This window comes from Myodes glareolus, chromosome 16, assembly GCF_982192425.1.
Source record: "Myodes glareolus chromosome 16, mMyoGla1.1, whole genome shotgun sequence".
NCBI lineage: Eukaryota > Metazoa > Chordata > Mammalia > Rodentia > Cricetidae > Myodes > Myodes glareolus.
In genome coordinates this window covers 11,879,451-11,951,539 of record NC_142041.1, presented here as the reverse complement: position 1 = coordinate 11,951,539, position 72,089 = coordinate 11,879,451, and the positions used below count along the sequence as shown (strand labels likewise).

The following is a 72,089-nucleotide window of genomic DNA, read 5'->3' as shown; positions in this document are numbered from 1 at the left end:
ACAGATTCTTGACTGCCCAGAGTTGAGGGGCACAGTCTGGGGAGAAATGGGAGTGGATTCTTATTGGGTATGGAGCCTCTAAAATAATGGTTGTGCTTTAGAGGCAGGTATGGACACAATTGCACAATTTTGCACTATTCTAAAGTCTGTGGAACCGTCCACTTTAATGTGGTGTTTTCTCTGGCATGTGAGTCATAACTCAATCAAGCTTTTATACTGGAACAAATAAACAAACACCTGGGAATTTAGAAGTATTTTGGCTCTAAAGCACTGTCCTCAGAGTAGACTGAGTCTCAGCACCACCTGGATGAAACCTACTGGACTTCGCTCCTCTCTTTTCGCTGTTTCCCAGCCAAGCATTCTGGGTGGGGCTGAAGATTTATATGCTGAATCCAATCCCGCTTTCTAACTAAAAAGTATTATTTCTCTTTCTCCCTCTCATCCTACCCCCACATGCCTGTCTCTGTGTGTGTGTATGGGTGTGTGTGTGTGTGTTTGTGTGTGTGTGTGTGTGTGTGTGTGTGTTAGGCCAGAGACAATCTTGATTTCTAAGGAGCCACCTACCTTGTGTTTGAAGACAAAGTCTCTGCTTGGATGGGGCTCACCAAAAGGAACCGGCAGGCTGGTCCATGTCTAGGGAAATCAAGTCTCTACCACTCCACCTCTGGGATTAAGCACTCAGGGTTGTGGCTTCTGGGGATAAGCTCTCTCTCTCTTCTCTACAAGACCCCAGATACACCACCATCATGAATGAATGTCATTCCTCCAAGTCCCCAGACATGCCATCACCCTGAATGTATGTCAAATGTCCCATACATAGTTCTTATTATCTAAAGAGGCTACAATGTGCTCTCCAAGTCTTTTCTGGTTGTATTTTCTGGAGCACGTAGTATTGCTGCTCCAGCTCAAAATCTGGTTTCAGCTCACTCCCAGTATCTCTTGATTAAGGTGCCAGTGTCCTTAGGGAACTGGAGGATTGTTCTTTCATGCTGTGTCCTGTTTGCTGGAGTCAAAGGATCCCTCAATGACCGATGAACAGTAGAATGTATTTTCATAGGACTTTTATCCACCACAACTGAAGCCAACTTGCCTTGACTTGACTTGATTCAACTTGGAATCGTTAACTCTTTTTTTAAAATATTTATTTATTTATTTTGGTATTTCAAGATAGGGCTTCTCTGTGTAGCTTTGGAGCCTATCCCAGAACTCACTCTGTAGACCAGACTGGCCTTGAACTCACAAATTTTTATTTATTTATTTTATGTGCATGGGTGTTTTGCCTGCAAGCATGTCTGTGTAAGAGTGGAACAGGAGCTATAGACAGCAGTGAGCTGCCATGTGGGTGCTGGGAATCCAACCCAGGTTCTCTGGAAGAACACTCTCTTGACCACTAAGCCATCTTTCCAGTCCCCAAATCATTAATTCTGAAAGGGGTCTACTGGGATCTTAGGAAGACCAGGGAACAAAAGCTAGAAATGAACCCTGTTGACTGCACTTTTCTGTGAATTCCCACACCCGATTCAGGTGCGTGCTTTCCCGAATCAAGTCCACGAGAATGGATGAATATCCTAAGGGTTGAACAGACACACACAAAGAGACCATGCTCATTCACCAAAGGAGTAAATGGCAACTTTATTAAACACAAGTCGGGTATATATACTAGGGAGCAAAGGGAAAATAGCCCCTTCCATCTGGAACAGGGGAAGAGGATGTCAGATGTCCGGCACCCAAGGCCAGACAGCAGCTGCGGGATCCTTGCTTGCAGGTGGAATTACCATAACAAAAGAGGGCCAAGTTCTTTCTAAGCTAAACCCTCAGGCCGGTGTAAGAGCAGAGAAGCCAGAAAGCCAGAGGTAAAACGGCCCTGCATAGCGCCACGAACAAAGGGGAAAAAAACCTGGGTACCAACAGAACCCCTGACTGAAGTGTGATTCATTCGATAAAAACCCTGAAGCCACTCTTGCTTGTCATGAGATACATAGGACTCCAGGTACTATCTTCAAAGTCCCAGTCAGACTTGCTCTGCGAATGGATTACCAATTATCTCACTGCTACCCTTGCTTTCAGTTTTCCTTAACCTCAGTTAACCCTGCCATTGCTTTCTAGGATGAAGCCTTATGTGAGGCTGCAGAGTAGGAGCCCCACGCTGGTGGTGGGGTGGTGGAAACAGACCAAGAGTTTCAACTTCTACGTCATGAAGATGAAGCTGTAAGCAGAGGAAGTGTGGCCCAAAGTTCTGAGAATCTAGGAAGAGAGACAGTATCTGTACAGCGGTCTGGTCTTCATGGCAGCTTCTTGTTACACAGAAGTAAGGTTAGGAAGAAACTGGGGTCCTCTTAGGTTCCATGTGCATAGAGAAGTACACAAATCCCTGGTGGATGCTAAAGGTGTAGTCAAAACAGGCAAAAACAAACTCCGCAGTGGGTGATCAGGATGCTTCAGGCATGGCCAAAAGGAGAACAAAGGTCATGGTGTGAGCTGCCTCAGCACAAAGGGGCATAGATTCGAATTGGCACTTGGTCCTGTCATGGTCAGTGTTCTATTGCTGTGAAGGGACACCGTGACCATGGCAAGTCTTATCAAGAAAAGCGTTTAATTGGAGCTGGCTTACAGTTTCAGAGGTTTAGCCCATGGTCATCATGGTGTAAAGCATGGTAGCGCACTAGCAGACATGGTGCTGGGGAAGGAGCTACATCAGTCCCTGGTGCCAACTCCCTGGTGACCAAGCATTCAGCTCATGGGGGTCATTCTTATTCAAACCACCACAGCACCAAACCAGATTTCTTTCTTCAACAGCAAGAGGGTCACAGATGTCTCTGGGAATTTGAACCACCCCAAGGTAATGAGAAAAGCTGATGGCAAGGTCGAGCTGAGTGTGAAAGCATGTAGACCCCACCAACCCTGGGTCCTTTATCCTGAGTCATAGTTTTATTGCCTTGAGCTGACAAATGTGGAAATATGTAGTAAACAAATGAGAATAGCGAAGTTTGTTCATCCCCGGCCATCACAGTGAGGCAGTCAATGACCATACCCTCAGATGTAGAAAGATTCAAAGACGGAGAAGTGAGAACTATTTTAGTGGGGGAGAAGAGGGAAGGCTCCAGATGTGCTGAGTCTCCAGGCTCTTGGCCTGGGAAAATTAAAAATAAACAGTGATGTCTTATATGACAGTTAATGAGGATTTATCTGACCTGCTCTGGATAGTTTTGGGTTGGAAGGGAAAACAAAGATTAAGGAATTTGTCACTTATTGATCAAATGTTGGCCATTTTGGGCTGATGGTTAGTAGAACTTACTGTATAGAGATTTTCATGGGAGAAATCCTCTCCATTTAGATGAGAAAAGTAAAGTTTCTCCAGCTTAAATGACCAGGTTAGGGTCTGCATAACAGGTCTGAGAACCAACACGACCACCTTAGGAAACACAAGACAATATGGAGCAGAGATTTCTATTTCCCCTTCTAACTGAGCTTCTGGACAGTGAACGCCAAGGCCAGTCTTGCTGGTGGCCACTACAGAAAGGCAAGCTAAGTGCTTTACTCCCCACAGCGACTTTTGTCACAGGAAAACAGATGCTGGCTCCGTGACTTGAGTGCGTTCGCCAAAGGCCATCATGAGAAGAGCTATGCCTCACATTGTGGCAATGGTGAGGTGCCAAAACCTTTAAGAGGCTGGACTTGGTGGAAGGAAGTTGGGTTATTGGGGGTGTTGCCCACACTGAGACAGCAGGCCATTATAAAAAGAGTAAGTCTCATTCCTGACTCTGACTTCTGGTCTGGCTATGTGGTCTCTCCTTCTCACACAGACAATTGCCTATGTGATGCCATGGTGTTGTGAGATCTGTGATTTAGCAAGGTGTCCCATACCAAAGCCAAACATATGCTGATGCCATGTTTTTGAACCTCTAGAAATGTGGGCAGAAGAGGTCGATATTTTTTTAAAAAAAATATAGTATCCAGCGTCAATTATTTTACCAAAGCAACAGAAAACAAACTAATATCTTTGGGAAAGAATGAGATCTAAAAAAATTGAAATGGGTGTTATGAATAGACTTTCATGAAGCTTGGGATTCTCATAACTCAAAATCTCACCAAACCCCTTGCTTGTAAAAGACGATGCCACAACGGCTGCCTGAAGAGCTTGGTCCCCTGCTTAGCTGTAGTCATCTTCTCTTCTTTACCTGTTTCCTGTGTACTGCTAGTATGTCTAGCTGCATACACCCCTTTTTAGACACTGTTCCTCAGAGAACCCTGAGAATAATGTGCATAATGTCCCCCAACAGAGATCCATGGGTGGAAATATAACTTCGTCATAGCCGCTGCTGGGAATAGTCTACGAGGGTATTTATATTGCTGGGTTTTCAAGAATGCGTGCTGGTACCTTCCAATGTGTCAATATGACAAGACAGAACTGTTTTCTCCTCCCTGTATGTTCCCAATTATGAAGGTTGCAAGAGGGATTTTTCAATATTTGGAAAGTGACAGACACTTTTCTGATTATTCTCAGTAGAAATTTGTGGTCATTTGAATGTAATTGGCCCTCATAATCTCATAGGGAGTGGCACTATTAGGAGGTATGGCTTTGCTAGAGTGGGTATGGCTTGTTGAAGGAAGTGTGTCACTATGGAGGTGGGCTTTGAGGTTTTGTACACTCAGGATACCGTCCAGTGTCTTCCTGTTACCTACAAGATGTAACATTCTCAGCTCCAGCACCACATCTGCCTGCATGCTGCCATGATCATCCCTATCATGATGATAATGGACTAAACTTCTGAAACAGTAAGTGAGCTACTCCAACCAAACGTTTCTTTATAAGCGATGCCATGGTCATGGAGTCTCTTCATAGCTATGAAAACCCTAAGTAAGACAGGGTTCACATGTAAATCTTCCAGAATTTCATTTTTCTTGAACAACTATTGTAGCTATACCTGATATCTCCTCTTGGGGGGGGGGGGGTCTCATAAAGATTCTTTGGATCTTGTGCTAGTTGTGTGCTTAGAAATCAGACAGGAAATTAAAAGCATCAAATAGTCATGGTTAATAAATATGACAGCACAACCTACCACAGCTTTGGTAGGTCTAAGAGACAGGATTAAAACTAAGTATTTTCATTTCGAAAAGATCTGAGAGATTTATTTTATTTTTAAGTTTGTGTATGAGTATGAATCTCTGTGTGTACACATGAGTATACTTGCCCAAAGAAACCAGAAGAGAATCTCGGATCCTCTGCAACTGGAGTTCTAGGGAGTTGTGATTCACCTCGTGTGGATGGTATGAACTTAATCCTCTTTAAAAAGAGCAAGCACTGCTAACAGCTGATCCATCTCTCTATCTTGGGAAGAGGGATATCAAATAAATAATTTGATGATGCACCACAAAGTCTAAAAACAGGGAAGGAATTTAAATCCAAACATAGTGGAAGCAATAAGTAAACCAGATCAGAGCAGACACCAGTAGAGAATAAAAGAACAATAAGTGGCCTTCCTGAAATGAAGAACTGTTTCTTTGGATTTAAAAAAAAATAAAGTACACACAGGGAAAATTCAGCAGGCAGACTAACAAAAAGAAAGAGGGAAATGACCAAATTTAATAAAACAAGAAAGGAAAAGGAAGATAGCCTACTAAATTTTTGTCAGTGAAATCTGGAAGGATTAAGGAATACTTTGAAAACATCTCTTTAAACCAGAAAACCTATGAGAAATAGACAAATTTCTAGACACATGTGATCTCCAAAATAGTATTTAGTATTTTCTAGGGCTTTCTTTTTTATCCGGAATGTGTTTTTTTTAAAAATGGTTCTATGGGCCAACAAAAGGAATGTCTGTCAGATGAAATTATTCTGTAGATAATTGTTAAGTCCATTTAAACTACTTGATAGTTTAACTCTGAAGTTTGTTGATTTTTTTTAACTTTTGACAATTTTTGTCTAGATTGATGAAGTGGTAAAACTACCCACTGTATATCGTATCTATCTGATCTGCTACACTAGGGTTTGTTGTATAAAATTAAGAGAGAGTGCTATTTTCCTGAATTATTTCCTTTTTAAAATATATCTTGGCATTTGCTATCTCTTCTATTTTTGGTTTGAAATCTACTTTATTCGATGTCCATACAGCTATGCCAGCTTGTTCTGGCTTCTGTTTTCTTCATAAACTGACTCGCTTGGGCTCTATCACTGCCAGGGAGGTGTTTCTTGGAGACTACATATGGTTGGTTTTTAACCCAATCAGCCACTCTGAATTTTTCAATTGATGTTTCGAAGAATTTTATGTTTAAGGATATTGCTGACATCTAAGGATAATTTTGATAAGTTCTGTACTTTTGCTGGTTGCCTTTCTAGTTCTTGTCTTTCTCTCTCATTGGTATTAAGGGTTTGCTGATCTTCTGTGTGTGTTTTAAGTAGAGGGTCCTTCCCTACTTTTCCTTCATTAATCTAGTTCTTTCATGAAATTTTATCTTGTGTTTGCTCTTATAGATAAGACTATCTTCCTCCTCTGTGGTTGAGATTCCCGTACTTCTGAGGAGTTGTCTTGATGTTTAAGAATGGCATTGGATTGTGCTTATTTTAAAATCCCATGTTTCTGTTGATTTGAAAGATTGCTTTTCCACACGTGAAGGCGTAAGTCACAACAATCCCACACCAGTTTGAAATTATGATTAATAGAATGGTTATTTATTCAAAGGAGAAAAAACTTACAGATTACCGTCCCAGACAACAGTTCCTCTGCATGAAAAGGAAAGGAGTCTAGGAGCCGGAAGTCAGAGAGAGAGTGGAAGACAGCCGCTGCTCTTTTAAAGAGAGAGAGAGACCATGCCCCAATGGGCTGGTATCTCAGCAGCTATTGGCTGAAGGAGCAGAAGGAGCTCCTGCAGCATCTCCCCCTTTTGTTTAAGGAGGAGAGTTCTAAGCCTACTACGAAATTATATACAATAAATACAAACCTACGAAATTATATACAACAAATACAAATATCTTATTCTAACTAGCTTAAGTCTTGTATAACAAATAACTTGGCCAAGTCACGAGAGGAAAGTAACTACATTTATATAATCTTCAATCCCATCGAAGATCGGAGAAGGGAAATAATGTTACCTGAGTAATTAGGAAGTGCAATCAAACAACTTCCAGAACATGTAACAAATCACAGAGACAACTGGCTACCTGGGCAAACACCCAAAGTCATGTTTGCAGCGTTGAAGCAACCAACTTTGGCTAAGGCCTGATGTAACTGACATACCATTTTCAAAGGCAAGAAACTTTTCAAAACTATCTTACCCTGTCTTGACAGCATATTATAGTCCTGTTTTATTCATTTACAGATATTCTTTAACTCTTTCAGTAGTTGAGGTATGGGCATTTCTTTACCCAAAGGCCAGTTCTGGCAAGAAGAAAGGCTCCAGGTGGAGTGTCTTTGGTGCTCAATATTCTCTCGGGAATAGGTTGGTGTTGCCAGGAGCGATTGTGTCTCCCTACCACAGAACTCTGAATTAGATTAAAGGCCATTTTCTACAGCTCTTTGAAAAGGTTGAAAATTATCTATCTATACTGAATATAATCTCTATGTATCTAAAGAATCTGATTAGTCTAATTATAAATTACAAACTTAGTTGACTATTGATCTATATAATTCTCAATACCTATTTAACTTAAAGACTGAGACGATAAACAACTGTGCAATAAAAGAGGACAATATGACCTACAAATATAAACAATGTACAAGTATACATTGCAATATGGTAAATATATATATCAATACATAAACAATATATAAGTATCTTAATAAGAGGTAGAAGTGTACAATGCAATATGGTAAATATACATATATCAATACAATATATATATCAATATATTAAAATGTTTTAAACAGAGGTAGAAGCATGCATGCATACAATAGTCAACATAATTTAACTTTGTATCAATATATAAGAGTCGATACCAATATATTTGTCTAAAAACAATAACTCACAAGTACAAATCTATTATCCCATAATCCAATTATCCTTCTTTTTTTTTAAGATTCCTGCGCTTATAAAATTCCTCCCCCAACCCTCAACTGTATACTAATTATAACCAACCCCTAAATGATGTCCCTAAACCCAAGAACAAACTTTACTGGGAGAGGGGACGTCGTTCTCTAGAATTACTTCCAGCTGTCATGGGGGCGACGTTCTTTCTGGGGGATCCTGTGAAAGTAAAATGATGGTTAAATTTCAAGATCAATGTCTTTTAAAATTGCAAATAGTCTCTGAGTATTTTGTGGAGGTCTGGCCAGAATGTTGTACAAGATGTGCACCATTTCAGCTAACCACATTGGAACTGTCTTGTGCAGCTGGTACCCAAAACAGGTCTTGTAGTAGCGCTATCAGTATCATGACGTCATATCAACCGGGTGGAGTTGTTATTATGGGGCCCCATCTTCTTCCTGGAAACTTCAAATGTCACTGCAGGAAAAACTCATTGTTTTGTGGAAAACTTCAACAGTAATCATATAGACATATACAGACATACATATATTCAATAAAAGGCATGATAGATATATTTAATGAAAGGAATGATAGATATGAAGAAAAGTAAAGATGTTTTCTAAACTCATATTTCTTTCTGTCCCATATCATGGCTCTTGACTTAAGATAGAAACTCCAGAAATTCTGGGTTTTTCTTTTAACAACAGGCTTGGAATTGGAGAGGAACTGAACCAGAGTCCAACTCCAAAACCAGCTCTATAAATTTAGAAATACAATTTAGTATATTTTACTTACAGAACCTATTCAGTTTTCTTGATAGTCCCTATTGGGCCGTTATTTTCTATCTGTCAGTATTCAAATATCCAGGGTCCCTTGAATTTTTCAAAGATGAGTGTTTTCCTGTGGAGATAAGAACAGAACCCTGCCCCCATTCTATATGGTTTTCTTACCACCTGTATGAATATCATCATTGTAGATGAGCTGTCATTTCTCCTTTCCAAGAGGTTTCTCCTCTTCAAATCAAACCTTTATTAATTTTGATGGTATCCACAATTTTTCTTCTCCTGTGGAAACAAGAGCAAAACCCCTTCCCCAACGTAGCACATCTCCTGGCTTCCACTGAGAGGTCAGCACGTCTTTGAAATAAACAAGTTGGTTTAGTTCAGAAGTTTTTTCCATTATCCAATGCCTCTCTGCTGCTGTTGTTCCTTTCTCATTAGCATTAAGAAAATTCAAGGTTAATAAAGCATTATGTAATCTATTTCTGGGGGTATCTTTCGTCCCTTTCTGTTTGTTTAACATATCCTTTATAGTATGATTTGATCTTTCTATAACTGCCTGGCCTGTAGGATTATTTGGTATACCTGTAATGTGTTTTATATTATAATAAGCAAAGAAGCATTTCATTTTCTTAGATACATATGCTGGACCATTGTCTGTCTTTATTTGTGCAGGTATACCCATGATTGCCATAACTTCCATAAATGTGTGATTACCGAATCAGTCTTTTCTGAGCTCAGGGCAGTTGCCCATTGAAAACCTGAATACGTGTCTATGGTGTGGTGTACATATTTTAATTTACCAAATTCCATAAAGTGGAACACATCCATCTGCCAGATTTCATTCCTTTGAGTAACCTTTGGGTTACTACCTGCAGGCAACGGTATTTGATTATAGAAAGAACAAGTAGCACATCTCTTTATAATGTCCTTAGCTTGTTGCCATGTAATGGAAAACCTTTCTTTAAGCCTTTGCTATTGACGTGATGTTTTTTATGAAATTCTGAGGCCTCTAGAGCGCTTCCAATCAATAATTGGTCAATTTCAGCATTACTTTGTGCTAGAGGGCCAGGCAGACCGGTATGGGACCTGATGTGTGTTATGTACATTGGACAAAGCATATTCCTAATTATGTCCTGTACCTGGATAGACAATGAAGTCAACTCTGTGTCATCTTGTATGAATTTAGCAGTTTCAATATGCAAGATAACTCTTCCTGCATATTTTGAATCTGTAACTACATTAAGAGGTTCTTTAAAATCCCTTAGCACCATAAGAATGGTGCTATGTAATGGCATATAATTCTGCCTTCTGGACAGAATTATAAGGGCTTTGTTCCACCTTCCTCAATTCTTCTGATTTATAACCTGCTTTTCCTGATTTATTTGCATCGGTATAAAATGTCCGGGCTCCAGTTATTGGAGCATCACTTACAATTCGAGGAAGAATCCAAGAAGTTCTCTTTATGAGGTTAAATCTATCACTTTTGGGATAGTTGCTGTTAATTTCTCTCAAAAAATTAGCACAAGCTCTTTGCCATGGTTCATTATCTTCCCATAACTTTCTTATTTCCTCAGTAGTAAAAGGCACTATAATTTCTGCTGGGTCTATACCTGCTAGTTGACGAAGTCTCAGTTTACCTTTTATAATTAATTCAAAGACCTTTTCTACATAAGTTTTTAATTTTTTACTTGGTTTCTGAGGTTTAAATATCCACTCTAAAATAACATCTTCCCTCAGCATTAAAATCCCTGTAGGAGAAATTCTGGAAGGTAGTATGACTAGGATGGAACTAAGATTCGGGTTCACCCTATCTACATGTGCCTCCTGTAATTTTTCCTCAATCATTGTCAGTTCCTTTTCTGCTTCAACTGTCAATTTTCTGGGACTATTCAAATCTTTATCACCATCTAAGGTTTTGTTTAAATGAACTATTAGATCAGGTGCTATCCCAACAGCTGCTTGTAGACTGGAAATGTCTCCTAACAATCTTTGGAAGTCATTAAGAGTCCGTAACCGGTCTCTCCTAATTTGTGCCTTTTGCATTCAAATTTTCTCTAACCCTATTCTGTAACTTAGGTAATTAATAGAATCTCCTCTTTGAATCTTTTCAGGGGCAGTTTGTAATCCCCACCTAGGCAAGAGTTTCTTTACTTCTTCAAACATACTTTCCTAAATATCTTTATTTGAATCAGATAATAAAATGTCATCCATGTAATGATAAATTATGGACTTGGGAAATTGCTTACAAATTATTTCCAATGGCTTATTAACAAAATATTGACACAATGTGGGACTATTGAGCATCCCCTGTGGGAGGATAGTCCATTGATATCTCCTAGTAGGCTGAGAATTATTATAAGTAGGCACTGTGAAGGCAAATTTTTCCTCTATCCTTTTCGTGCAAAGGGATAGTGAAAAAACAATCTTTCAAATCAATGACTATAAGAGGCCATCCTCTTGGTAATAGAGAAGTCAAAGGAATTCCAAACTGTAGTGGACCCATAGGTTGAATTACCTTTTGACAGCTCTTAGATCTGTCACCATTCTCCATTTGCCAGATTTCTTTTTTACAACAAACACAGGAGAATTCCAAGGGCTGGTTGATTGTTCAATATGGTTAGCATCTAGTTGCTCTTGTACCAGCTGTTCCAAAGCCTGAATTTATCCTCAGCTAGAGGCCACTGCTTGATCCATATTGGCTTCTCAGTTAGCTATTTTAAAGGTAGGGCTGTTGGTACCTCTAAAGGTTTGCTATTGGCTGTATGTTCTTGTACAGCCTGAATGACTAGTGACCTTTTTCCATAATACTTCATTATATCCTTCCCAGAATTGTGAGTTCCTGGAACTACAAGAATGTTAATCTGGGTATTCCATTGCTGTAGCAGGTCACGGCCCCATAAATTTATTGCAATATTGGCTATATATGGCCTTAGTCTTCCTATTTGTCCTTCAGGCCCTATGCATTCCACCCATCTTGTGCTTTGTTTTACACGAGATAGGGTTCCAATTACAGGAACTGAACATCTATCTCTTGAAGAGGCCAATTCGGATGCCAAGATTCTGGAGTAATGATACTTACATCCACACCTGTGTCTAATAAGCCTTCAATAAAAATGCCATTTATACAGACAGTTAGCTTTGGTCTTTGATCGCTAATAGAAGTCTGCCAAATATATGTTTACTCTGTCCTACTGAATTTTTTGACTCATTCTCCACATGTAATTCATCATTTAGTGATGCGACTGCCTCGAACCAGCAATGATGACGCGACAACGGAGCTCTTCTTGCGCACAGTTTATTCAGGACCTTGAACAGTTGTTTCTCTCTCGCTTCTCTCCTGTTTCTCTGTCTTGGGGCAGACCTTTCCCAGCTCTTCTATAGGTTATGGTCACCTATCCCGGAGTGCCACGTGGACATCGCCCATAGGCTCAAGCATACGCGAGCAACACACGATCTTAGCAGGTCACAGGCCATCACCATAAAAGGAGTTGTTTATCACAGAGAGCTCTCGCTTTCGGACTTGCGGAGGGCGGCAGCCAGCGCCATCTTAAAGGCACGGCTCCACTCAACTCTCTACAATTTAGACCAGTATTACTTTTTACAGCAGATATTGGAGTTTTCAATTTTCTTGGTGAGACACATTTTCCACTGTAACTTGGAATGACTGGGCCACTTTTGGCTTGGGGGCCTGCGAGAGGCCCCTCAAGGAGTTTCCTGATGGTATTGGGCTGCCTTTGTCTGTCTGTTGTTGACCTGCATTCGTTGGACCAATGTCGGCCTTTACCGCATCTCCTACATATACCTGAAGGCTGAGGTCTCCTACTTTTGTCATTCCCAGAAGAGATATTATTCCTAGAATTTCTTTGCCTGCAATCCCTTTTCAGATGTCCTAATTGACCACAATTAAAACACCTGGTAGTTTGATGTCTCCTCATAGCTTTGGAAATCACTTCTCCTACCCAGGATTCATCATTATAGCTAAACGTCTCAACATTCATCGTATGCTGTATCCATTCTTCCATAGGTGCTGATCTAGATCTTAAAGGCCCAATTATTTTTTTACATTTTGTATTTGCATTTTCAAAAGCTAGAGATTCAAGAAGTATTCGTCTAGCTTCTGGGTCTGTTACCCCTATGTCCAGAGCCTTAATTAATCTTTGCACAAAGTCAGTAAAGGGTTCTCTCTGTCCCTGCTTAACCCTGGTATATGATTCGACCCTTTTTTGCTGGATCTTGTATTCTATTCAAAGCATTCAAGGCTGCTTTGTGACATAAGGACAGCACTTCTTTGTCATAAAGAGCTTGGACCTGTGGATCAGCATATGCTCCTATACCAAGAATTTGATTTTGGGAAGCCTCCACACCTTTTGCTCTTCTTTGCTGTTCCATATGTTTGGATTCTTCTCTGAAATAAATCCCAAACATCAAGGAAGGTCCATCATCTAAAACTGCAGACACTAGCTGAGAGAAATCATGGGGGGTAGCTCTGACATTAGAAGCCCAAGTCCTTATCATTTCCTTAACAAATGCAGAGTGCAAGCCATATTTAACGACAGCTTGCTTAATTTCTTTTAAATCATTCATTGCTATTGGTGTCCATCTAGCTTCTTTAACTCCCTTTGAACCTTTAAAAGTTGACCCTTTGTCAGAAAAAATTACAGGGTATGTCATTAGAACCCTGGGTAAGCCAGTTCTAACAGCTGGTGGTGGCATTGTATCCTGTCCTTGTGCCTTCTTACTCTGTTCACCAGCTCCAATAATTTCTTCAATCATTTCTAATCTTTTTATCATTGTCTCCCTTAAATCCTGAATCTCCTGACATACCCATTTTCTAGGAATTTCACTAAGGTATCAGTTTTTTGGTTCTCATTCTGGAGGTACATTCTATCTGTTACCTTATCAAAACTTTGTGGTAACGTCTGAACGTCAAATTCAACAGCCTGAACTCTTTCAGGTAACTTACTAGTACCCTTGGATATGGAGTCAATTTTGTCTATCATAGTATCCACTTGTTCAGATAACCCCTGATTTTCAATAATTTTAATCCTTTCAACTAGTTGTTCATTATTAGTCCGTAAAACTCGTATCTTCCTTAATGATAAAATATTGAAAACTGAAACCTAGTAACAAGGAAATTAATGCATCCCCATAGTCATATAAACCTTGCATGACATAATCCATTGTATTAATAAAGAAAACAGTAAAATTGGCATTGGAAACAAAAACTGCCATATTACCTCTTGTCTAGTAGGCAGCGCTGTTGCCAAGTCGCTACTAGAACCACTGCAAAGGTGATGGAAACAGGGTCCTGTTTCAGTGTCTGCCTTAGTATTTGTTAAAAACTAGGAAATATAAGTTGCTCAACAAAGAAAATGTAATTAAATCAATTCCATACACAGAACCAGAAACCCAGAATCCAGAGGTAGAAAAGAGCAACCTGGAAGCCGCGTATGCCTCCACCTGACCAAGTCGACCCGAGGGGTTGCAGCTTTTGGCAACTGCTTGCATTCTGATTCATGCCACTCAAGAGCCACACTTACATGGGAAATTTAAAAACAACTCAGAAAAGAGCAAACCAGGCAGGCAGAGGCTGTCCCAAGCCTGTGGAACTCGGGAGGCGTGGGGTTTAATTGAACTGCTGGCTCCACACACAGGGCATAGGCCGCAGCTGAGGGAGGGCTCGTGACCAGCCGAGCTGGCGGCAAGCAGTTGAGTTAGGGGGGAGGCAGGGAGGTTCTACAACCAAACGTGGGCCGCCAGATGAAGGCATAAGTCACAATCCCACACCAGTTTGGAATTATGATTAATAGAATGGTTATTTATTCAAAGGGGAAAAAATTTACAGATTACCGTCCCAGATAACAGCCCCTCTGCGCGAACAGGAAAGGAGTCTAGGAGCCGGAAGTAGAGCTGGAAACCAGAGAGAGAATGGAGGACAGCCGCTGCTTTTCTAAAACGAGAGAGACTACGCCCCAATGGGCTGGTATCTCAGCGGCTATTGACTGAAGGAGCGGAAGGAGCTCCCGCAGCACACATGTAGGATTTTTATTAGAAGTAATGTCCCTTCCTATCTTGAAATAAATTATTCTTTTTCCTAGTTTTTAGTTTCTGATAAGTGGTATGTAGTTATTTCTACATTTGGTGCCTTTCTCTTCTAGCTTTTAATATTCATTTTTTTTGTGGTTTTGACACCTTTACTATATCATAGAGGTGTCATGCCACAACCACTTCGGATTTCAAACACCTCTTACACTTATTATCCATTTCTTTCTCTAAAAGTGAGGAATTTTGTTTTGTCTTGCACTAATTTCATTGAATGGATATTCTTTGCTTTTAATTGTTAACTCAGTCTACCTTCAGGTTTAATCTCTTAATCATATTCCATAGTTATTGATGTTGTGTTTATGCTCTCTAATTTTTTCTTCATTGATATCATTGATATCTGCAGGTAACACTGCTCTGCTTCTGTCTTCCATCTACAGTATTCTTTTTTCTACTTGATCTTAGTCTACTGATGATGTTTTTCACAGCTGTTGAGGAGTTGTGAACATGTGGAAGTGTCTTGTAATAATCACAACACCCCCAGGGGCTTAGGCAGGTTTAGGCTGCAAAGAGAGATCTTGCCTCAAAACAAAACAAGCAAACAAAAATATAAGTTGTGATTATCTTTGAAAAGTAGGGTGAGAGTAGATTTTAATTTTTACATTTTGTTTTCTAGATTTTATTGGGTGATAAATATGAAGAACATGTAAAGCAAAGAAACTATTTTCAGTTCTGTTTGCTAACTAAAATTTCTAACTGATAATTACTCTTATTCTATATAACTTTGCTGTGCTAGAGTTAAAACCTTTCTTCTTTACTCAGATGAAAGGGGAAAATGTTATGGAATATTCCTTTACACTGTGTGAAGATGTGTCACTGTGATTAGTTTAAAAAAAAAAAACTAAATGGCCAATAACTAGGCAGGAGGAATAGACATAACTTCTGGACAGAGAGAGCTCTGGGAAGAAGAAAGATGGGTCACCAGTAGATGCAAAGGAAACAGACATGCAGGAGTAGAGGGAAAAGCCATGAGTGAAGAGGCAATGTGTACTTGACTAGAAATAGGTTAAATTTGTTTTAAGAGCTAGTGGGACAAACCTAAGCTATAGGTCAAGCTTTTATAATTAGTAAGTTTCTGTGTCATTTCCTGTGAGCTGGCAGTCCAAAGAAAATCTGCCCACAGTTTCCTATGCTTAGGATACTACCTAGTGTCTCAGTCAACTTCCTGTTGCCTACAAGATGTTGGATACTCGGCTACTTTTCCAGCATCATCTGCCTGCATGCCATCATGCACCACACCATGATAACGGACTAAACCCTGGAAACTGTAAGTGAGCCACCTCAATTAATTGTCTATCTTTATAAGAGTTGCCATGGCCATGGTGACTCTTCATAGCAATAGAAACCCTAATGAAGACATGCGCAAAGAGAGATGCATTCTGTAAGTTCTGTGACTCTAGAGAACCCTGACTAATACACTGGTATTGGAAAGATGCAAGAGTGAAAGCATATAGGAGTTTGTTTCAAAAGTTTCTGAGTCCAGGATAGAGCCAAATTCCTAAGAGAAGCTCCTGTGAACCCAGTGTATGAAGCTATGAAGGTAAATTGAATTCTAGGAAGTCTTCAATTTATTTCTTTATTTCTTCCTTCACCCAGGGATGATTCAGTTGACCTTTGTCCAATTTTCATGCATTTGTGGGCTTTCTGTAATTCATGTTCTTAAATTTTAACATTAAGCCATGGTGATCTGATAAGAGACAGGGGGGTTATACCATTTTTTTCATATCTGTTGAGGTTTGTTTTCTAACAAAGTATGTGGTCAGTTTTTGAGAAGCTTCCATGAGGTGTCTTAGAAGAAGGTATATTCTTTTATGTTTGGATGGAATGTTCTATAGATGTCTGTTAAATCCATTTGAATCATGACGTCTGTTAGTTCTCTCATGTCTCTGTTAAGTTTCTGTCTGAAAGTCCTGTCTAGTAGTGAGAGTGGGGTGTTGAAGTCTCCCCTAATTAGCATGTGGGGTTTGATGTATGATTTGGTCTTTAGGAACGTTTCTTTGGCAAATGTGAATGTCCTTGTATTTGGGGCATAGATGTTCAGAATTGATGGATATTTCTTGTGAGAATATATAAAATATACTCCATCTTGTATGATTAATTTTAGTTTGAAGTCTATTTTTAGACTTTAGGATAGACACAGTAGCTTGTTTCTTAGTCCATTTGATTGGGAAATCTTTTCCCCACTTTATTCTGAGGTAATGTCTGTTTATGAAGTTGAGGTGTTCCTTGTATGCAACAGAAGGATGCAGCCTGTTTGCACTCTCTTAGTCTGTCTTTTTATAGGTTGAGACTTTGATTTTAAGAGATATTAATGTAAGCAGAGACTTCCTGTTCATTTTCCAGCTGCCCAGACCCCAATAATTACAATGAAAATGTATTAATTACAACACTGTTTGACCAACTGCTTAAGAGTGTTCCTACCTACCTCTTATATCTTAAATCAGCCCATTTCTACTAACCACCACAAGGCTGTGGCCTATCAGTAAATTTCTGGCTGGTGATTGGCATCTTTCTCCTTGAGCAGCTACATGGCGTCTCCTTGACTCCACCTACTCTTTCTCTCTATTCTGTATTCCTGCCTGGCTTTACTCTGCTAAGCCATTGGTCAAAACAGCTTTATTCATTATCCAATAAAAGTAACACATATACAGAAACATCACATTAATTACCAGTGACTGTTAGTACCTGTTATCTTTGGTTTTCCTGGTTGTGGTTATATTATGTGAGTGTTTTCCTTTTTTGGGTTTTGCTGCATGGGATTATCTATTGCCTATATTTTTGTGTGTGTAGCTAGCTTTCTTAGGTTGGAATGACACTTCCACCCAGATAGTTAGAGTCCTAAGGCAGCTGTGTCTGCGGTATCTGTGGTCTTTGCCAACATTGTCTGACTTAGCTCTCTGCTGACCTTGGCCATTTTCCTCTTGCCAATAGTATATATGATGCTGTACTTAAACTTGCCTGACATCAAGCAAGTTTGATACGTCATCAGCTTATCAAAGACCTCTTGGCCCCAGCCATTGCCTTTGTCTTCTTTCTCACCCCGTCCTCACTCTCAACATCTTGCCATTTTGGATTCTGCTGGCTCAGGTCATTATTTATTTCCTCCCTCATGGTTCAATACCTGACAAAATCTAATCCAACTGAAAGTGATTTGGCTTTTTTTTTTTTTTTGGCTAACCATTCTTAAACAGATTCCCTTTCCGTGTTTGTTGTATGAACAGAGAATCCAACAGAGTTCCCAAGCAGATATATTCAGAGACAAAAGTTGTCAATGACTGGGCAAGATAGGATGGAAGTCACTGTTTAGTATCATTTCTATTTGGAAATGTGGACTAGGTTCTGGACATGGATGCTGAAGATTGCAGGATATTGTAGAGGCTCTTTAATGCCACAGAATTTTACATTAAAAAAAGAGGTAATTTTCCTGGCACCAGGTTTCTCCTTAACCCCATAACAGTCCCCTCTGTCAAGATATTGTTCATTATTCTCCCCACTCCTTCCAGACCCCAACTCGACCATCCTGATTGCTCATATTCCCTCCCTCTACTCCTCCGCCTCCAGTTTACCCAGGACATCTCATCTATTTCCTCTTCCCAGTGGGATCCATGCATTCCTCTTAGGGCTCCTCCTTGTTACTTAGCTCCTCTGGGGCCCAGGAATCTACAAGAATAACCCCTAACAATAGTGGAGAGGGTGCCTGAACTGGTCTTCTGTAATCAGATTGGTGACTACCCTAATTGTCATCATTGAGTCTTCATCCAGTACATCATGGAAGTAGATGCAAAGATCCACAGCTAATGACTGGGCCGAGCTCTGTGATTTCAGTTTAAGAGATGGTTGAACAATTATATGAGCAAAGCGGTCACGACCATGGGGAAAACCAGAGACAGCTGATCTCGTGGGAGCTCATGGATTCTGGATAGACAGCGAGGGAGCTGGCATGGGACTGACCCAGGTCTTCTGCAGCTGGGTGACAGTTGTGTAGCTTGGTCATTTGTAGGGCTCCTGGCAGTGGAACCAGGACCTGTCCCTGAGACATGAGCTGGCTCTTTGGAACCTATTCTCTATGGTGGGATGCCTTGTTCAGCCTTGATGCTGAGGAGAGGAAACTGGTCCTGCCTCAACTTGATATGCATCATGCTTTGTTGATTCATATAGGAGGTAAAATGAATTAAGAGGTTAAACGATAATAGAAAAACACTGACGCAGCATACCACCTTTTCAGACATGACCAATTTATTCAAGAAATTCAAATTTCATTTTTCAAAGTATATCCAGGGGTAAGGTTTGGAATAATTATGTCACCAGAAGCAATCACATTTTATACACTTAATTGACCATGGGGGTGGTTCCAGAGGAAAGGCAAAACTTAAAAAAAATTTGTGTGTGGAGGGTGGTAATTACAAATATCAGCAAAGGAAACACTGAGGCATGAAGCATGCTAACACTAGTAGTGATCCTTTAGTTCAATTCACCACACAATCTGGACCTAATTTGTGCAATACACTGGGTATTGGGAAAATGGTGGAAACACACACACAAATGAAAGAACTCTTTAGCAAGTGAACCAACAGCCTTTATAAAAGTGGTGTGGTGAGGCACAAAGCACTCTTCACAGGCCGTGGGAAGAAGTTCAGTTGACAATGGCTCCACTTTAGTCTGGTGGAATAGATTGGCAGATCAGAGTCTGCTAAGAAAACGTGGCATCTCTGCAGCAAGAAACGGCTTATTTCCTCCACGGCTTTAAATGTGTGGTAAGAAAAGTTTTCAAAGGTAAAATATCTTAATTTCTCTCACTGTTGACCCATTTTAGAAAATCAATTAACAGGACGTGAGAATGAGTTTAGCAGAAAGGCGAGTTCTGGCGATGCAGGCCCAGTTGCTCGGACAGCACTGCAAATGCACACAAGCTTGAGGGGTGCTGCATCCATCACTACAGACACCCTCTAGACTACAGGCTGCTCTGGCCACTGTGAGCACAGGGCAGGAAGGGCACCTCTGCAGATTGCTCCACATAATGAAGGTTGAAAGCCACATCTGGGGACATGAGATTGTTTTCAGGTTAAGTATCTCATGTTAACTTACTGTGTTTTTAGTTTAAAAAAAAATGAAGGAAAATCTCTCCAGAATGACAAAGGTACCACTTGTTTTACACCTTAAAATAATTTAATTAAATATATTGATAAAACATCACAACCTCTGCTTTTGCACTTTACACAGATACATTCATTATGTAATACTTTAGGGAATGATCACAACTATGGTATATAAGCAGCTGTTTTAGCATTATTCATCATCCTTAACTTCAGTTTGACTTGTATTATTATCTCAGAGAAAGATGGCATTTCTTCCATTAAATTACCACCCAGCTCAAAAAAGAATAATAATAAAAAAAATCCTTTGTCAATGCTAAGTCAAATACATATACCTGCCAGGCTTTGATAAGATAATAAAGAACAATGCACACATGTCAGCACCTCACAGAATAATGTCATTGCAGAACTCCACTATTGTGAAGCAGCCCTCACAACTGTGGCTGGCCAGGGTTAGAATCTTCCTCATTAGGAAATCTATTATGTCACAATGCACATATTATTTAACTAATAGACCACCAAAATGCTACCACTAACAGCTATTTTTTAACCAAAATTACCCCAGAGGACTAGGAAAGGTAAAGTAGTCCAAAATGATTTATTTAAAAGTAAAATGTGTAAAATGCGATCTATCTTGGTCTTACATTTAATTAAGAACCAAATGTTGAAACATCATTTCAGACTTATATACATCATGATCCAGTTCTTAGAAAAATGGACTTAACTGGAAATGCTACATTATGCAAAAATAATTTATCAGTTTAATTTTAATGACTTTCCCCAACTCTGATATAAAAACATTAAAAGAACTTAAAGTTTAACGAGAAAAAAGCTACTTTCCCATTTATTAAAAAAATTGTTTTATATTAGTAACATACAATGCCCTATTTAAGGCACAACTTTTTTTCTTAAGGAAAAAACCCCACAGATTAGGTATTTTTTTCTACACAGTTATAGGACAGAGCCACTTTACAGGCATATCATTAAAGACATCTTAATCCAGACCTACTATGAAAAATTACTGCTGTTTCTATGCAACAACACTCTTATCTACACAGCCAAGACAGGTAGTTGTGGCAAGAACAGCCCCAAAGAGTTTTTGCTTTAACCTTCTGGGTTGTCCCAGGATGGCCATTTTCAGCCATCACCAAGTTAAATGGGTGACCTCTGTTTTGCATTAGCCCTCCACCTTACTTGTCTGGGTGACCAGAGGGCTGCCACCTCCACAGCCAGAGTATTATCAGGTACTTGAACTAAGCAGCTAAGAGCATGCGGTCAGGCAAGGCGAATGCTAGCCTCTCTCCTCCACTGATATCTCTCATACGTGTCCACATCCTTCTTCTCTTATACGCCTGGCCCTGCCTGTATCTTCTGAGACAATCTTCAGAACAGTGCAAAGCAGCCCTGGGAAACAGAGAATCCACACAACTGCCATATGAACATGAATCTAGATGCTCTCATCAGTACATTATATATTGTTAATACCTCAATTGAGTATTTCAGTTAAAAAACAAAACAAAACAGGGGAAAGGAGAAAACCCACAAAGTCGAATATGACTGTCTTGTAGGGCCTTGTAGAGGCAACTGAAGTGGAGGGGGATATAAGGATGAAAACCATCGGAGAAAGCAGGTTTCTTCAAGCGAGCATACCTATCCAATTCACTGGCATATGCCAGGCTTATATGGAGATTATATATAAGATGAGCCGGGAGAAGTGCTTTATGAAAACATTAGTATTGAGACACAAGACAACATGAACTTTAAGGTTTTGAAGGTGATTTTCGTTACTTCTCAAAAATAATGGCTAATCAGATCTCTCCCAGGATTGATCACTTTCACTGTGAACTTTACCAAAGTCTCAATTCAGTGTTCAGTGGCCAGTATAAAGGGGAATGAGTTTATAAAAGAATTCTGGGTTAAGCATGGGACAAGGTGGCACAGCAGCTAAGAAAGAGGGCCAAAAGGAAAGATGGGGCAGGGCGCAAAGGGATTGATGGGTGGCCTAGGAGACAAGTGAGGCTCTGATGTCTCTGCTTCTATTGAAGGGAAAAGAGGCGCGCTTCCAAATGTAAACTTGCTTAGTTTGTTATATTTAGAAATAAAACAATTTAATGTTAATTCTGAGAGATATTACATACTCCATGGCTAGTACATTCTGGCACAAACACCTCATAAATAAATATAAATACCATTTTCCTTGTAATGTATATTGGCTCTTAAACATCTTTTTTAAAAAATGAACTGTCTATAGAAGTATTAAAATCTTAGTAACTAGACAACACCAACAAATTATAAAATAATACTTTCAACTCTCAGCCAACGTCTTAACTTTTGAGCTTAACACACATTGTTTATACGCTTAGTTATATGGATTAATGAAATTAAAAACTAAAACAATCTTGTTTGCTAATATGAACTAGTTTTGCTTCTACTGAATGATAAGTTTCCGCACATTAGAACATTTTCAATTATATTCCATTTCCTGTTCTGACATACAATGAAAACACATGTCTGTATCACAGGACTCTGGTGAGTACCTGCTTCTGTCATCTCTGGAGAAAGCAGTGTTTCCTTTCTCTTGTCATATTATTTAATAATTAGTGTCAGAAACTGTTGTCAAAACTCACAATTCTTGTTAAATAAACACTAATAAACATTAAGCTCCTAACTCCCAGGACTCTGACCTTTCACTGCACGGCCAATGCTAGCGGCGGCTGGGCCTGGGGAAAGCACCTGCACAGCACTAAGATTCCGTCCACTACCTGGTACCTGGGCCTTGCCCCTCAAGACGTGAAAACCTACAGGAGGCATGTCTATCGGGCTAGCATGGCCACTCGGCTCAATTTTACCTCTAAAATAGGAAAATAAATAGAAAACTGCTTTAGGGTCACATTTTTAAGAAAAGAAAATATGAGAAATTACTCATTCAAGTTTAGAAAGGTATCAAAGCCACATGAAAAAAACATGATACTTACATCAATTTTCTAGATCACGCTAAAAAAAAACATGCCAACAAATACAAGTTCTTAGAGCAACACAAAAAACACAGCTCAGAAAGCAAGTTTAGTGACAGCAACGTGACAGATGCCATCATCTCTTTTTCTAACCACATTCTGAAAACTGAATGGGGGAAATTTTTCATCAATGTTTCATTACAGTAATCTGAGAGAAAACTACGGGATTGTGGTCAAAAGTAATTTCTTTGAGAATGTGGTTATTTTAAGTCCATTAAAGTTAAAGAGGAACTGTGTCCATTTTTGATAATAAGGGAATCTCTACTGATAAACCTGGCAAGGACGCAAAAATTTACTGAAACAAAATTCCTAAAAATAACTAAGACCAGCCAGTCCATTTAATGTGAAGTAACTTTCAATTATTAGAAAATCATTTCTATTCTTAGTGTCGCACAGCATATTTTATCTCTAATAAAAATATAGAAATCAAAATGGTAATATGAAGCTTAAAGCCAAGTTCCAGCTCAATAGAGAAAGAATGGATGAATGCATCTTCCAAGGGGAAATGAAAGTCAACAGTAACATGGCAGAAATATTAAAACCATAGATACACTTTGACCAAAACAAAACCCATTCATGAAAACTCTAACTCTAATGCAGCTCATCATTTGTCTATACTTCCTATCAGCTGGTGAATTTGTTAGGAAAATTTCAGAGAAAAAAATCTGTTAAAGCCTTTCCTACTAAATCCATAGAAATGGCAGATGAACTGAGCGCTTGTTGCATATTAATGAATATGAGACTTCTTGTGCTTTCCATCTGAGGAGTAAAAATCACCAATGACTTTATTTGCAGTAAGATACAACCTCAAAATTACACTACATATCTATACAAAACGAAGCCTTCCTTAAACCCAATTCTATACGAAAGTCTTAACAGTGTAGACTCATCATTTGTTGAGTGAAAATGGTAACTCATAACAGTGTAAACCTAGCTATAGATCTTAATACACAGATATATATACACATATACATATATGTGCCTTGTGTATGACAACTGTATGAAAATAGTCTCAAAAATAAAGACAATACTTGAGAAATGAAGCAACCTAATTTCCCTGATTTTCCACCCTGTTTCAGGGAAAGAGTCTCTGATGCTTCCTAAGTACTTCCTAAGTTCAGGGCGGCCTTCACCATGCAGTCTCCACCAGGCCTTTCAAGCTTCCAAAAGTGCAGGACGAACAATTCACAGAGTTGCACCCCATGCTTAGGAATGCTTATTGATGTCCTGACTTTTCTAAATCTGGGAGTTTTCTGACCAGGGCTTGGTGATTCATTTTAATACTAGCAAGGAGTCCCCCTTCAATGCCATCGGATCCAGTGTAACTGATCTCCTCACCACTCAGAGTGGTCATATGCCCCCCAAGGGCTTTTAAAATGGCATTGCCAGCACATATATCCCACTTTTTGATGTATGTCACATGAATATATAGATCCGCTTTTTCTTGACTCACATCAGGCACATCCAAGAGTGCTAAAACTTTATAACCTAGAAGACAAAGAAAAAATTAGGTCATTACTGAGATGCCGTAATAAAAAGTGTGCAAGCTTTTCAGGTGTACAGTTGACGGGAACGAGAAGTTCATGAGCATTCCACACTGCCTTTGCCTAAATCTAAAATCAATCATTTCCCAACACAATCATGCTTACAGGTAACAACCCCAATATCAGGCAGTCAAAAAGAGCTTACTAATCCCGTTAGTCTCGGCTACAGCAGCCGGTCTGAGACAGCAACGTTAAAGAGCACTAGCTCAGTGCATTTAGTGACGAGGTTTAGTTCCATAAAATAAAATAATATTAATAACAATTTTTTTGAAAAAGGGAGGAGGACATTACATCTAGAAACTAGTTCATCTCAACCCTCCTAGCTATCTGGACACTGAGATTTTTTAACAAACATAACAGGCATCCTGTAAGGAAAAAATCTAGGAAAGAAAAGTGTCATTTCTCCCATTCAAATACGTCTACCTTAGCACTGCTGAAAAGGGATTAGAACACGAATGTTTTCTGATTTTAATTTATTTACCTGAATTAAAAAATTTCTGACGTGATAAATGTTCATCAAAAGGCTCTTTCAAGCCAAATCCAGGCTATGGTTTGCTCTTGTACATACCTCAAAGTAACAATATCTGAATATTTATTACTGTCTGTTTTCAGAACTGGACTCTGACTTCTAAGCAAGTAGTATAAGAACAAGGGATACATATTACAATGGGTGAGCACAGTACTTCCTGCTCATCCCAGATGAGAGAGCTGCAGAGGTCAATGATCCACGGATTAGCCATTCTAGCAGTCCCTAGGATGATGACAGCTTCCCACTGCAGGAAACTTCTCAAGTCTTCCCTCCTGACAGGCCCACCATTAAACACATAGAAAAATGATTCTAGAGTCAGGTCGTATTAAGAGCAGTCCTGCTGGTGTACAATGGTGGCAGTATACTTTTGTGGTCATTTATGAAGAGCTTCCAGGTTTCTGACATGGGCAATGAAAATGCAGGAGTCTAAGCCTGCCTTCAAAGTACATTGCCTCCTTATTTTGTGTCCAAGTATGAGACAAACACTTTGGTATCCCAAGAGATCTTTGCTCCTGCTGGAACATACTATGGGATCACAAGATGGGGAGAAACAGGGAACATACCAGCACCTCCAGCTGGGATAATTGACGACTGATTTCCGAAGGTCTGTAAAGCAACCTGTTTGACCATCCCTGCATGAGAGCGAGATACGATGATCTTTGGGGTCTTCTCATTGTAGGAGGAACGGGCTTTCACATTTGAGCCACCATCTACCATTGCCCAAGCTGAAAAACAAGTAGGATGCCCATTAACAGCATTGAAGGTTTACAATTCCAAAGCATTGCACAAATTACAATCTTCAGAACCAAGTGACTGGGGGTGGGGGTGGGGGGAAGAATCATTTTCTTCAGATTTAATCATTTCCCTCAAACAGATTTTTCTTTTTAAGTAGAAAATTTTCTTAAGTATTTAAATTGGAAAACAGGCATTTATTGAAAAAAAGCTTCCAAGCGCCCTGTGTTCTTCACAATTAGAATGGCTATCAAATATTTGGCATAAGAATTCTAGTACTCTCTCTGTTATCAAATGAGCATCTTCTGAGACCACCTCGTAACTCAACTCCTAGCTGTACTTAGCCCATTTTTTCCCTTCCTTCAAATATCTCACTCAGTACAGTTCTTACCAAGCATCTTGAACACTGAGCTCATCATCAAAGTCAGATTCATGATCTGTGACAAGGGCACAATTGTTTGGATGATTCAAGTTTCAAAATTGATTTTCTTCTATCTCTACTTCTGATATACTCAGCTTCATTTATTTGCATATTCCTCATTCCCCCAAATTGCTTTAAGAACATAAAATATTTAAAGAAGTGAGTTAGGTTTACCGACTGTCTTATCAGGAGCATGTCCTGGTGAGATGTTTTGACATACTTGTGAAGAGGGAGCCTCAACTGAAGAATTGCTTCTGTGAAACGGGCCCGGGACATGTCTGTGCAGCATTTTCATGACTGCTACTTAACGTAGGAGGGCCCGGCCTATGGGCAGTACTATCCCTGGGCCAGCGAGCTTGGACTATATAAGGTAGCTGATCAGTTAAAGAGATGGTTCAGCATTTAAGAGGGCTTGCTGCTCTTCCAGAGGACCCGAGTTCTGTTCCCAGCCTCCATGTCAGGTATTCACAACTGCCTTTAACTGCATCCCAGAGAATCTGATCCTCTCTACTAGCCACTGTGGGCACTCTTACATATGTGGCATATACTCACAAAGACACATTCAGATACAGAAATAACATTTTAAGGAAGGTAGCTGAATGTGGAAGCCTGGGAGCAAAGCCGGGAAACAGTGTTCCTCCATAGACTTTGATTTGTGCCTCTGCCTTGGCTTCCCTTGATAACAGACTATACTTTCCAAGATGAAATCAACCCTTTTCTTCCTACGTTACTTCTGGTCATGTGCTTATCATAGCAACAGAAAGCACAGTAGAACAGAGCATAAAAATGCAAAGTCAACTGCGTATGGTGGCTCACACCTACAATTCCAGCATTTTAGAGGTGGAAGCAAGAGGGGTTGCTTTGAGTCCAAGGCCATTCAGGAGCATGCAGAGGAATGAAAAAGCTGCATGCCATGGGGGATACAAGTTAGCTGGGGGAAATGTCGTACTTGTAACTTTAAAGTACACTGGAGGAAACAGCTCATGAGTATTTATCATAATTTTGTCTGTAATTATTTACAAAAAAAGTTTCAAAAAGTGGAAAAAAAAATCCCCAAATTCGCTAAATTCTTTTCTAACTAGCTGTGCCAACTATTCTGTTTTACTGAGACGTGAACTTACAATGTTTTAGCTCTAGGGGTCAGTACTGCGCAGGATACTAGCAATTACTAATTCAGTATTTTAAAAGGTACTTTCTGTTACATATGCAGTACATTAATTTATACCACTTTAATGGACAAATAATTTTTAGTTTTATTTTTAAACCATGGGTAGGTCTGTGTGTGAGTCTATAACATGGGCACAGATGCTATGAAGCCCTCCTGGAGCAGGGGTGTCAATGTGGATGCTGGGAACTGGAATTTGAGCCCTTTGCAAGAGTAAACAGGTACTCTTACCCACGGAGCCATCTCTCAAGCTCCAATGGATATATTTAAGTTAGATTTGGGTGATAAGGTATAAGAAAGGCTACATGTGTTTATTTTACAAAAAAAATAAAGAAAAGACCTGTAGGGCCAGAGCCCTGACACCTAGCACATGAAGCCTACGGCAAAGCAGTGTCTCTTGCTCCTCCGACTGCATTAGTTACACTTAGCTACAAAGAACGTAAATCTGATTCCTGTGGCTCAGAAAGTAAGGCTAAAAGTAGATGTGGTTCAGTAATCAGAAACCTAATGCCTGTTTTTTTTTTCATTTTATATTATATATTGATATATATTTATGTAGCCCCACAATATTATCTTGAAGTCCTTTACATTTAATATATTATTTAAGTATTTCATACACACGTAGAATATTTTTATGTTTTAAATATAGCAGCTATAAGAAACTAATACACAAATTTAAGGATGACACTAATATTATCCACAATACATGGTCATAGTTTTCAATACTGGCAATGTGGACACTGTCACAACTAAGAGCCTTGTCATCTTAAGAGAATGATGGTGCCAAGGGCCATAATATTTGTCCTATGAGTTGATGAAAATTAACCAATTAAGAGCACATCAAATCATTGCAGGCAGTGAGCAATAACATTTACACTACCTACTCTTCCCCCACAGCAGCAGTAACTTGTGCTGTCAGGGTGAACATGAGATCATTGGCCATACTGTGAAGACCAGAAGGCCACAGGCAGCCTCGCTGAGTAACTCTAGTGTAATTGCTTCTCTGCTGAAGCGACTCTACCCAGCTCAAGCAAGGTAAACATGGTTCTAGCAAGCCTTGCCCTTCTCCCCTATTCCCTCTGCCTTCCTAAAGGCTGTTGGGTTGCACTCCTAAAGCTGGTCATCAGGTCTGTTCCCTTATTTGACCCTTTCCTCCTCCTGAGGCTGACTACCAAGGTCCAGCTACCAAAGTATTGAGGTCCAGCAATCGAAAGCTCCCCCGCCCCGCTAACGTAATTAACATGCCCAATTAAAATTACACACCTCATCCTAACACAGGGCTTCCCCTTTCACCTCTATAAATGGCCATTTACTTATGGGCACCACCTGTCTCCTCTCTCATCACAGGCAACCAATTCCCCTTTCCCCTGCTCGCTTGTTCTCTTTCCTTTCTCCCTTATCCCCATATTGCCTGTATTTGTCTCTTATTCCCTGACCTATGTTCCACTGCACTGCAAAAAAAGAAAAGAAAAAGAAAAAGAAAAAAAATCTCCTTTAGGCTAAGAACTAGGCCTTAGGGTGTCTTGAACCAACTTCAAGGTTCCCTATGCCTGCATCCACTGACTTTGGTAGGGTTACACACAAAGGTCATATCCTAACTAAATAAGAACTTCCTCGACATGGCCTTCCATGTCTCCTTACAACACAGCCACCTCTGAGCTGACCTCCGCTGTGTAGGAAACTAACAAAGGTGACTGTATAAAGACAGGACCCAAGGCTCTCTGACAGACACGGCTGTGGCTGCAGATAGCTCCTCTCACACTCCTTAGTCTCAGTGTCACTCTGTCACAGTCCCGCGCTCTGAATACTAACTGTACAGTGTCACAGCAGAAGCCATTGCAGGAGCCCAGGCCTCACCGCCAACAACAGCATGAAAAATACACAAGACATCTTGCTGGGGAATGTTTCTACCTTACTAGTATTTCCAACACATCCCCCCCCCCCCACAGAAAGTTCTATTTTGTCACATACTCTTAGTGTCAACCATAAAACCTGCACCCTCCTCAGCCAAATAGTGTACAAGGGTAGGAGACAGACTTCAATTACTAAAATCCTAGCATAGTTAAGTACCACTGAGTCTCAAAAGAGCTCAGGTATATGTCATACCTGTATATTCAGAAAATGGCTTGTGAATAACTCCTAGCACAGGTTTGCCATTCACAGCTACACACACCATGGTGGTGACATAGTTCCGAAGATCCTCTAGGAGAAAACACAAGGGCATGGCTGTGAAAGTACTGTATTTAATGCAGCACACAGTAGGATACTTACTTACTCAGAATTTAGATGTGCGCAACGCCTTTCAAAAGCAAAATTGCCCTAAGCAGGAAGACAGCTGCTAAGTAGATATGAAATCTGGTTGCTTGGGTTAGTCACGCAGTCCATCATTTTAGTAACTCCATTTCTTAGTACAAATTAACTAAGTTAAACTTAGTTTCCTTATCTGTATAATATAGATAACAATTGTCCATCTTCAAATATAAATTAACCTTTAATATTATAATCAAATTTAAAAATCAAGTTAGAAGTTTAAAATAGTCTTGTACAAAGGGATATGCACACTAATTATTATTATGAACTCAAGCCAGTTCATTTTAGAAAGCAAACTCAATAGTCTTCATTTCTACTATTTACTCATATAAATCAATTTTGAAATGTTAGTTTTACGTATGTATGAATGTATGTATGTATGCATGTATGTATGTATGTATACACACACATATACACACCTGTGCCTTCCGTTAATAGTAATAGTCTATTGAGTACACATTACAGTTCAAGTTCAGTATATAGAATGCCAAGGTGAAAGTACAAACTTACATATTCTTGGGGTCTTCTCTTATAGGGGGACAAATTAATTTTAACATACACCACACAGGGGTAAAGCAGGAATTAGATACTGCATGTAAGAAAGAGCCTGAGAAAGAACCAGAAAGATGAAACTTGAGCTTGGCAAAAATAACATGAATGTGTGTGTGTGTGTGTGTGTGTGTGTGTTTGGGGGTTGGTGGTGATAATCTTGTTTTGCTACTTTTTACTTTCTGGCTCCATTAAATACTATTTTAAATTCATATATCAGATGTATATATAACAAAACCTGAATTCTCAATATCCAAAGTAAATATTATAATCTGGCACACACTTTCCTTAGTGTTAGGAAGACAGGAGTAGTGTGCTGGTGCCACTGAAGGAGGTGGTGTTATTAGAGGAGTATGCTATGGTAGGAAAACAGATGAGAATCGTCCATCCGTGTGAAGGTTCATGCAATATCCTGATAACCTAGCCTGCTTGTCTGGAAATCTAATTGGATTCTTAAAATCTAAGTGGAAGGTTCTTGGATTTGTAAAGGATCTGCCACCATTTGTACACTATCTGCCTTGGTCTAGGCTCTCTAACAGAAAATGATACTGTAGTGCTTGAGACTCACCCGTGTACTCCTGGGTAGCATCAAGCGGGTCAATCCAGACAGTCACACTTTCCGCGGGTACTTCTTTAGGAGCACTTATTTCCTTCAGGATGTCCTCAGGAATCTTACGATTCCATACAATGACCTCCTTGTCAGATGCATCCACATGTTCCTCAGTATTTATCTACAGTGGAAATAATTGATATTATTTAATAGATCTCAAAAAATGTATCCCAGGTAATTCACATAAATTCTCATTAATGATAGCCTTAAAGTATTTCAAGGAATTTAATGCAATTTTTTAAAAAAAGCATCACATAAAAGCATTGTAGTGACATTTTATCTTCAAATACTTTCTAATCTAATATTCAAGTTTAGTACTTTGGTTAATGATGACTAGACTCCGAGTACAGACAGGGTTCTAACACAAATTGAGAAACCATGTATCACAGAAGTAAGTTAGCCCTGGCTGGATCAGGAATAAAGGTCCTGAGGGACTGAAGCTGGGGCAGTCTACAGTCCAGTGCTAGGGAGGCTCATGGGGGAGGTGTGAGCCTCAGGCCACCATTAGGCCATTATTATGGGACTCAGTTTTAAAAAAGAATAAAAAAAGAAATTCTAAAGTCTGAAAATAGATATTTTCTAGAGTATTAGACATAGGCAACTTCAGCCAGAAGCAAACAGAACAGTAACAATGCAAGCTACACAACGTTTGCCTTTAAAACAGAATTTGGGTGCTAAGGGGTAAAATGACTGAGTGGATTGTTTGTCTAAAACGTACCTTTAAGCAGTAAGGAAAAAGAAAACCAGAGATCACTAAATAGATAAGCTAGCATATTACAAAACCCAAATAAATTGAAACAAGCAATCAAAAAGGACATAAAAATGAATGCCTAGCTATCTTTAACTATATATCAAAGATGTATCAGAGGGAAAGAAGGTTAAGTAAAAAAAAAATTCTCTCTTCTTATTCATAAAAGAAAAAATTAAACATAAATCTCGTTTATCATAATTATATAAAATTGTGGAGTGAGGAGAGACTATATAAAAATATATTTTTATTTCATGCTTGTGAGTGTTTTGCCTGCAAGAATGTTTGTGTTATCACATATGCCCAGTACAATGGTAGCCAGAAGATGGTGTAGAACCCTCATGAACTAGACTTACAGAAGGGAACTGAACCTGGATTCTCTCTAAGGATAGCAAGTCCTCTTAACTGCTGAGCCATCTCTCCACCCCCAACAGTTTTCAGAGCCAGTGCTTTCCATAGACCTCCATCTATATGGGCACATGCAGTAATGCGCACAGTAAGAGCTCTGTTGGGCAAAGGACACTGCAGACCTCATTCACTGGCATTTTCCACTGCGGCACCCTGACTACTGAGTGAATAAACTAGCTATGAAGCGACCCATGTTGTGCCCTGTAGACTGTCTTGCAGCAGTCCTGGCTATATGCCCATAAAACCTTCTAAGGTGTATCTGCCAGTTTTGAAAACCAAAAATGTCTCTAGATGTTGCCAAAAAATACACCTCCATTCTGTGTCACATAGAATCACTGCTTTAAATACTGAACTTACTACTGTAAACATTGTGAAAGTCCACTGCCAGGGAACCTGTAGGCCCCGAAAGAGGACTCACTGATTTTATATTTCTGAATTATGTAATCAAATTCTCTTATAAATGTTTTGTTTTTGTGCTTATCTCCATGTATGTAAGTGTACCACATGTGTGCCCATGGTGGCCAAAAGGAATTTGATTTCCTGGAACTGGGACAGTTGTGAGCAGCCATATGGGTACAGGGACCTGGATCTGAGTCCTTTGCAATAGGATCAATTGCTCTTAACCACTAAGACATCTTGCAAAACCCTAAATATTTATATTTATATTCACAGATTTGCACTATTCCAACCTTTGTCTGAGAAACTTTTTACTGCAGTGCAGAAGATAGTGGTTAATGCAGGGTCACCATGCTGCTCAAAATGCAGAGTGATATGAGTTCTCATAGCCATGGATGAGACATCAGTGCTGTCCCCACCAAGGCTCAGGTGGCATCTAGAAAGAGGCGGTAGAAAGAATTCAATAGATGAAGGATGGAGAGGATGTTGTGAAACACTCTCCTATGGCATGGCTGTTGCACACATGAATTCACAGCAGTGGTCATTTACACAAGCCTCAAACAAAAGTAAGTCAGTAAGAAATTCCACTGAAAGTTCCAACTCCTAGCTGAGGAACTACTGGAAGCTGAAGGCTCCTGGGGGTAATGGGTGAGTTATCTTTTCTATATAAGTGTGGCCACTGGAAGCCTGTCTATGCCCCAGAAGATGACCCATGTTATGCATATGGGCACATAGGCAGTACTACTTTGACTTACTAGGTAAAAATACATAGTTGTAAAAGGACATGTATTTGATGGGAGGGTTCAGGTAAGACGTGCACTGAAGTAGGGAGAGGTAGATATGACTGAGATACACTACATACATGTATAAAACCTCCAGAGAATAAAAAATTTAAAAAATAGTATGTTTATTAATGCCTATTTAATGCTGCGTTATTTGTATAAACTAATTGTTAAAATGTTTAATAAAGCAGATCAAATAATTTATCTGTACTTTAAAAACTAGGCTAATGGTAGCTGCAGAGATGGCTCAGTTGGTAAAGTGCTTGCTGTATAAGCATTAAGTTCTGAGTATGGATGATCTCCAGCACCCATGGTAGGCAGGTGTATCAGTATCCCTAAAGTTTTGTGAAAGAAGAAAGATTAAAAAACCATAGAATACACTATTCCGCTGGATGGTGGTGGTGGCAGTGCAGGCCTTTAATCCCAGCACTGGAGAGGTAGATCTGTGTTCGAGGCCAACCTGGTCCACAAAGAGAGTTCCAGGGCAGTCAGAGCTGTTACACAGAGAAACCCTGTCTCGAAGAAACAAAAACAAAACAGCAATAACAAAAAAGAACTATAGTGAACCACTGCGCTTTGGTCCACAATAGGCAAAGCTAAAATACATAGACTGGCTAGTTGCCTAGAGCAGGGAAGAGAAATAAATGGACTATGATAAAGACAGAAACCAAATCATGATGACAGTTCTACAACTTGGAAAATCTACCAAAATTATTGAATTATATAACTGAAGTAGACAAACTTTATGATATATGAACTATGCTGCAACAAAATCACTTATAAACAAACAAAAAACAGGTTAGTTAGAGAAGACTGAAAGGTGGTATTAGACTTAAATCCTAAAAGAGAACACGGTAGGCTCTAGAGAAAGTGTATTCTAGCCCTTGGAATAAGAAATGCGGACCCTGAAATGAAGAGCATGTCTAGTTCACTCCTGGGCAGCAGGAGGCAGTATGACTGTGAAGGCCCGGGGCTTGAGGGTAGAGTAATGGAAGCCGTACTTACAGGGTACAACCCAAAGGCAACTGCCTTGTCTTATAATTTCTACTACCAATGTACAGAGGATGGAAAGTGGGGGACAAAAAACTGGAATGAATTTAACAAGCTATGGTTTATGACTGATGGCTAAACAATGAGGCAGAATTAGAATGGAGCTAATGTGCCACGATTTGCAACTGCTGACTCAGCAAAGAGACAACACAAAAGAACTCGAAGAAAACTTCCAGATTATCAAGTGTAAAATAAATACCTATTATCAACCGCATTCTGATGTATCAGAAACAAATATTTAATTTGCTTTACTTCATACTGACTTCTGAAATTCTTTTCTGAGGTGTTCGAACCAAGGATACCAGCTCCAACTACCAGAGTGATACACTACTACTCAGGGCCTCTGGGAGAGCAGCCAGTGCTCTAACTGCTGAGCCATCTCTTGGGTCCCTTTCCCTCCTGAGTTGCCCTGTCCAGCCTTGATATGAGGCTGAGAAAATAATTTCTCAGGCTACCACAGGCTATAGCATAGGGTCTTTCCTTCCACTGTCACTGACAGGGTCAGTCAGTAGTCTTGATTCTACCTCCCAATTTTGCACCACCATGTCTACTAAGAAAACACTTAAGCCACTAGAATCATTTTCTCACTAGAGTCCTGTAAGAGCCTTTACATTTTTCCTATATTCTGTATCATAGTCACTCATTCATTCAACAAGTATTCAATGATTACCGTACTCTAAGTAATTTTAGCTACAGAAATAGAATGCATAAATCAGACAAAAATTATTTCCTCTACACAGCTTTGTTTTTCATTTATTTAATATTTATTCATTTACTCATTTATTAATTCCTCAGACATTACATCCTGATTGCAGTTTCCCCTTCCTCCATTCCACTGGGTCTTCCCCTTACCCCCAGATCTGCTGCTCCTGTGTCCCTTCAGAAAAGACCAGGCTTCTCAGGGATATAAACAGAACATGGTGTAAAAAGATGTAATAATAAAGCTAGACAAAAACCCTCAAATCAAGGCTGGATGGGGCAACCCAATAGGAGGAAAAGGGTCCCAAGAACAGGCAAAAGAGTCAGAGACATGGCTGAAGAGATGGTTGTGCAGTTTAGAGCACTGGCTGCTCTCCCAAAGGTCCTGAGTTCAATTCCCAGCAGTCACATGCTTACATGGATGACTTTATTCCAGAATAGAGCACTCATATGAAATAATGCAAATAAATCCCCACTCCTACTGTTAAAAGTCCCATAAGAACACCAATCTATATAATCACAACATATATGTAGAGGACCTAGGTCAGAACCATACAGTCTCCCTGATGGTCACTTCAGTCTCTGTAAATCCCTATGAGCCCTGCCTAGTTAATTCTGTGGGCATGTTCTCCTAGTGTCCTCAACCCCTCTACAATCCTTCCCTTCTGCAGTTCCCCAAGTTCTACCTAATGTTTGGTTGTGGATCTCTGCATGCGTTCCCATGAGCTGCTGGATGAAGCCTCTCTGACGATACCTGGCCCGGGGGTGGGGGTGTGCATAGTGTCAGGAGACACACTTAGCCATCAGGGAAATACAAGTCAAAACTACTATGAGATTTCATCTTATACCTGTCAGAATGGCTAAGATTAAAACCACAAGTGACAGCTCAAGCTGGCAAGGATGTGGAACAAAGTGAGCACTCCTCCATTGCTGGTAGGAGTGGAAACTTGTATAGTCACCACAGAAACCAACTGTGAATCAATCTACCTCAAGACCCAGTTATACCACTTCTGGGTACATACCCAAAGGATGCTTTATCCTGACACAAGGGCACTTGATCAACCATGTTCATAGCAGCCTTATTCTTAATAGCCCCAAACTAGAAAGGGCTTCCCTTCTTAACAACCTGCCATCTTGTTAAATCAGATCATGTTGATCCTAATTTAAAACAAACAAACAAAACCCTCCCCATAACTTTCAGCATGTAAAGATTACATACAGAGTTTTCACATCTACAAGGTAAATCCTAGATGACCCAGTGCTAGGCAGAGTGTCTCTCTATTTGCACAGTTGTGTTTGCACTCAAAAACGTACCATCTTCTTACAGGGCTTTTATACTTGCTGCACTTCTCCGCTAATTCACACTCTCTCCAGCTTACTTAAGGTCTACAGATCTCAATTCAAATGAAAATATCTCAGTCTGACCTTCCCATACTAGCATAAAGATCCCTAACACACTCTTCCCACATAACAAGACTCTTTCCTTTCCAAAGACCTCAAAAGTTCTCAAAATGACCTTGTTTATTCGCATGCTAACTTACTAATCTTGAATAGCCAAGTCATAAATTCTCTTGCAAGACACCCATGAAAATTGGCACTGTCTAAACCAAATGTAAATGTTCAACCAACACTCCCTAATTGAAAATACTATTCTTAGCCAATAGTGTTTTTTTTTCCTCTCCTTCATTTATTCTCCACTCCTCTTCTGTGTTAGCAATTCGGCCTCCTGCATGCTCAATGTCTCTATTCTTGGACTTCAACAGGGTACTAAGTATAACAACATCACAAAACCTTAAGACTTCCTACAAACAATAGTTCTCACCATTCACTACCATCCGTTCTTATGCCAGCCTGGCTACTCTCAAAGAAGTCATTAATGATAGGAATGGAAAATGAAGCTTTCAAAGAACCTATAATTTTAGTGAGTGATATAAAGCATTTCTAGAAACCAGAAAATTGCAATCTGATTATAGGCTATTCCTGTAAGTGATGCCTAGTCTTGTAATTTCTACCCATTCTTGGCAACTACTGATCTGACATAGTTGTTTATTAGCCTTGAGTATTATTAAGCATATATTTCTTTTGGCCAGCTGTTCTTCTTTGGTAAGTCTGCCTAGTGCTCACAAAATCTAATTCTTATTTCCTTCCCAGGCATATCAAAGTTCACAGTTCCCATCTCCCTTGCAATAAAAACACATATTGGATGTTCTAGGCAATGAATTATGGACAAAAATGTGACATATCTAGCTGTGTTGCTCATGAAAAGAACAATTTTCCATGTTTCCCTGTCACATTGCCATGGCAGAACTACACATTAACAACAACAGGTCAGAAAGCCAGTGGGAAGGATAGCTATGCTGACAGTGCTGCTAGAGCATTGCCTGCTCAGTCTTGGTGATGAACGCACTTCCTCTTTCATATCTAATACTGTAAGCAGTTTAAAAGGCAGAATAAATTCTTACATGTATCACTGAATTTAATTTGGTTCTCTTTCTCTAAACCTCCACATTGAAGAACAACAAAAGGAAAACATTTAAGTGGTTGGAGAGGGAGGAGTAATATAAGATAAATAAAAAATAATATAGCAAAATGAAAAATGTAGATCTAAAGAGATAAAAGTCTTAAGGGAAGCATAAACTATTATAAACTATGGTTTGATACAACATCTCAAATCCACTATAAGGGATGATAGGGTGTCCAGATTTTTGTGGTATATGTGAGACAGCTATGAAACAGAAGATATAATCTGTAACTTTGAAAATGGAAAATGTTAATTTGTGCAACCACTTCAGGGTTAGCAATCATATTTATTATATTTAATGTAAAAGTTATTAAGTTAGTACACTATATGTACTTATATGTATATGTAACACATACAGACATGTATACAGATATTCAGGCTAGTCTTGTAACTTGGACTCCAGAAAGGTGAGACAAACTATTCTCTATCAGTTCTAAGAAAAATTTAATGCCCCAAACACAATGCTGTTATGATAGTTCAGTTAATTTGGGGTTGAAGGGGCTTTTGGCCTCTAGAAGAATCACCCATCTAGTGCATTCATCCATAAATAATTATATAATTAATATAGTTTTAGATATAACATCTCACACATAATTCTGTATACGCTATACACTATAAAAAACAATAGGGCACCCAGATTTCTGACTAAGCATTATTTCTGAGTGTGGCTTGAGTGTTTCACGATAAACTTCGTGTTTAAAAGAGAAGCGGCACCAGGTGTTGGTGATGTATGCCTTTAATCCCAGCACTTGGGAAGCAGAGGCAGGAGGATCTCTGTGAGTTCGAGGCTAGCCTGGTTTACCAAAGCTAGTTCAAGGTCAGGCTCCAAAGCTACAGAGAAACCCTGTGTCAAAGAAACAAAAAACAAACAAACAAACAAAAAGAGCAGATGCAGTACAGTTCTTCTGTCTTCCGCAGTTCTGTGGAAAGCCTAAGAAACAGAAAGGAAAGGGAAAGGGAATGTGTCCCTTCATGAACCATGACGGCTGAACTGAGCCAGGAGTCTTCTCTGTCCTCTGACAAAGACATACACTATTGGATCCATGGTTCTTATGCCTTTGGGTTTTAGCTGAACCACACCACCAACTTTCCGGGGTCTCTAGTGTGCAGGCTGAAGTCTGTGACTGCTCAACCTCCTGAAGAGTAGGTCCTCCTACTAAATAAACATCAGCTATTTCTCTGGAGAATGGCTACTTTCAAAATGTATTTTAAAAATGCTCCCCGCTCCCTCCTCCCGTACCTGTCCTATTTTATTTTTACTATAAAAGACCTTTTCTTTTTTTCCCAGACAGGGTTCCTCTATGTAACTTTGACAGTTCAGGGATTCTCTGTAGACCAGCCTGGCCTCGAACTCAGATTCACCTGCCTCTCCCTCCTGAGTGCTGAGATTAAACGCATGAACCACCACTGCCTGGCTAAAAGGGCTTTTCTTACCACCTACGTCTCGAATACAACCTTTTAACAGATACCTTCTATTATTTTAGATCTTAAAAACAAACACTACAAACCCAAAGCAAACAAACAAAACTAGGTTCTTCTTTTACTTCCATGAGTCAACTCCTCAGAGGCCCAGCTTCTTAAGACTTATAATTCACTGCCTTTATTCCTCACCTGCTCATCAGCTTTCCTTCTACATCATGCATGGTACAAGACACATTCACACAAAGGAAACTATCAGCTCCAAAGGAGCTGGGTCTCCACTTACACGATTTCATTTGGTTTCTAGTCTAATAAATTGGAGTAAAAGAAGATAGCTCAGTATTACACATCCTAAGTGCACGGATGTACAAAAATGAACACAACATTCTGGTATATTAATCAATACCTAACCTGAACACTCAAAGCAGACAAAAGATTCAGCCACAAGAAAACAGTTATCTTCTATTAAGGCAATACGTTAACACCTGAAATCCAAAAGCTACCCTCGGTAGTTATTCTTTTGGTTTTCTACTTATATGTACACACACACACATACACGAATATTTAAAAACTTACGATGCAGCTGACTTTACATTAATAAAGCAGCTGCGCTTGCTACATTCCTGTTGGAGAACATTAACTGAAGATGTGCTACATTTGTTTATGCTGTGGAACATTGGCGAGATGTCTTGCATTCTTTTATGTTGCATGTCTCTGACTCTGTGAAGCTGTGTTACTTTGCCTGTCTAAAACCCCTGACTGGTCTAATAAAGAGCTGAACGGCCAATAGCTAGGCAGGAGAAAGGATAGGTGGGGCTGGCAAGCAGAGAGAATAAGCAGAAGGAGAAATCTGGGAAGAGAGATCAAGGAGGAGAGAGGACGCCAGGGCCAGCCACCCAGTCACACAGTTAGCCACAAAGTAAAGAAAGGTATATAAACTAGCAAAAGATAAAAGCCCAGAGGTAAAAGGCAAACATGATAATTTAAGTTAAGAAAAGCTATCTAGAGACAAACCAAGTTAAAGCTGGACATTCATAAGTAAGAAAAAGTCTCCATATATTTATTTGGGAGCTGGGTGGTGGGACCCCAAAGAGTAAAAGAGTTAAAAACAAAACAACCCCTCAGAACACATTTCACAATCACTACCTTAATAATTACATGTTTTTTCTTCCAAGAGCTCACATAAGCTCAAGTGTTATGAACCTGACTACCATTTACAAAACAGGCATTAATGAAATACACTTGTAAAAATTGCTATGAAGTTCGATTAAAGTCCTATGTGACCACTATCTGAGCCACTACCTCGATTATATTAAATGTATTCATTGCAGTACTATATAACTATCGTCTATCAATATCCCCCAAACTCCCATTTCTTTCACTACCTCTGAAAGAAATTCAAGTGATTTGAGAAGACAAAGATATTTCGCAAGTATATCTCACATCTAGATGTAAACAACAGTGTGATTTGTCATAGTAACACGAAAAGCATTAAGGTACAAGAAAAAGTGGAAATATTCAGTGTTTCGTTTGGGAAGGTATTTAAAAAAAAATCTAATAAAGTCAATGACATTTACCATCCAGCAGCTTAACAGTTGAAATTCAATGTTTCATGGAGGCAAAAGGGGGGAAGACAATGGCACAAAGCCAGGAAGGAAAGAAAATCAAAACCGTAATGGAAGAGGGAAGAGGGTTCTGTAAGCTAGGAGATTCTTTAATGACAATTAATTATTTGAAGATCAGCAGGTCAGGAACCTTCCAAAGAAACCTGAGTTTACTTTTACTGTTTATCTAATCAACAAAACTACTGGAAGACAACTTTTCTTTACAGAAGCCAAAACCTATCTATTGTTAGGTGATACATTTAAAAGATTCTGTTACACTATGTTGAGCCCTTCCCTCTGAACTACAATAAACTGGAAGGGCCCAGTGAAAAGTCAGAGGAAGAAGCTGAGGCAAGTGGATCCTGAATTCATATCTAAGCTTAATTCCAGCTCCACCTGGACTAAAGAACCCCCACAAGAAAGCAAGCAAGTACAGGTGCGCACGCGCGCGCGCGCACACACACACACACACACACACACACACACGCAAACCCCAAAAAGCAGCCGCACTGAAACGATTTATTCCAGGAGAAAAGAAATGCCTAGATTAAGAAAATGTCAATTCCTATCCAAGAAAGCTACCAATGGGAAGGTCGATGTTACTTAATTCCCTCTGACATATAGACTCTTGAGAGCTAGGATACACTTAAGTGAAACTTCCTAAAAGCCTATCTTCAAATGTTTCTTGAAAGGCAGACCAAACTAAGGAGTATGAACGGGGTCTTGCTAGCACAGCTTCGGCAACTCATGAGCACAACCCTTTCCTCCCGCTGCTCTGCACACTCAAGATTTCTACAGGCCTTGGCCTAGTTGGCGGGGGTTGTCTGCAGAAAGCACGGACTCGACAGCCAGGTCCCCCTCTAGTCATCCAATCCTAGTAGCACACAAAGGCCCAAGAGGTCCAACCCCTTCACTCGAATAAGAGCTTGTTACAGACGCCCCTGGTTCACTTCGCCAGCATCCCGGCACCCAAGCCCGGTCTCCCCAGTGCGGGCACACCCGCCCACCCACAACCAGGGAGGGGAGGAGGAGCGTGACCCTTGAGTGGGAAAGCTCCAGGCTCGCCCAGCTCCAGGGTGCGTGACCTTGCACGCGTTACCTCCTCGGTGTCTCCAAGTCCCCCTCCCCTGCAAGTCCGGGGCGCTCCCGATCTGCGAGGGCACCGGGGCCAGCACCCACCTGAACGTTGGGGAAGGCCGTCTTGAGCAGGTAGAACATCTTGCGGTTGGACAGCACGTCGCCGCTGGTCATCTTGTCCTCGGCTCCCTCGCGCGTCTTCCCCTTGGACTTCTCGTGGAGGACATTGCTCTCGCGGACCCGCTTTACCTCGTAGCCGCCGCGCTCGGCCGCCAGCACCGCCACGGCCAGCATCTCGCGCAAGTCCACCGCGCCCCCGTCGCCGCCGGCCGCCTCGGCCGCCCCGCCCGCCGCCAGCTCGCCACCCAGGCCGAAAAGGCTAAAGCGGCCGGCCAGGAAGCCCGAGTAGAGATGGTAGAGCACCCCGAGCCCCAGCAGGAAGAACACGGCCACCCCCAGTGGGGACAGGCGGATGCCCATGGGGGCCATGGCGCGCGACCGGCCGCTAGGGCCCCCTCCGGCCCGCCGCTCAGTCCGCTACAACGGCCCCTGTCTCCCGGCGCCCGTGCGCGCCATCGCCGCCCGGGGAAAGCCGCCCCGAGCCCCGAACCCCGAGCACCGCCGCCCCTGCCTAGCAGCAACTGGCCGCTCGGCCTTCCGCGTAGGCCAACGGCCGGGAGGTGAAAGGGGAGCAAGGGTGTATATCCGGGTTACGTGGGGGAAAGGGGCGGGGAATAGTCGGATAGGCCCCGCCCTGGGGGTGGGTCAATATTTGGGGGCGGGTCCCGAGCGAGGCCGCGTGGCATTTTAAGTCCATCACGCTTATACCTCTGCAAGTGTTGGAAATAGAGCCGAGGTGACCATGGCTTTCCATCACTCTGATGACTGAAAACAGGATGGAAAGGCGTTTTAGAACGAACCGACCTGAGCCTCCCCCGTGGCAAGCTGGGCGGGGCTGACGCCCAGGGAGGATTGTCATTTGCTTCTTCATTTTTGTTGGCCTTGTGATGGCTGAAGCAGAGGTTCCCAACCTGTGGGTCACAGACCCCTTGGGGTTGACACAGCCTTTTCACAGGGGTTGCACATCAGATATTTACATTACCATTAATAAGAGTAGAAAAATTAGTTATAAAGTAACCACGAAAATCATTTTACCGTTGAGGGGTCACTACAACGTGAGGAACTGTATTAAAGGGTTACAGCATCGGGAAGGTTGAGGACCACTGGTCTAAACGGTTATGTGTTGATGTGCAGATTATTGTTTCTACTTGCCATCCTCCCGGAAGCTGTGAATCAGCGCTACATGAGCCTAAGTTTTACTAGGGGGAACACTGAAGGATTGATTCTCTCTTTTCCAAGGAGATTTTAACACAGACCTCTGTATAGAGGTTAAAGGGGAAGGGTTACTGGACTGGGACCACTTGGTTTAAAGTATGTCGATTGCATCATTATGAGCCAATAGAAGTTCACCAAATGTGATCATTGACAATAGCAAATTCTCAATTTTAGTATTTAGTATTCAAAAGTTTCTCTTCATTTTTAAAAACACATCTGATGATATACTAAATAGCCAGGCATAGTATTTCATGCCTGTAAACCCAACGCTCAGGAAGCAAAGGCAGAAGGAGTGCTGTGAGTTCAAGGCTAGCCTGGGATACATAAAAGTTCCAGGTCCACCCCGGTTGACACATAAGATTTGGCTTCAAAAGCAAACAAAAAAATGCATAAATAAAAAATACAACTTCGAAAAGTTGTAATGTTTATATAAAAATCAAAATCTAACCCATTTTGCTCCTCAGTTAAAAAGCATTGGGGTAAAGTGGATTTTAATATTAGTCACTGTAAAAGCTACAAGTGTCCAAACCAATGGCTATCAGTTATTTGTTGACCTTTAATTTTCTATACTGATCAGGCACTTTGATGATAACTAGCTGAAGATTAAGGGCGTCTAACACTAACCGCCCAGGAGACTCAATAAAAGGACAGTCCCTCAAGCACTGACAGGGAGCCTAAGTAACAGCATGATGCCGTGGAGAGTAACATCACAATGAAGCCTCTGCTTTCAAAACAGATCTGAGAGTGAGGTCATAGAGTAGCTGTGGATTTCCACCCTAGCACAGAGATAAAGCCTGAGCTCAGCTCTGTACGGTAGGCTACCTCAAGCTGACACCAATTCAACCAACCAATCAATCAATCAAACCAACAAACAACAAACTAATGTGGATGTTATGCATGGAAAGCTCAAAAGCGGGACATCTGGTGACATCAGAATAGATTGAAGAGTGCTCTGCGGTGATTTTAGGAAGAATTGAGGGGTGCATTCACTGTACATGCTCTCAGTGGGGTCACTGGGGGAGACAATGATAGGCACTTGGACATTTCTAACACAGGAAAGGTATCTATTCGCCAAGGAAGAAAAGATCAAGGCTTAGAGAAAGAGTTTAAGGCCTGGTGGTGGTGGCGTGCGCCTTTAATTCCAGCACTTGAGAGGCAGAGGCAGGTGGTTCTCTGTGAGTTCGAGGTCAGCCTGGTCTACAAGAGCTAGTTTCAGGACAGGCTCCAAAGTTATACAGAGAAACCCTGTCTCAAAAAATCAAAATAAATAAATAAAAATAAAAAGAGTTTAAAGATCATTGCTCTAAAAAAGACTTCAGTGTGTGGTAATACGTGGCATTAAATAATGAGAGAATTAAAAAAAAGTATGAGCTGATAGAAACATTAAAATACTTACAGATATTGTAGGGGTGGGGAAAGGTGTTCTAAGAATTGAACTCATGGTATCTTAAGCAAGTGGTCCATCACAGAGCATCATCTCTTGCCCAGGTATTTTAAAAACCTTTATAAAAATAGTAACAAGCTATCAGAAGTTTTCAACATTATGTGAAGTGGCTGTTGATTAATTGGCACGTGATCCCAGGCAAATGGTCTTTCCCCTCAGTGTTGAGAACAGGGAGCATCTCCTGACACCCTGTGGGAACTGAGAGCCATGAGAACCCACTTGGAGGAGGAACTTCCCTTACCTAGTTCCACCGACTCAAAGCTGGTGGCAAATCTGCTAGTTGAACTTGAGATGCCTCACAGTGGTCAGTTCTGCCTGTTTCCAGCCCCCTTCTAATTATTATGTAGAACAAAAACTGTCAGCACAAATTCAAAGCCAAAGGATTTTGGTGACTTAATGAAGATATTAGAGCAGCTTCTGGCTGACTTGGGGCAGGGGAGGCGGTTGTGGAGCATCAGTTCAGCTCAAGTCACATTGTGTTTGGGGCATCTTCAAGCTTTCAAATGACTTGAAGGAAACTGAAGCCAGAGAGAGATATATTACATATATAAAAAATGCAGCTGGGGTGGGGGTTGTCACTCAGAGAAAGCCCTTGCCATATATGAGAAATATAGATCAATTTCAAATGTTTTAAGTGTCTGTTGTTTTCTATAGTTCTCTACTTTGAGCTTTATTGATTTATTTACATTTTGTTAATCAGACAGAGATTTTCTCTGCCTATGTACGGCTCCCCCCAAATATTATCATCCCTCTGTTATTTGTGAAATTAATACCATTTATTGAAATATATACATATCTTTAAGAGACAAGGACATTTTGGCTTACCTGAAAAAGTCATAACTCCCAAATTAATCATGGAAATTTTTATTTGATTATTTATTTATTATTTAGTTAGTTAGCTAGTTAATTAGTTATAAGCAAGGTCTAATGTACACCAGGTTAGCCAAGGACTTTCTATGTAACCAAGGATGACCTGGACCTGTTCATGCCCCTTTCTTCACCTTCTGAGGTTAGGACTCAATCATGCCTACTACAAACCTTTGTAAAACACATTTCCTGCTGTTCCCCCATATTTTTTGCTTTAATACTGTATTGCAATATAATTTTTTTTTAAAAAAAGCTATTTGAACACTCATTAAAAGTGTATGTTTCGTGTTGGGCTCATATAGCATTTTTCACATCTTAAAATTTTTGCTTGAGTGGCCGGGCAGTGGTGGCACATGCTTTAATCCCAGCATGTGAGAGGCAGAGGTAGGCAGATCTCTGTGAATTTCAGGCCAACCTGGTCTACAAGAGCTAGTCTTAGGACAGGCTCTAACGCTACACAGAAAAACCCTGTCTTGAAAAAACTAACAAACAAAACAACAACAACAACAGTAACAACAAAAAACAACCAAAAAACTATTTTCTCGAATATTTCTGATTGACTCCACTTTACTCTGGAGATTTTGTCTTTTTCTACTTTTCATGTAGATTAGATCCATGTGTGTCTCTCTTAGGGTTTTCATTGTTGTCTAGGTTCTCTGAGATTGTTTTGCTTTATGTCTAAAAGCCACTTCTGAGTGAGTACATACTATATTTGTCTTTCTGGGTCTGGGTTACCTCACTCAATATGATATTTTCCAGCTCCATCCATTTGCCTGCAAATTTCAAGATGTCATTATTTTTTCCCACTGAGTATTACTCCATTGTGTAAATGTACCACATTTTCCTTATCCATTCTTTGGTTGAGGGGCATTTAGGTTGTTTACAGGTTCTGGCTATGACGAACAATGCTGCTATGAACATAGTTGAGCACATGTCCTTGTGATATGATTGAGCAACCTTTGGGTATATACTCAACAGCGGTATTGCTGGGTCATTTTAAAAAAATTTACTTACTTATTATTTATTTTTGTTTTTATTGAGCTATATATTTTTCTCTACTTCCCTACCTTTCTTACTTCTCCCCTTCTACTATTTCCCATGGTCTCCATGTTCCCAATTTACTAAGGAAATCTTGTCTTTTTCTACTTCCCATGTAGACTAGATCAATGTATGTCTCTCTTAGAGTCCTCATTGTTGTCTAGGTTCTCTGGGATTGTGATTTTTAGGTTGGCTTTCTTTGCTTTATGTTTAAAAACCACCTATGAGTGAGCATATATGATATTGATATTTGTCTTTCTGGGTCTGGGTTACCTCACTCAATATGATGTTTTTTAAATCCATTTATTTGCCCAGAAATTTCAAGATGTCATTCTTTTTTTCTGCTGTGTAGTACTTTGTTGTCTAAATGTACCACATTTTCCTTATCCATTCTTTGGCTGAGGGGCATTCAGGTTGTTTCCAGGATCTGGCTATGACAAACAATGCTGCTATGAACATAGTTGAGCACATGTCCTTGTGGTATGTTTGAGCATCCTTTGGGTACATACCCAAAAGTGGTATTGCTGGGTCAAGAGTTAGGTTGTTTCCTAATTTTCTGAGAAATCGCCATACTGGTATCCAAAGTGGCTGTACCAGTTTCTACTCCCACCAGCAATGCAGGAGTGTTCCTTTTACCCTACATCCTCTCCAGCATAAGTTGCCATCAATGTTTTTGATCTTGACCATTCTGACAGGAATAAGATGGAATCTCAAAGTTGTTTTGATTTGCATTTCTCTGATGGCTAAAGATGTTGAACATTTCCTTAAGTGTCTTTCAGCCATTTTAAATTCCTCTGTTGGGAGTTCTCTGTTTAGGTCTGGTCTGTACCCCATTTTTTTATTAGATTATTTGTTCTTTTGATGACCAGTTTCTTGAGTTCTTTGTATATTTTAGAGATCAACCCTCTGTCTGAAGTGGGGTTGGTAAAGATCTTTCCCCATTCTGTAAACTGCTGTTTTGCCTTGTTGATTGTGTCCTTTGCTTTATGGAAGCTTCTCAGTTTCAGGAAGTCCCATTTATTAACTATTCCTCTCAGTGTCTGTGATGCTGGGGTTATATTTAGGAAGTGGTCTCCTGTGCCAGTGTGTTCCAGGGTACTTTCCACTTTCTCTTCTATGAGGTTAAGTGTGGTTGGTTTTATGTTGAGGTCTTTGATACATTTGAATTTGAGTTTTGTGCATGGCAATAGATATGGGGTATATTTTCCTTCTTCTACATGTTGATATCCAGTTATACCAGCCATTTGAAATAACATAAAATATCTTGGAGTAGCTCTAATCAGACAAGTGGAAGACCTGTATGACAAGAACTTTAACTCTTTAAAGAAAGAAATTGAAGAAGATACCAGAAAATGGAAAGATCACCCATGCTCTTGTGTAGGTAGAATTAACATAGTAAAAATGGCAATCTTAACAAAATTAATCTACCGATTCAATGCAATGCCCATCAAAATTCCAGTAAAATTCTTTACAGACCACGAAAGAATAATACTCAACTTCATATGGAAAAGCAAAAAACCCAGGATAGCCAAAACAATCCTGTACAATAAAAGAACTTCTGGAAGCATCACAATCCCTGACTTCAAACTCCCCTATTACAGAGGTACATTAATGAAAACAGCCTGGTACTAGTATAAAAACAGACAGGAGGACAAATTGAATTGAACCAAAGACCCAGAGATCAATCCACACACCTACGAACACCTGATTTTTGACAAAGAACCAAAAAATATAAAATGAAAAATGAAAGGATTTTATCTTTTAAAGTTAGTGCAGAAACCCTTCTTGGCCTTTTAGTAAGGGCCAAATATGCAAGTGTAAAAGCAACGTAGAAGTCATAGGACTTTTTCTTTTTAATAGTTCACTATTATTCTTAATAAGAAGTGACAATAAAAATTAGAAAAATGGTAAATATATAAGCATGCCTATAGTAAGACCATTTTTGTTCTGATAAATGACTTCCTTACTGTAAGTTCTTCATAGGCTTTAAGAAGGCAGGGGATCCTTAGAAAGGAAGCAACATTGAAACAAGCCAGAACTCTGGGTCTGGGGACAAGAAGTCAGAAAATGTTCTTCATACAAACACATTATTTGAGGACAAATAATTGTCAGTTTTAGGAAGCAGAGTTTATGCTCAAGTCTCTGGGATCTGGGTGGTGGAAGCTACTCACAAACATGCTCCTAGTCTCTACAGCAGCCTATGTGGAAAGTTCTACAGCTCTACCCTGTGGACTCTCAGATCCTGACACACCATGACCTTCTAGAATTCACTGTGGCCTCTGTACCACGAATATGATCCTTTACCTTTTCCACCACTAGACTTTTATTTACAATGGGATTTTGTTCTTAATGCTTAAAATTACATTTGATATTGGTCAACAATTCCGAGATTCAGCATCCTAATTCTCACTAGTCAATAATTCATTTAAAATTATGAAAACTTCCTCTGTTTACATTTATTTAGTGTGTGTTTGTGCATGCACATGTGCACATGCACGGGTTTTGTGTGTGTGTGCATGTGTGTGTACATATCACACTGCACATGAGACAGAGGACACTTTGGGTGAAAGGGAGCTCTCTGCTTCCACCATAAACTTGGGGTTTCAGGCTTGGAGATAAGTACCTAATTTGCTGAACCATATCAGTGGACCAATAAAATTACTTCTTTGTGCATTGTCTAGCCAGAAAAAAATTTAAGCAATGTTTCACTAAAATATTTTCCACTGGTTAAAAAAACCAACCATACAATGTAAATGTAAGAACTGTAAAGAATGTGTCATTAGTAAAAGGCTTTTCTGTTCCTTTCTTTGTGGGAAGAGACCACCCCAAAGAAGAAAAGAACATGGAATCCAGGTTTGTTGCTAATGACAGAGCATTTGCTTAGTTTCTTGGAATCATGAGGCTTTATTTGGAACCATGAAATAATTGGGTTTCTCTAAGACTAATGAAATAGTTGATATAAGTCACTTAACATAATATTTAACTGTTAGGTTATATGGCTGTGAAATATTGGTTTGGAGTATTGAGTTTCTTATGTTGAGGTCAGTAAAATCAGTCTCTTTAACAGAGCTTCAGGATAGGAAAAAATTTTATTATCTGTATATTTTACCTGTATATTTTACCAATTGGACTATGCAAGACATAATCTGAGTTATACCACTGGCTGTAGAGTTATTAGCAGTAAACTGAATGTCTCTTATCAGTACACAAAAACACAAATAAATTTGGAAGTACACATGCAACGTTAAACCATCCTCAGTCATGGTTTGGAGAGGTAGATGATAACCCAAGTGATGAAAAGAACAGTAGAAACCGAGCGTCAACATTGCCCATGCACAATCTCTGTGTCTCGGTTGTTGACTTTCCCTCCTAACGCTGTCAGGCAGCTACTTCTTTACTCCTAGGAGCAGTCAGTCGCCTGAGACCCCAGCCCAGCCGCTGTCTCTGCACTAAACCGCCTCTATCCTGCAACCTTTTCTATTCCCATTATTGACAGATCCCCATTTCTGTGAGCAAGGTAAGTATGCGTCTAACAGCCAACTATTCTTTTAAATGACAATACACACACACACACACACACACACACAAAAATTGTAACCTATAAAATGCAAGAATATTTTTAAACAATGTTCATGAAAAACAATCCCGAAGGAAGCAGTTCACAAAAATTGTGCTTACATTTTACACTGTTTATTGTTAGGTGGCAAGGATATGGGTAACATTTCTTGATTTTCATTTTTGCAAATGCAAAATATAATTTCTTTTGGGGGATAGATCTCATTTATTGATTGATTGATTGATTGATTGATTGATTGAGTGTCTTTGTGTGTCCATGTTTGTATATGTCACATGCTTGGGTGCCCACAGAGGCCAGAAGGAAATTTCCTTATTCAGGAAATGTAAGATTTCCTGAAGTTGACATTACAAGCGGTTGTGAGTTCCTTGATTTGTTCCTCTATAAGATCAGCAAATGTTCTTAACTGCTGAATTATCAGTGCGCGTGTGTGTGTCTAACAACAATTAATGAAAACAAGTTGACATTAATTTGAAAGAGAGCAAGGTATATGGGAGGATTGGGAGGCAAAGAGGAGGATATATACCTATATGAGAAACAAAAACAAAACTGAATTTAATGAAGCCTCTGAGATAGTGTACCTGACACTTTTTCTGTTACTTACCTGCTAAGCTGGTTGGTTTTCGCCAACTTGACACAAACCAGAGTCACCTGGGAAGGCAGAACCTCAATGAAGAAGTGGCTTCCATCAGTTTGTCCCTTGGGCCTATCTGTGGGGTGTTTACTTAATAGCCAATCAATGTAGGAGGGACTACGTCTTTTTAGAAGGTACCATCTCCAGCCAGGTTGGCTGAGGAAACTAGAAAAAGTGAGGCCAACTGGAAAATAACTGTAGCCTCTGCTTCATTCTTACTCCACTGCCTCATTTTCTGCCTTAGTATCCTCAATTATGGACTAGAAGCAATAAAAGGGCATAAGCCCCTTTCTCTCCAAGTTGCTGTTTGATAATGGTGCTTGTAACGTCAGGGGAGAGCAAAATAGAACATCTGTGAAATGCAGCCTCATAGGGACTAGCAGTAGTGGCTCTAGCGACCAAAGAAACAGAGGTAAGCAAGCAGTCTGAATGCACACTGAGGAGAGGCTGATGTGGTAAAGTCTGATTACACACCCAACTCCATGTTCCTTTTCTTCTAGAGACATCTCTCGGTCAGAGCTCTCATCCTTTCTAAGATGGCTGTCATGGCAATACAAAACTGTGATGTATGAGACAGACTTGTTTTGTCAAAGTTACACGAACACCTGCGACACAGGATTCTTCTTGCTCCTTGTCTTTCTGGACAACTGAAATAGAGAGGACCCCAAGGTGTCATTAAATCTCACACTAAAAACGGAAAGCCTCTGTTGGCTCAGGTTCCTGAAGTTCTTGGGTTACCATGTGGTGCAAGATGGTTCTCCATAACTTTCCAGCATTGTTATTCGCAGGACATGGTCTCCTCTTGTGTGTTAGCAATGGCATAATTTCAGATTAGTTTTTTTTTTAAATTTTCGACAGGGTTTTACTGTTTAACTGTGTGGTCTGACTGATCTGGAACTTACTGTGTAGACCAAGGTGGCTGGGAACTCACAGATATCCATCCACCTCTGAGTGATGGGATTAAAGGTGCGCTCCTCTATGCTCCACAGACCTAGCTTTTAAAGCATGTATCCAACTATAATGATATTTTCCAAGTAACCTTGGTGTGCACAATGTGTGTGCACATGTGTGTGTGTTTCTCATTCCTTCTGAACTAAACAAGAACATTTGCCCCAAATGTTTTCTTTCAGATATTGCACCCAAGACCCATGCAGGCAACCAGTATGCTGTAAGTACTGTAGATGGAAATGTAGTTCCATATTTTATATTAATGATTTGCAATTTGTTATTGTCCCACTTTGGCTTTTCAAAAACTTCTTAGTTGTATTATTTTCAGTTTTGTCCTCTTCACATTGAGTAAGTAACCCTTCTGTATGGTCTTGAAAACTAATTAACAAAAATTGGAAGCAGATTGCATTTGTGGCAACATTTTATTAAGACTACACTTAGAATATGGTAGTGTGATAGCTATTCTTGGTTATCAGCTTGACAATATCCGGAATGAATTAAAATCCAAAAATGACTGGGCACACCTGTGAGGTATTTTTTCTTAATCTTTTGAAGTGGAAAATACATTCCTAATCTTAATCTTTGATATGGAAAGACAGACCTTTATTCTAGATCTTTTAAGGAAGATCCACCTCTAATTGGGGACATGCCTTTTCTTGAAGCCTATATAAAGGACATGGAAGAAAGAAGTTTCTCTCTTTGCCTGCTTGCTCTCTCCCTCACTAGCAAATCCATTCCTTCACTGGCATTAGAGCCTACTTCTTGGGGACTCTGGCATATACTGAAGACCTGTAGAGGCATCCAGGCTGTGGGCAGAACAACTACTGGATTCTTGGGCTTTCTATTAATAGACATCCATTGTTGGATTAGCTGGACCATAGACTGCAAGTTTTATAAATGCCCTTTATATGTATGTATATATATATTATATTATATATTTATTAGATTGCAAGTCTAATAAATGCCATATATACATATATGTATATATTCACACACATAAATATATATATAAAATTGTTGTATTGTATTTTTTTTTACTCTAGCCCCACTTTGGAATGCCAAAATGTTGTTGGTTGTTTTATTCTTTTTATGTTTTTAGCCCTTTTGGGGACCTACGACCCAGCTCACAAATAAAACACATGGAGGCTTTTTATTTCTTATGAATGCCCAGCCTTAGCTTACCTTGTTTCTTGCCAACTTTTCTTAGCTTAAATGATCCTGCTACCTTTTGCCTCTGGGATTTTTCCTTTTATTACTTCTGTATATCTGACTCTCTTACTCTATGGCTGGCCCCTGATGTCCTCCTCTCCTTGTTCTTACACTTGTTTATCCTTATATTTATACTCTTTGCTTGCCAGCCCCACCTATCCTTTCTCCTGTCTCTCTATTGGTCACTCATCTCATTATTAGACCATCAGGTGTTTTAGACAGGCAAAGGATCACTGCTTTGTAAAGTTAAACAACTGCAGCAAACAAAAAGCAACACACCTTCAAATAATATTTTACAACATGTGTACACACACACACACACACACACACATATATATACACACACACATCTCTCTCTCTCTCTCTCTCTCTCTGTGTGTGTGTGTGTGTGTGTGTGTGTGTGTGTGTGTGTGTGTGTATGTTAACTCCTGTAGTAGGATTTAGAGTCCCTTTGGTCTGGGTATATACACCCAACAGTAGTATAGTTAGATTATATGGTAGCTTTATTTTCAGCTTTTTGAGAATTCTCCACACTGATTTCCATAGCTACTGCATCAGATTGCACTTTCACCAACAGTAAATAAACTTATCATTCATGCCAGCATTTGATGTGATTTTTTGTTCTTAGTCTTAGTCATTCTGACTAGAGTAAAAAGAAATCCCAAAGAGTAAAAGAAATCTTATTCCTCTTATACAAAGAAATTGAACATTTAAAAATATTTCTTAGTCATTTGTATTTCTTCTTTTGAGAACTCTGTTTAGTTCAATGCCTAATACTTTAATTGGATATTTTATTATCTTGGTGATTAGGTTTTTAGTTATTTGTATATTGTAGAAACTAGCTCTCTATGCTGGTTAATCCTTGTAAATCTGACATAAATTAGAGGCATCTTGGAAGAGGGAACCTCAATTGAGGAATTGCATTAATCAGATTGGGCTATGGGCCTGTTTGTGGTACATTTTCGTGATTAGCGATTGATGTGGTAGGACCCACCCACTGTGGGCAGTGCTACTATTGGGCACATGTTTCTGGTTTTATAACCACGTACAGTAAACCACAGGAAACAAGTTGGGCAATAGCATTCTTCCATAGTCTCTGCTTCAGTTCTTGACGAGAGTTCCTGCCTTTACTTCCCTTTGTGATGGACTGTGACCCGGATATTATAAATGAAATAAACATTTTTCTCCCTAAATTGCAAGCTAAGATACCCACTGTCAGATGTAAAACTGATGAAGGCTTTCCCCACTTTATAGGCTACCTCTTTTCGTAAATTACCACATCATTTGCTGTAGAGAAGTATTTTACTTTCATGTGGTCTCATTTGTAGATCATTGTTCTTAATTTCTGAAACATTGGAATCAAATTAAAGTCTTATTTGTATCTTTCTGCCCGAAGCATATTTCTTCTTTTCTCCTCTGATAGATTCAGGGTCTTATGTTGAGGTCTTTGATCCATTTAGAATTGAGTTTTGTGCCAGATTAGAGATAAGAATTGTCTTTCATTTTTTCTACATTCAGATCCAGTGTGTCCAACACCATTGTTGATGCTCTCTTATCTCCATTGTATGGTTTTTTAAAGGCTTCTTTGTCAAAAATCAGGCAGCGGTATAAGTTTGGGATTATATCTGGCTCTTCATTTCTCTTCTATTGGTTAATGTAACTGCTTTTATTCTGGTATCATGTTGTTCTTATTACTTCATCTTTATAGCATAACTTGAAAGCACAAATAGTGAATTCTCTGACAGTGATTTTATTGTTCAGAATTATTTTGGATCTCATAAATCTTTTTTATCTCCATATCAATTTTAAAACTATTTTTTCAATTTTTTGAAGACTGCATTGGAATTTTGTGTGTGTTCTATTGACTATAAAGATTATGTTTGATAAGGTGGTCATTTTCATATTGTCAGTTCTACCAATCTATGAGCATAGGCATGCCTTTCCGTCTTCTGGTGTCCTCTTCAATTTCTTTTATAAGTGTTCTAAATTTTTCATTGGACATATGTTTCACTTCTTTGATTAAGTTTATTCCATATTTCTAAGGATGCTTTAAATGAAATTGTTACCATATTTTTCTCTGTATGTGTATTGTTGGTATATAGAACATACATTAAAATTAATATTTTGTGTTAATTTTGTGTCTCGCCACTTTGCTGAATGTGTTTAACTTAAATTTTTTGGGGAAGTTTTTAGGGTCTTTTACACATGGAATCACACATCTGAATGTAAGGATTCTTTGATATCCTCCATTCCTATTTATTTTCTTTTCATTCCCTTGCTTTGTTGATTTAGGTGTAGTGTCCATAGTTATATTCAACAGTAGTGGAGAGAGTAAACATCCTGGTTTTTTCTTCGTGACTTTATTAGAAGTGCTTCAAAGTTTTCTCCATTTACCTTGATGTTGGCTGCAGGCTTATTCTCCAGGACTTACTTTTTTTTTTTTTAATCATGAATGGATATTAGATTTTGTCAGTGGACTTTTTTTGTATGTAATGAGATGCTTTGGTCTAGGAGGTTCTTCTTTCTCTGTGTTGCTTGTATTGGTTAATGAATAAAGAAACTGCTTTGGCATGGTAGGCCAAAACTTAGGTAGACAGAGAAGACAGAACTAAATTCTGGGAGGAAGAAAGCAGAGTCAAAGAAAAGCTATGGATCCTTTGCCTGAGATGGATGCCGGTTAGAATCTTGCTGGTAAGCCACTGCCACATGGTGATATACAGTTTATAGAAATGGGTTAAATCAAGATGTGAGAGATAGCCAATAAGATGCTAGAGATAATTGGCCAAGCAGTAATTTAATTAATACAATTTCTGTGTGGTTATTTCAGGGCTAAGCTGGCTGGGTGGCCAGGACAAACAAGCAGGCCCTCCTTGCAACAGTGCTTCTACAGCTTCTGTCCTTGAGTGTATTTATGTGGTGGGTTACAACTTTTAGCTCTTTGAGTAGAACTAGCAATATGCATTCTCCATGAGATAACCCAGATGAAGAAAGACAAATGCTGATGTTCCTTATGTGGATCCTAGCTTTAAATCTTGAGACATGTTTAAATTGATGTACTTACACAAGTGAGGAGACCAAAAAGGGGCCACAGGAGAGTTTAAAGGAAGGGGGACTAAAATACAGGTTGTATGAAGAATAACAGGGATCAATGGAGTGGAGAGGGTTAAGTATGGTTGGAGGGCAGGGTAGTTGAAGGATTATATAGAGCTATTACTAACACTACAGACCGATGAAAAACCACCAAGTTTGCTGATTGTCATCATGAGATGAGATTACAGAACTAAACCTCTACACATCTTACTGTGAGGCTCCTCCTTCTTTTCCCTCTATGGCTTTCTCAAGTCAAATGTCACCTGTTCTTGTAACATGAAGGCCGGGCGGTGCCATTCTGTAACATGAGGGCCTGCTCATTGGGGTTTCTGTCCTGCCCAGTTCCCCACAGCCAGCAAGTCCCAAAGAAAATCACACTCAGGTCTACATAGGTTATAAACTGATTGGCCCATTAGCTCAGTCTTCTTATTAGCTCTTGTAGCTTATAATAACCCATTATTCTTATCTGTGTTAGCTATATGGCTCAGTACCTTTCCCAGACAGGCAAGTTACATCTCCTCCTCAACTTTTCTCATTGTGAAATAGGAATGGGCCAAGGGACAGACATACAGAAACAAATGTATGTGTTTCTCAGTTTTCTAACTGTTGGGGTACAGAAGATACTATCTCTATGAGTCATTAAATCCCTTATCTTCTGTACCTCAAGGGGTCCTGTTTGGTGGGAGAAATAAAAAGGGAATCAGGGAAGCTGTGAGTCATTAAATCCCTTATTTTCTGTACCTCAAGGGGTCCTATTTGGTGGGAGAAATAAAAAGGGAATCAGGGAAGCTGTATTAGGTAGGGTTTCTATTGTTTGATGAAACACCATGACCAAAAAGCAAGTGAGGAGAAACGGATTTATTTGGCTTCCATTTCCATATTGAAGGGCAGGATCTTGGAGGCAGGAGTTGATGCAGAGGCCATGAAAGAGAGCTGCTTACTGGTTTGTTTCCCCTGGCTTGATCAGTCTGATTTCTTATAGAACCCAGGACCCCCAGACTAGAAGTGGCCCCACCCACCATGAGATGGGTCCTTCCCCATCAACCATTAATTGAAAAAACCATAAATTGAAAAAAGATCCATTTATAGCTGGATCTTATAGAGGCATTTCCTCAACTGAGTCCTCTCTGGTGACTCTAGCTGTGTCAAGTTGACACAAAACCAACCAATGCAAAAGCCTTCACAACTTTCGCCAGGGAGGAAGTTGTGAACTTATCTGCTCCCTTTTCTCCAGCCCTTTCTTCTCTCCCTGAATTAGTGTTTTCCACCCCTCCCATTCTTAAGGGTACCTTGTTGTGGAATATTAGTTAAGGATGTGTGACATTTGTTTATGCTGTGGAATTTTTTTTAATGATGTGAAGATGTATTGCATTATTTTATGTTGCATTTGTTTAACTCTGTGAAGCTGTGTTACTTTACCTGCCTAAAACACCTGATTGGTCTAATAAAGTGCTGAATGAGCAATAGCTAGGCAGGAGAAAGGATAGGCAAGGAAGGCAGGCAGAGCAAATAAATACAAGAAGAAAAAGAGAGGAGAGAGATCAAGGAATGAGAGAAGAAGGAGGAGGACTCCATGGGCCAGTCACCCAGCTACACAGCAAGCTACGGGGTAAAAAATCAAAAGTATATAAAAGAAAGATAAAAGCCCAGAGACAAAAGGTAAATGGGATAATTTAAGAAAAGCTGGCAAGAAACAAGCCAAACTAAGGCTTGGCATTTATAAGTAAGAATAAGTCTTCTTGTGTTTTCTTTGGGAGTTGAATGGTGGACTCCCCCCAAAAAGTAAAGAGTAAAAATAATCAACAACAGTTCCTTCTTCCCCCACAGCCACTTCCTGCCTCTTCTAGAGTTCTCTACTCTCCTCCTTCATCTCCCTGTTTCTTGTCAGTCCCAGAAGTCCAGACAGGCTCTAGATTCTCTTTCTTCCTGTGTTTCCTTCTCTCATACTGCTCTTTATTCTCCTGGAGGATGGCAGGCAACCAAAATTTGCCATGTGTCTGTCTTGCACCCAATTCAGCAAGGATGGCTTAAGGCTCAGGGCCCATAGCAAGGTCCTGGTCCCAGAGGGCCCTGGATTCATTACAAGATATTTCCTTCAGCACTAAATGAGGGTGTGACTCTCAGTGCCAAGCACTTGCCTAGCATGCTTCATACTTGCCATTGACAAACTGTAACCTTGTCCTAGACAGTACACCAGTTCACTACAGATGCTTGCGTGGAGAACATGGTACCCAAACTTGAGAAAGTGGTTCCCCAGATCATGTGTGGTCAGTTCTTTTGGAGAATGGGAAGCTGAGTGACTGTTTTTTCATAAAAGGAATGGGGAGGAACAGTAGGACATGGGGGTTCTTCCTGTCACATGTCCATCTACTGGGACTACAGCTGGCCTGTACCATTTGTGGATATTGATGGCTTTCTGGATGACCATCTGGTGGCTCTCCTGTCTTTTGACAAAGAGGGACACACCTAGGCTTGCCATTTCTCACTTCGAGCCCTGAAGTTTCTCTGTGGTTTTCAACTGCATTTCTGAAAACTCTGCTATGGTAGCATCATATTTTTCAGACTTCCAAATCCCTTTCCCGTGCCCAGCGTCTACTCTGAGGGCGTCTCCTATTTTAGTAGCTCTCTGTGGCTTCAGTCGGGGCTCTTCAGCCCACATTGGCAGAAGAGCCTCGTGGCGATGTCCAAGGACCAATTGCCTGAGCTTGTCTGCCAGCGTTTGTTTTCTCTTTGCTGAAAGGACTTCCAGTGCTTAGGAAAGCCGACTTCTCGCGAGGCTTGTCTAAACACTCATCTGGAGCCTGCCTCTTTTCAAGGAGCTTCTTCATTTATTAACTTTAGATGCTACTGCTAGCCTACACTATTTTTTTTTATTCTATACCCAATAGTTGAGACTGGACAGTTTACAAAGCAAGGAGATTTTTTTGGGGTGGGGGGCTGGAGTCTAAGAGCAAGGTGCCAGTGGCTTCAGCTCTACTTTTGGTAGGGCCTTGTGCTGCTGTATGCATTGTGGGAAAGTAGATAGCAAACAGCCCGTGCAAAGAAACAAAACAGGATAGTGGATCTTTATACCCTTTATAAGAAGCCACTCTGTGGTTACTGTCTCAGTCCCATAAGAGTAAGCTCACTTGAGGGAGATGGCGTGCATGCATTCATGAGCTCTCCACCCTTATGGTTCAAATTCCTCCCACTAGGTTTCACCTCCCAACACTGCCACACAGAGGAAACAGCCCTCAGCATGAATTTGAGTATGGAAAAATACACTCAAATCACAGCACTGACCAGGCTAACTCAGAAATGCCAACACCTACCTGCCCCGTGTCCTCCCACCAAAGCCAGCATGTGTTTCTGTTACTCCAATCTCTTTCAGAAGTGGAGATGAAAGTGTGAGGGTTCCTCATAGCTCCTGCCACTGTAGATTCGCCTCCCTGTAGTAATTGTCATACTGACAGACACAGGAAACCTTGGCGCATTACTTGGATGAAGAACCGATAGATTAGACTTCCAGACAGAACTCCCATATGTGTGCAGGTGTGTGCGTGCGTGTGTGTGTGTGTGTGTGTGTGTGTGTGTGTGTAGCTTAGAGGACAACTCAGATGTTACTTCTGAGGTGTTATTCACTTTTGCTTTTTATTTATTTAGTTTTCAGTATGGTCTTTCATTGTCCTAAAACTCACTAATTAGGCTAAACTTGACTGTCTAGCAAATCCAGTAATCTACTGGCTTCTGTTTCCTTAGCTCTGGTATTCCACATACATTCCACCATGACTGGATTTTTAAAATTCTGAAAACATTATCCAGTATATTTTGACCACAGTTTCCCTTCTTGCAACTCCTTAATATCCTTCCCACCCTCCCACCCACTCAACTCCACACCCCTTTCTCTCTCTGTTTAGAAAGAAAATGAACAGTCAAACATCTACAGAAAGACACCCAACCAACCAAACAGAATAAAAACACACACATCATAAAAACACAAAGTCAGAAGCCAAACATACATGAAAAAGACCAATGAGACAAAACATATGTTCAAACGAAGTATGAAACAAAAAGTCTACAGAAATGATTGAGTTTGTTTTGTGTTGGCCGTCCATTGCTGGGCATAGGGCTATTCCTGAAGGGTGGTTAACATACCCAGTGAGACTCCATGGGAGAGAACTGATTTTTCCTTTGCATATGGTTATCACTTGTGGATGATAAGGAGTAAAAGCCCATGTCCATATCAGAGGGATCTCTGCTGCAGGACCTTCTCTGGCTTGCACGTGTGCAGGCGGCCTTGTGCTTGCTGCAACAGTCTGTGCGAGCTCATTTGTGCATCAGTACTGTTGGGTCTGGAAGCCACTGTTTCTTTGGAATCACCCATCCCCAGAAGTCAGCATTTATGTATCCCTTGAACACAGAGAAGTCAATATGATGCCTAACTAGAGCCTCAGCCCTAATGACCTCTGTTCATGGTATTAGAAGGTGATCTGCATGCTATTAAAGGAGAAAGGTAACTACAAACATGCTGCAAACTTTGAGATCTACAGTGGTGACCTGCATGCAAGCCATGATAGTGCAGCAGTGACACGTATGTGGGATTAATAATTATTTGATTGAATTAAAGGCCCAGTCCTTGAGGTGCCTGACACTACTTGCATGGTCCTGACACAGACTACATATGTTCTGGGCCCAGTGGAAAACTAAATACTATTGTTCTGCCAAAGGAACATAGCAATACAATGCGTCCTCATGATGTTCGGTTATCCCTGAGGATCAGTGTCTTGACCAGCCATCGTCCGAGGGTCTTCCTCTTGCAGGAGGTGGGAACTGAAGCAGAGACCCACAGCTGGGCACTGTGCAGAGAACAAGTGATATTGGACCACTCAGTCCTAAACACGACAGATGCCTGCATCAACCCCTCCCTGCCCCGCCCCCCCCGCCCGGAGCTCAGGAAGTTAACCTGAAGAAGGTCAGCTTGTGAGGCATGAACTTCCACACTACCTAAGCAACCCACCCTGTACTGGGTTACTTTTTCTTTTTTACTCAAGGTTTCATTAGCTTGCCCAGGCTGCATTTGACATTTTGCTCCATCCAGCCTTCGTCCTCTGGGTATCTGGGATTACAGGCCTGTGCCACCATGTCTGGCTCTGGACGTGTTTCTGATGTGCAGTCGTGTTCTGCAATTGTCCCACTGATATTGGCCTAGACTTTCTTTTCAATAATGTCTGTATTAGAACAATAGTGGGAAAGAGAGGCAGCGCTTTTCTCTGGAGCACAGAGCAGGCTTGTTGGTTTGCAGGAGAGAGAGAGTATGCCTGTTAGAGGCAAAAGCTGGGTCTGCTGGTGGGCAGGTCCATGTAAAATATCGGCTGTTTTTAGGCTGAGTTTTCTCAACTGCTGCAGTGTTCTCAGGCTGTACAAGCTGCTCTGCCTCAACCACAGGAGAAATGACAGTCGTGGTACCTGCTTGCCTTTGACCCTGTGTGTCTTTGGTCCCGACCCAACAGACTCATGTCTTGACAGAATGCACAAAACCATGGAGAGACACTTCTTGGCTTGTGAGCAGGGTAAGATCTCAGACAATCATCAGTTCTTTGGCACAGTGCTGGAATGCAAGCACATTACTTCCCTTGCTGGAGTCTACATTACTCAGGTTGCTTAGAGACAGAGAAAGGAGGGATGAGTTTGCAGCTCTCTGGGCACTGGGCCTGAAAGTTCCAGTCACTCTTGCTGCTCTCAGAATTGTACTGTTCTAGCCTGCAAGGCTAAGTCAGGTGCTGGGATCAAGGAGTTGTTCTGAACTCTGCTTGTGAAGATGTATTGGGGATCTTTAACTTAGCGGCTAAGGAAATGTGTATTAGTGTAGGCTGCTAAAGAACAGAAACTAAGGAAGGTATCCTAAAAGACAAAACAAAACAAAAACCCACCACCAACAATAACAGCAAAATAGCAGGCTATGTGGCCAAGGTGAAGGTTGACCAACCTCATGTGTGAAGAAGATTAGAAGGACATGGATAAAAAGAAAGTGACTGAATATTTGAATGCCTGTTTCTATTTTTTTGTGACAGACCCTAGTGACAAAGGTGCTCCATCGTGTCTCCTGAGGACTGCACTCCTAGTCTCCAGGGCTGTTATGTGGCAGACTTTGGCCAAGGGGAAGTAGGTGAATGCCACCTACAGGTGCAGTTTCTGCAGTGTCCCATGATATTTTCCACATGTTCTTTCCCACTCTGTTCCTAGGCCCCGTGATATCCAAGATGGTGAAGGGTTAGAGCCCTGATGTGGAAATCCTGGCAGAACACAGCGAAAGCCCTTCACCCCTCAGAAGAGCTGTCCAGCCATGCTGGACACTAGCTAAGCAGGCCATGCTCCGTTACTGGGTAAGACACTGAGAGTGAAGGTCTATCTGCAAGAGCAGCTACTCCTAAGCGGGATGGTGGATGTTAATGATCAATTTACTGAATTTTGATCCAAGTGCAAAACAAATTCCTGGGCTTGTCTGTAAGAGGGTTTCTGGAAAGGGTTAGCTCAGGAGGAAAGAGCCTCCCCTAACATGATTAGCACCATTCTGTGGGCTGGGGTTCCAGACTTCACCAGAAGGGGATGGCAACTGAAGCGTCATCGTTCATCTTTTGTACTGCCTGACTGTGGATACAATGATGGTGGGTAGCTTGTCAGAGCATCCAAGAAAGTAACTAATAAGAGTACCCTAGCATGGTGGTTCTCAACCTGGGGGTCACTACCCCATTGGGGGTCAGACAACCCTTTCACATGGGTCACCTATCTGACATCCTGAGTATCACATATTTATGTTATGATTCATGACAGTAGCAAATTTACAGTTATGATGTAGCAATGAGGTCATTTTACGGTTGGGGTCACCTCAGCATGAGGAATTGTATTAAAGGGTCCCAGCACTAGGCAGGTTAAGGACCACTACCCTAAGGAACACAATGTTGCAGCAGTCCGCAGGGATTTCACTCCATTTCTATCTATTAACTTTCTCTTTGATGGGATATGATATATTGTCATTGTCTATCTCAACAATCCCAAATTGTGTCTCAGACTTTAGTAGTACAAACAGAATAATTTTTTTTTCTTCCAAGATGAGGTATTTGAGATCTCACACACCACCCAGAAAGGCCTTAAGCTCATGATTTTCCTGATTCAGCCTCCCCTCAGCTAGGAGAGTAGGTGTTTCCCACTGAGATAGGACAGACAGTAGCAGAACTTTGTGAAATTCAGCAATTAAACACCTGGGTAATTATTCAGAGAAATGAAAAGACACGTATCCAGACAAACACCTGAATAAAGTGTTTATACGTAGCATTGTCTGTAATATCCCCAGACTTGGAACAACTAAAATGCCCTTCTTTGGAGAATGGTTAAAGAGTGGTATGTTCACACTATGGGGGATCCTAAAGGATGAGAAACTGAATGAATCTCAAGATCATTGTGCTGAGTGAATATAAGCCAATCTCAGAAGTTCACTGTGCTGATGATTTGTTAGTGTCAACTTGATACAAGCTAGAGTAATTAGAGGGGAGGGAGCCTCAATTGAGAAAATGCTGCCACAGGATTGGGCCGTAGGAAAGCCCATAGGGCATTCTCATAATTGGTGATGATGGGGGGAAGATCCATCCCACTGTAGGGCCAGCCCTGGGCTGTTGAATCTGGATTCTCTAATAAATCAGGCTGAGCAAGTCATTGGGAAAAAACCAGTAAGAAGCATCCTTCCATGGCTTCTGCATCAGTTCCTGCCTCCTGCCCTGTTTGAGTTCCTGTTCTGACTTCCTCCAGTGATGAAGAAAACAAACAAGCTTGTTTCTCCCCACATTCGGTCACAGTGTTTCATCACAGAAACAGTAAACCCATGACAGTCATATGTTATATGCTAGATTAACCTAATGACATAAGATTGCAGTTAAATCTTGCCACTGCAGTGATCAGCGGGGATAACATATCAGAAAAAAGAAAAGGGCAGGAGACTTCCACAGTGATGGAATGGTTCATTTTTTTCTAGATTGTAAAGTGATTAGAGAGATCAGCATGCACCATACTAATGACATTAAATTATCCATGGACATTCCCACGCCCTTGCATAGATTGGGTACTGTACTATACTGGATTGGTGTAGGGGGCACAGGGTTTTGACTGTATCTTTTATCCAATTTCCTGAGAATCTGCAATTATTACAAACTCCTTCCTCTAGGTGAGTTCTAAGCCCCTTACCTGCTTTATCTCATGTAATCTTTACAATATTATAAAGAAGGTGTTTTAACCTCTGATTTGCTATTGAGGAAATAAGGTTTTGAAAGCCTTGAAATTACACAAGATTTGAGTTCTAGATCTGAGGTGGAGTAAAACTTGAGTTCTGGTTCAGTGGTAGAGTGCTTTCTTGCCATGCGCAAGGCCTTAGGCGCAGTCCCCAACACTGCAAAATAAAAGATAAAATAAAGAACACAGCAAAGAGCCTAAAACCAGAGAGCAATGGAGCTAAGAACCGGGCAAGATTATCCGCCTCTTCAGATGCTGGTCTTCTACCTCCTTCCACCTCCACACCGATTGTCTTAGAGAGAAGCTTTATGATCAGGTGGTTAGGGGTTACAGCTGAGAAAGCAAAATGAAGAGTAGAGCTGGGAACGCTCTTATGGATGTTAGATCTCTAGATGGCATGTGAGTGTGTGCGCATTCGAAGTCAGATCTCTAGATGGCACGTGAGTGTGAGCACATTTGAAGTCAGATCTCTAGATGGCACGCGAGTGTGTGCACATTAGTCTCAGACCCACGGTGCTCAGAGCTTTAACCTGATGGAAAGACAGGTCACATGTGCAGTATGGCCCAGGATGTTTCGCCTGATTTACAAACTCTGAATTGCTTTCTTCTCGCATCAGATTTGATTTTTCCTTTCCTTTAATGGTTACATATGATATTCCGGAACAAATACTTTAATATTTCAACACATCTAAGTAAAAAGATCATGAGAATACAGGTTGATCTTTTTCTCCTTCAAATTATTATCAGAAGGGTACGCTCAAGAGTAGGCAACAGGTCCTGGGAGCCATGTGGACGGTGACCCCCACTGGAAGCATTCTCCCCTCTTGCTCACTGAGCCACAGACTGGATCCATCCTTGCAATTGTGTGTTTCCCTTAACAGCACTGGCTTCTCACGGGGTGTCTAAACTGACAACATGACCACCTGACCCCTCCATGGTTTGGTTAAGGGAGAAGGGTTTTATTGTAGCTATGAGATAAAGAACGGCCAGAGGCATTTGGAAGAGTCCAGAGCAGAGAGAGAAATAAGTAGACGAACATGGGCATGAGAGATACAGGAGCAGAACACAGAAAGAGTGGAACACAGAGGGAGGTATCACACATGCGCACAAGCTTAGTAAAATAGCAGGGTTAGAAGGAGAACGAGTAGCTGTGGTCAGGAAAGCCGGAGGGTAGGGGACAATACAAGAAGAACTGGGATGCTAGCGTGGACCTTGCATTGTCCCTGTGATATGGAAGGAACGTGGAGGCCCGGATGTACCTTGGTGTACTATTAGGCACCTCAGATAGCCACTTTTTCCTTCTACCAATAATAATGAAAATGACTCCTTTGGGTGGAGGGCAACTGGCTTCACAATTGTTCCTGAAGGATGCTGGCTTTTATCTAACTGTCAGAAATCTTGCTATAGTCTAGGCTGAGCCATTCCTGGATATTTGAATTGCCTGTAGGAGTTTGGGGAACTGGCGTCTCCTCTGGACCTATCACCGGGCTCTGGAATGGTCATTTGAGCTGCCCTGTAGGGTTTGTAGAGAGATGAACAGACCTGTTCCCAAGGGCCCGACTGTGTGTGTGTGATTCCCACGTCAGTCATCTGCACAGTGTAGTTATTCTGCAAGGACGTCAACAAGCTATTGTAAGACCGAGTGTGGAAATCTGTGTTCTATGGAACGGTGGCTTTAGTCTGGTGAGAGAGCAGATGCAGGTGAGCAGTCTATACAGTGTTGGTCAGCTGCTGTACTCAAGAGTCGCTTCCAATGTTACCCTTTCTTTTATGGCTTGTTAAATCTACAAATTCTCTGATTTCAGAAATGTTTTTATTTTTTTTTATTTAAGAGTCCTAGTTTATTTTGTCTAGTTTATTAATCCATCTTCCTACTTTTGTTTGCTACAATATATACTTGAGTCAGTCATTATTTATTACTGTTATTATTTTGAAGACAAAATCTCACTATGTTCCTCAGGCTGGTCTCCTACTCTTAATCCTGGGCTCTGTTCTCTTTGAATCTTCAGGTGTACATATTCCACTTGGAAGACCCACCCCAGTCAGAAATTCAGTTAGGGGCCTTTAAGAACCAGCTTCTTCAAGTGACGGGCCATGGAGCACAATAATCTAAAGGGCTAAAGGGGAACAATGGAATAAGAAGGGTTAAATTGGGGTGCAGGAGGTGAGGGCCAAGGAAAGGGGAGACCATCATGAGGGATAACTAAACTAGGGGTCGTTTGAAAAAGCCTCATGGAAACTTACTGCTATAGAAACACACACACACACACACACACACACACACACACACACACACACAGACACACACAGGTTTAATGAAAATACCCTACAGTGAGGGTACACTATTCCTACTAGATGTTCTGTGATTTTTTCCAGGTTTCTTTTTTAGCATTTTTATTTGGAGCTATGCTCCAGCTTATGTGTTACTTGCTTGCTGGATGACATTCCCAATTTACTTTAGTCTTCTTAATTGATTGATTGGTTAATTAATTAATTGATTGGCTGGGGAATTAATATTTTGGTGCTTGGAATCAAACCCAGATTCTTGTGCATGTTAGGCAAGGGGTCCCTCCTAAAGCATATTCTGCCAAATGCCTTCTCACCATTCAAAACTGCCTCTGTCCTTGTCAGAACATATTAGATGGTCAACTTTCGCTGTTAAAACTGTCTGAGCTCATGCCATGAATGAGGGTTATTTCCAGACCTGCTTGCCTGCCCATCCTTTAGGATGTCTTTGCTCCAAGGCTTCCAGACTCATTGCTTAAAATCAGGAGACTTCCTGCCCCAGATCTTGTCAGCTGAAATCTTTCTTGAAAATCTCCTCCACCCAACACTTAGCCTAGGGCTCCCTCCGCAAGGAGTTTTTGTGACTGTTAAGTACTTTAAGGAAAACAAGAGGACCCCAGTGTTGTCTGCACACACAGGCACACTCAGGGCACAGTGATGGGAAAGCATTTAGGTGGCATGTAGTAGCCATAGTTACACAGGAACAACTTGTGGGCATCTGCCCAGGCACAGCTGGTACCTCTCTGAGCTCTTTGCATGGCTTGTCAGGTCCTGTCAACGAGCTTCCATTTGGCCAAACTTGAACCTTGATCAGAAAACAAAAGAAGCTCTTTTAATTGCAGGAACATTTAGCCAATGATTTGCTCTCAAAGACTTGCATTAAAGTTAAAACTATGGCTGTGGAACAAGGGGTGTGGGAGGTGAACCTCTGAAGCTGATGCAAAGAGACATTTTATGACAAGGGCACAGAGAGTGACTAGGGGTTTTTGCAAAGAGGAGGTTTACAGTGTACCCCAGTTGCTTTAGTAGGGCCAGAGTTTTAACTTCGAGATGACAGTAGCTTACCATAGTTGAGACTACCATTAGTTAATTAAAACTTATTCAATATTACCACTCATGGACATTAAGCTACTGATCTCTTGTAATACAATTAATTTTTATAAGTTAATATGTAAGATCTTGGGTTTTTTTTTATTCAGCCCTATATAGTGTGTCCCACACAGTGACTATTTAGCCACTGACTGACCATATATGCCAATTGTCATATGAAATACATTGATTCACATTGTGTTTGGCTGCTTTGTTTGTGTAATGCACTCTATGACGATGTTCAAATAATGAGAGTCACCCAACAAAGTCACTCAGTGTACATTCCTGTAGCTAAACTACATATGACTGTCTACTGAGTCCAGATGATGAAAGACCTGTCTTTTGCCAATTTTTTTCTCCACATTTGCTCAAGGATGTCATCCCTTCCCAGTATTAATGGGAAACTACAGACAAGTCACACTACTTCCATATTTATATTGTAAAGGTGCTTTTCTCCATGCTGCAGTACATTTTTGAGAGACTTTCTAAATTGTTTTGTTGTTAAATTGTGATCTTAAAGAGAGAAATAGGTAGATGAAAGCAGTAACTCACAGCTTGTTTGTTAAAAACTGATTTTTGCTACACATAACATTATTTCAAAACTTCTCATTGATTCTTTCTGGATTTCCCATCATGCCTCCCGACCACATTCAACTCCCTTTCCCTGTGTATCTGCCCTCTATCCTTGCAACCCTTCCCCCAAATAAAATAAAGTTTAAAGAAAAACAAAACCCAAAAAATCCACACACAAATACAAAAAAAAAAGAAAAAAATAAACAAACGGAAAAGTACTACCCTTTTTAATCTATACATCTTTACCTGTAAGTGTTCATTGTAATTAATCATCGGTCAGGTTTGAGGCCGCTGGCATCTGCTACACCTCCATGGGGGCACATTCCTTGGACACCAACATGGTAAAATGTGGTGGCCCAGCTTCAGGTGGCTGCAGAGCCTTCAGTAGTAACAGGAGCTACGCATATCAATACAGACCATCAAAATTGTGACAGGACCATGGATCCGGACACGGCCCTTGGGAGCAACCCAGGCCCAGGCATCACCATGGCTGTCGGTGGCAAACAGGCACCCATGTCAACCATTTCATCACTGCCCTTGCCTCTTCAAATCCTCCTCTCTCCTCAGTACACGAACCTTTCTCTCTCTCTCTCTCTCTCTCTCTCTCTCTCTCTCTCTCTCTCTCTCCCTCCCTCCCTCCCTCCCATTTCCCCATCATGTACTTGCTCACCAGAATGGTGCCCAATCACCTGGCACCACAGATGCTAGGGAGTTTGTGGTTGATTTCTGCCTTCCCAGGGCAAGTGACCGGGAACGAGTTATGGTTGTCCTCCATGTGCCTGTGCCTCATGGCACTGGGTGGCTCCACACATAACTTTGAAAATCAAATACAAGGAAATCAAATACAAAATAAATAAAAAAATAAAATACAAAAAAAATCCCAACAACTGAGAACATGTTGAACGATCAAAGAGCTCAATGTGAAAAAGAGGAAGGCAGCTTCCAGGAACATGGCCTTTATTCCCCCTAGCCATCTTGACGGGAGTGATACTCTAAAGCCCTGTGCTGGGCCTCAGCTATCAGGCTACCGAAACCAAATAATTAAACTTCCCCAGGAATCTTTTCCTGTGGGATAGAAAGCCTGAAGTCCACCGACAATCAGAGGGAGAATGCCGTAGGAGATCTCCCACAGTTCTGGCAACTTCTCAGACCACCTTGCAGGAGAGACAGGAGCTTGGATAATCATAGCTCAATGATGGACGGGACCTCACCTGTTCAGAGTTGCCTACTTATGCATGCTGTCTGCCCTCCATTTCACCTAAACCTCATGCCAGTACCCTGCAAAGATGGACCTTGTGGTCCCCTTCCAGTGCTGCTGCTTTGACTAAATCTCTGCTCTGCCTTTAACAATTGCCTGTCTCCTTCATTGCCATATTGGGACAGGTGACAGAACTTAGCTCGTCAAGGCCTCCACAGCCCATGCCTTTGTCCTAAAAAGCTCTGGTGACATTCCAATATGACCAATACCTTGTGTATCATCTCAATGTCACTAAACATCCATGGAAGACAGTTTCTCCCATAAACACATAGTTTGCAGATGCTCAAGTTCTTTATATAAAGTGAAATATTTTCACAGAATGCATACCTTTTTCCATATGCCCAAATAATCTACTGGTTATTCATCGTTGTTCAATAAAATGTAAATATCGTGTAAAAGTTGTGCTGTACACAAAAGTGTACTGTCAGGAAATGAAAGCAGCACATACACGTCTATCTTGACAAAGTTAACGACAGAAGAATGCCAGTGTTTGAATAAACATTTATTAGGCGGTGCTGGTGACTCGTGCCTTTAATCCCAGCCTGCAGGAGGAAGAGGCAGGGAGATCTCTGTGAGTTTGGGGCCAGTCAGGTCTACAGAGTGAGTTCCGGAATAGGCAAGACTGTTACATAGAGAAACCCTGTCTCGAAAAAGAAATCCAAACCAAACGAACAACAGACCAAAATAGAGAACTCTCACCAGATGGTTCTCAAATGACTGAAAGACACTTAAGGAAATACTCAACATCCTTAGCCATCAGAGAAATGCAAATCAAAACAACTTACACCTGTCAGAATGTCCAAGATCAAAACCACTGACGACAGCTTATGCTGGAGAGAATGTGGGGTAAAGGGAACACTCCTCCATTACTGGTGAGAGTGCAAACTGGTTCAGCCACTTTGGAAATCAGCATGGCAATTTCTCAGAAAATTATGAAACAAACTACTTCAAAACCCAGCAATACCTCTGTTGGGTATATACCCAAAAGATGCTCAATCATACCAGAAGGACATGTGCTCAGCTATGTTCATAGCACCATTATTTGTAAAAGCCAGAATCTGGAAACAACCTAGATGCCCCTCAACAGAAGAATATATTAAGAAAATGTGGTACATTTACACAATGGAGAACTATACAGTGGTAAAAAAAAATTACAACTTTAAATTTGCAGGTAAATGGCTAGATCTCAAAAACATTGTATTGAGTGTGATAACCCAGACCCAGAAAAAAAATATCGTATGTACTTACCCATAAGTGGCTTTTAGACATAAAGCAAAGAAAAACCAACCTATAGTCCGCAACCCCAGAGAACCTAGACAACAAAGAGGATTCTAAGAGAGACATACATGGGTCTACATAGAAAGGAGAAAAAGACAAGCTCTTCTGAGAAAACTGGGAGCTTAGGGGTCAAGGGAGAGGGTAGAAGGGGAGGGGGAGGGAAGAAGGGGAGTGGTAAAAAATTTATAACTCAATAAAGACAATAAAAAACTCTATTGTGGACTCCCTGAATCCATTATGAAGTGGGTTCATTAATTCTGCTACATTATAGATGAAATAAACTTCTAACCTTAATCATAACCCTAGGCCAGAGGCTAGAAAAGAGAAGGAGGGTTTGAATTTAGACCCCTTCTCCTTTGTACCCGTGGGTACCACAGAAAGCATCTCATCCCTGGGGACCCCATGAGAAGTAAATGGTGGGAAACTGGAGGAGCTGGAGCCTGGGTTTTGGGTTTCATAGTTTTTTAGGCTAAGATTATTTTAAGAAGAAAAAAAACTTACATAAAAATTTTCAATATTCACTGTAGCATAAAGATAATTTAAACAATGCTATTTTAGTCATTTTCCTATGAAAAATACTTTAATGCCCAGATGTATTAGAAGGACTAAATTTTAGAATAAAATCCCTTAAATATAGTATATTTAAGGTCTAAAAGAACAGTTAAGTGCTAGGACACATACTTCACACGCGCAAGATATCAAGTCCAATCATCCACAATAACCAACTAACTAACCAACTAAATGAATAACCTCACTCAAAAATTCTCTTGTTTAATTGTGCGGCAGAGCAGTTCCCGCATTGTCTTAGGCCAACATTAGCCTGAAAAGACAGTTGGAGAAGCATTAGCTCAGGACTGTGGAGCCATTTTCTGACAGAACACACAAGAAGCAATTTGGTAGCCTCATGCCTGTTTCTGCTTTCTCTTGGAACCTCCGTAATCCTGCAAACCCTCTTTGTAGCACTCCTTGAGGCACCCATTTTAGGCTTCTGGAAATACCCCGGGAACTGGTAGAACATGGAACGTATCACCTGGATCCCACTCAAAACTCTAATACTGTATTGGATTCTTGAGCATTCAAACCCAGTTCATCTCTTTCCCAGTCTCTGGTTTCTGCTCATTGGTCTTCCGACTATCTGAAACCCTTCCCATACAGATCTGCATTTTTTTCACAGGCTTGAATGCTGCTGATTGAGTTGAGCAAACCTTCTAAGTTTTCTAAGTACAACAAAACAAGGAACCTTTATCTCAGATCTGTTCTCAACAGGCAGCTGTCCCTCACTTCCCCTGCTTCCTGGGAAGGAACTGGAAAATAGGAGATTTATCTGTGTACTGTGCCATAAAAGTTATAGCTTATAATAAAGTTATGTATGGACTACATCTGTCATTCCCACCTACACTCTTCCAGATTCTTGTTTGGAGAGCAGAACTTCAGTTTTCCCTTGAGAGAGAAAATGTTCTTCCTGTCAGTCAAGTTGGGTCAGATCTGCACACAACCCTACCACACCAGTGACTGTTTCAAAATCTGTGTGAGGAGAATCAGGCAGTCTTCCAGAAGTTTGAGAACACGTGACGCTGATAGATTTATGGAAAAGCACAAGGAAGAGAAATCCCTGTGGCTGAGTCACCCAGCTACGGGCAACTTGAAGGACTGACTGTTTAATTCTCAGTAAGGTTCTCACAGCTGCCTC

The 72,089-nt window shown here is 40.6% G+C and overlaps 1 protein-coding gene across 1 annotated transcript; it reads right to left on the bottom strand.

The window, feature by feature from the left end:
* Nucleotides 1–19,064: 19,064 nt before the first annotated feature.
* Bpnt2 (3'(2'), 5'-bisphosphate nucleotidase 2) lies at nt 19,065–42,129 on the bottom strand. Its single transcript, XM_048420772.3, has 5 exons — nt 41,620–42,129; nt 30,772–30,934; nt 29,451–29,546; nt 25,590–25,751; nt 19,065–24,441 (listed from the first exon to the last, which is right to left on the bottom strand). The coding sequence occupies exons 1-5, from the start codon at nt 42,004–42,006 to the stop codon at nt 24,170–24,172; spliced, it is 1,080 nt and encodes a 359-aa protein (XP_048276729.3). The 5' UTR covers nt 42,007–42,129; the 3' UTR covers nt 19,065–24,169.
* Between the last annotated feature and the right edge of the window lie 29,960 nt (nt 42,130–72,089).

Excerpts from the sequence above, each read along its gene's own strand:
- Bpnt2 (XM_048420772.3), bottom strand. The coding sequence starts at position 42,006 with ATGGCCCCCATGGGCATCCGCCTGTCCCCACTGGGGGTGGCCGTGTTC. Across the intron at positions 29,547-30,771 it reads TGCTACCCAGGAGTACACGG|AGGATCTTCGGAACTATGTC; the intron begins GTGAGTCTCAAG and ends GTTTTCTCCTAG. Across the intron at positions 25,752-29,450 it reads GCCATTTTCTGAATATACAG|CTTGGGCAATGGTAGATGGT; the intron begins GTATGACATATA and ends CTTGTTTTTCAG.